Source organism: Heptranchias perlo, chromosome 9 (genome assembly GCF_035084215.1).
Source record: "Heptranchias perlo isolate sHepPer1 chromosome 9, sHepPer1.hap1, whole genome shotgun sequence".
Classification (NCBI taxonomy): domain Eukaryota; kingdom Metazoa; phylum Chordata; class Chondrichthyes; order Hexanchiformes; family Hexanchidae; genus Heptranchias; species Heptranchias perlo.
Genome location: NC_090333.1, coordinates 35,820,660 through 35,892,748, shown reverse-complemented (window position 1 = coordinate 35,892,748; position 72,089 = coordinate 35,820,660). Strand labels below are relative to the sequence as shown.

The following is a 72,089-nucleotide window of genomic DNA, read 5'->3' as shown; positions in this document are numbered from 1 at the left end:
CGAGTTGCTGCAGTGCATCTACATGCTCACTAGTGCTCAGCACCTCACCTTCTTACTCCTTTCTCTCAAATGGGTGTCTCTGTGCTGGTGCTTGCACAGGTAATGTGCCATAACATTGTTGGTGAGGAAATGGTAGCAGTTGAGGATCTGATCATGCCAACAGATTCCAATCCAATAGTGCCTGGGTGGTCATCAGATTTTTTGACCTCTTCCTATAAGGCATTCCACATGATGTGAAACATAGAAGAGCTTGTTTATCTGCACAAACAGTGACATCCCCCTTGAAGAAAAAGCAGTTTGGAGCAAGGGCATTGCAATGCTTTAAAAAAGTACATGAAGCCAACACTACCTGTGATGAGCATTTTTCCAGCTACTACCAATCTTCTCTTGTCACCCCACCGCCAACCTTGTCATCTTCTGCCGCATCTACCATCTGTCTGCTTGTGATTTCCAACGTCATTTCCAGTCATGTGGATTTGAGGGGATAGAAATTGCATAGCGTCAGGCTGCTGGCATGAACTAGGCGCATGGGATGATCGCTCAATAATTTAGTGCAATATTGAGGGATTTTTGAATGAGACATTAAACAGAGACCTTGTTTGCCTGTTCTGGTGGTCCAACTGGGCATAAAAGATTCCTTGACACTGCAGAATTCTCCCATTGTCCTGGTCAACATTCCTCCTTCAGCAGTATCAAAAACTGAGGCCATTCACCTCATTTGCTTTTTGAGGAACTTTGCTGTGGGCAATTTGCTGATGCAGTTCCATACAGAACAACAATGACATCACTTTAAAACTAATTCACTGGTTGTGAAGAACTGTGGCAGGTCCTGACGATGGGATAAGGCATTATATAAATTGAAATTTTTATTTATTTCTCTTTTCTCTACAGGTGACTATTATGATTGTTCCTAAGCTCTCTATGTATTTATAATACTATAGGAAGTATAAACTTGCTTGTTAAAAGCACAGTGTAATGTGTACAGCTAATGAATAAGTTCCTAATGGCACTAAGCATTACTTTTCCTGAGTACTAATCAATAAACATCAATTACACGGTCAGACTTTATTGTGACAAATCCAATGCATGTTCTGGCAGAGTCGGATCAACCTTTCTTTAATCTGAATTCCTTAGTCACCCATGGATTTCACCTCTGGCGCACACAACGTCATTGTTATACCCTCACATAAGTAAATGTGATCAGCGTTTGTTCCCAAAATAAATAGCAGCTGGTTCAGAGTATTTTAAATTGATGTTATGGTACCAAGGTTATCCCAAAAGGAAAAGTTATTTTTCACATTGTACATGGTGCAAATGTGCAACAAATAACTCAATTGAAGTGTTTGTAGCAAATGCAATAAATAAGGAAATATTTCACCTGTCTGGGGAAAATCTCCATTATTTTGTTCAAAGGGATTCCATTATTCACTGATATATCACATGTAGTTTAGTTTCCAGTGATCTGATGCAGATGCTACAGTGTCAGTCATGTGAAGACTTTGAATGCCTCAATGGTCTTGCTCCACCCTGCTCTCTACAGTCTTCTCCAGCCCTCTGTCCCATTGCACGCTCCCTGCTCCCTGACTCAGGTCTACTACACGTCATTCCCTCCCCCACCAGGATCCAAAGCTCAAACATCGGTGCAGCTAATCAATCCCTCTTTCTGGACTTTGTAATTTTGCTATGGCTGGTTTCGTTATGTATTGTGGTGGGTTTTTTTGTCACGCTGTGATGGTTTTGTTTGTGTATTTTGGTGGGTTTTGTTGTGTATTGTGGTGGATTTGCCAAAATAATGTGAAAGGTTTGTTTGTGTTTTTTGGTACACCCCCCACTTCCTTTGCCCCACCATTGGCAGCCGTGCCTTCAGCCGTCTAGGCCCTAAGCTCGGGAATTCCCTCCCTAAACCTCTCTACCTCTCCACCTCTCTCTCCTTTAAGATGTTCATTAAAACCTACCTCTTGACCAAGCTTTTGGTCACCTGTTCTAACATCTCCTTCTCTGGCTCGGTGTCATTTTCTCTCTGATTATGCACTTATGACGCGCCTTGGGATGTTTTACTATGTTAAAGGTGCTATATAAATGCAAATTGTGCATGTTGTGTATTTTGGGGGGTTTGCTACATGCTGTGACAGGTTTGTTTGTGTATTTTGGTCAATCTTTTGTTATAAAAGTACAATCGATCTCCCATGATGCTGCATGTGGGGAGTCAAGACCAAGTGCAGAGTTCGGGTGAAACGGGGGGAGGGGAGGGGACAAGTGGACCCAGATGGGGTAGGAGAGAGGAGGCAGATGTTACGGGGAGAGGAAGAAGGAGAGAGGAGGGGAGAGGGAGATGGAGATGGGGAGAGAGGGCAGGGGAGGGAGAGAAAGAAAGAATAGGGAGGGGAAAGGCAAAGCGGGAGAAGGTGACTACACACTGCCCATTTACTGCTGGGTTGAAACCACCCCAGAATATGAAAGTCACTTGGTGGTACTTCAATGTATAAACCTGGATTTTCTGCCCTCAGTCTGCTACTTTAGTACCACTCCTAGAGTTGGTGGGAGCGCAAAATGAATAAGTGACCCATTCTGTTCGTGGCCAACATTCTTCCCTCAACCAAAACCTCCAAAAAACGATTATTTTGTCATTTATTCACTGTTTGTCTACATAAGTTGGCTCTCACATTTACTTACATAGCAATGACTGCACTTCAAAAGTAATCAATTGGTTATAAAGCAATAAAAACAGAAAATGCTGGAAGTACTCAGCACGTCAGGCAGCATCTGTGGAGAGAGGAACAGAGTTAATGTTTCAGTCAATGACCTTTCGTCAGAACTGGAAGAAGTAAAGATTTAACAGTTTTAAGGAAGTACAGAGCCAGGCCAACAGAGGTGTTAAGCAAAGCGATCACCCAATCTGTGTTTGGTCTTCCCAATATAGAGGACACCACATCATGAGCAGTGAATACAGTGTACTAAATTGAAAGAAGTACAAGTAAATCACTGTTTCACCTGGAAGGAGTGTTTGGGGCCCTGGATGGTAGGAAGGGAGGAGATGAAGGGGCAGGTGTTGGGAGTGATGAAGAGTGGACCAGGGTGCCACGGAGGGAACGTTCCCTTTGGAATGCTGAAAGGGCAGGGGAGGGGGAAGATGCGTTTAGTGGTGGCATTGCGCTGGAGGTGGCGGAAATGGCAGAGGATGATCTGTTGAATGTAGAGGCTGGTGGGGTGGAAGGTGAAGACAAGATTCTGGGAGGGAGGGGAAGGAGTGAGGGCAGAAGTGCGGGAAATGGGACGGACATGGTCGAGGGCCCTGACAACCACAGTGGAGGGGAATCTTGGTTGAGGAAAAAAGAAGACATATCGAAGCACTGGTGCGGAAGGTGGCATCGTCAGAACAGATGCGACGGAGACGGAGAAACTGGGAGAATGGAATAGAGTCCTTGCAGGAAGAGGGGTGGGAGAAAATGTAATCAAGGTAGTTTTGGGTGTCAATGAGCTTATAATAGATATTGGTTGACACCCATCCCCAGAAATGGAGATAGAGAATTTGAGGAAGGGAAGGGAATAGTTGGAGATGGACCATGTGACCGAGGGAAGGATGGAAATTGCAAGCAAAGTTGATGAAATTTTCCAGTTCGGGGCAAGAGCAGGAAACAGCACCAACATAGTCATCAATGTACTAGAAAAAGAGGTGAGGGAGGGGACTTGAGTAGGACTGGAACAAAGAATGTTCCACATATCCCACAAAAAGGCAGGCATAGCTAGGACCCATTCAGGTCCCCATAGCAACACCTTTTATTTGGAGGAAGTGAGTGAAGTCTAGGGAGAAGTTGTTCAACGTAAGAACAAGTTCAGCCAGGCGGAGGAGGGTGGTGGTGGATGGGGACTGATTGGGCCTCCGTTCAAGAAAGAAACAGACGGCCCACTGGCCATCCTGGTGGGGGATGGAGTGAAGAGAGACTGGACGTCCATGGTGAAATGAAGACGGTTAGGGCCGTGAAACTGAAAACTATTAAAATGGCGGAGGATGTCGGAAGAGTCGTGGATGTAGGTCGGAAGAGACTGGAGAAGGGGAGAACAAAATAGAGTCGAGCACTTTGGGATATGCTGAGGGCATGATAAGGCACAATATTCATTCATTCTTTCTTTCTTCCTTTCTCTCTCTCTCTCTTTCTTTCTCTCTTTCTCTCCCCCTCCCTCTCCCCCTCCCTCCTGTGGATTTTTGTATGATTGATAGCTGCGTGTAGTCAGTTAAAATGACTGCAAATGTTTTGATGGTCTGAAGTCTTTTCTAGTGTGTTACCAACTGAATTTAATAATAAATGCTACAGCTGTGAAATATATTTATCCAGTCTCAACTTAGCTCCATTGGATAAACCACAAATCCGCTCATAATTTGGTAACTAATAATCTCACTCAGACAAGGTGAGGTATGGTTAATGTGTAAATTGGCCACTCCCAGGGAAGCAACCATTCACTTGCTTAATGATGTGAACTGCACGTTGAGGGAGTGAAATCCTTTCCTGTCGATTCTTCTGGTGCTTGAATCGATCTGTTGTGATTGAGAAAGGGATCACTTACGGCCACATGAGTGCAATCAATGATTCCTTGGAGCTTAGGGAATCCTCCCACTCTATGAAATTGCATTGCCCTGTTATGTCACTGGTTGTCCTTGGGGACGGGGTGGGGAAGATGAATTGCTAGCTCTAGAGAAAATGTATCCATGACTTTTTTAATGCATCTGTGCATGGCTGTTTATCTAATGTTACAGATGTCCCCAGTGAGAACCTGCAATAGCCCCATAGTATACATGTTAAGGGCAGTTGTGAACTTAACAGGCACTGGTGGAGGTGAGCTGTAAATCAATTTGCAGCATGTGGTATTACTTAGTGACAGCTTCCCTTGGAAATTATAACCTCTGGAGGCACTGCTTTTCAGTCCAATGCAGGGAAGAGTGCCTCTGTCTGTATATATTCTGGTGTGGGGGTACTAGCAGGTGGGTGCTATGTACCTCCAGTGCAGTCTCACCAGCCTGACATCCCTCTATTGTTCTACCTCTTCTTCGTCTTTCATGAAACAAGGATAGAAGGGAATTCCCAAAGGGAATGCCTGTCTGAAGGATGGTGAATTGCACCCCTCAGCGAATGACACAAAGGCTGATGACAATGCAATTGGTAGCAGCGAGAGAAAAACAGTAAAAGTGAGTGTGGAATTAGTTTTAACTACACTTATAAACGCTGATACTAGGCCCTTTAAATTATCTTCCGCCTTCTTCAGATTGTCTAGCAACCTTGGATGCCCATTTTATATGACTAGGATTCAGCACAAATGTGGAGAAATGATGGCTAATGGGGTGTATGACTACACCATGTTATTGCCACCTGCCCAAAAATGAGCAGGCATTTCGAAATTATGGCAGAAAATGGGGCGGATGCTAAAGTGGGCAGAATTCCCCCTGGGTGGGGGGGATGGATCAACAGCAGGAAACCTAGGATCATGTGATGATGGCTGAGAGACTTCAAGAGAGAAGGGCATCTGCCTATTGACACATTCAGGGAAGAATGTATGATGCAGTAGTAATAAGAGAATGGAGCAAAACCGAAGGTCTGAAAAATAAATAATAAAAAAAATGGAACTAGTGCTGCAGCTTGTGAGGCCAAGTTCATACGGAAAGCTTTATCTTGCAGTTGTATTCGGATTGTTTTTCTGTGCAGCTTCCAGCATGTCTGGACTGCATTAAATATTAACCTTTTGATGGCTGTGTATCTTGGCTGGTGCTAGTAACTGAACTACATTCTTCTAATAAGCTGTAACTGTACAAATGAACCATGTTAAAAGTATCAACAGGAAGGTATTTCTGAGGGAGATAAATCCGGCTGAAGCTGCTGTGCCCACAGAACGCTCCCTCCTCCAAGAGCTGCTTTTAAAAAGATTCTACTTCCTTGCAGTATTGCCGTTTTCATTGCTCTTATAGGGACATCATTTTAAGGAGCATTCCTTCTTTACACACTGACGTTGTTGAATGTCTGGGACTCTCGGGACAAGAACCAACTGACAAAGAGCGGAACTTCTCAGCGTCAGTGGGGGAGAATCTCCTCCGTTCTTTAGAAATGTATTTACGATTTTGTAACACATAAACAGACTGATCTCAATTTTCACTGTAACAACATTCATATAATAGTGGATGGCACCACAGAGAACTGGTTCTCCTCTCTTCCAGTAAAGTATTATTAAATTTCTATTTCTTCCCTTCCTGTCTTCGGAATCTTTCTGCATTACACAGTAAAACGCTGGGTTACTGATCCGCACCTTACTCTTTGTCAACGCCACGCTATAGCTGGCCAATGGAGATGCAAATATACACAGGGGGGAATAATGCAGTCACTTGTAGCGCCATTGTTGCTCCAAAGCAAAGTCAACCCATTTAAATACATTCTTAGTGCTTCCTGCACACAATGTGCGATGCTTTGGGAGAATGCAGGGTCAGGGCAGAACATCCAGAACCAACAGCTCAAAACAGCAACTTGTTGCCCTTAAATAGGAACTGACTCTAAAGTCAACGAGCTGCTGCTGAAGAACTCTGGCTGCATCCAACTGCTGGACCTCTCCTGCTTGCTGGTGATCACATACCAGTTGCACATTAATGGGGTCATGTGAATTGGCCCGCAGGACAACATGGTGTAATCAATGAAGTCTTGGGCTTGGGAGAAGCCTGTAATCTGTGCGAACTCCAGAGCCCCTATCCTGCTGTTTCCAGGTGTCCCTGGGGAAAGTGATGAAAGTGTTTGGCAAACATGGCATCAGTCACCTGCTTAACACAAGCATGAAGTGCAGACTGACTGATGTTACTGATATCCCCTGTGGGAGAAGCCAGAGGGAAAGAAGTCGAGGGCTGCAGTGACCTTGACTGAAACAGGCAATGCTGTGCTAGAGGTGGCAGTGGGCTGCGGGTCTTGTTGCAGGAGGCGACACAGCTCTGACAGCCTCCATAGAAAAGTGCAGCCTCCTTATGCACTGCTGCTCAGAGAACTGTGCTTGCCCTGGGCTTAGAAAGTCTGATGGGAGGGTAAGGATTCCTGTGAACACACCTCCTTCTATTTGCTCCTTCCTCCTGCCAATGCTGCTTCTTCTCCTCCTCTTGCCAGAGTGGAATTGCCAGAAGCACCCCATGAAGAAAAAGTATGTTGCCAGAAGTCCCTTAAGAGTACAGCCACTATAAGAACTTTGAAATGGTCTTAGTAGCAAAAAAGCACGATGTAATACAAACAGAATGCCTCTCAAAACTTTCCAGCATCTTGCCTGAGATCCCTTTAAATATTGCTGGAAATGGCCTCTTCCTGATCCTATGGTTTGTGGACAGGATCAGGAACTAGCGGTAGTGACTTGAGCAGAGAGAAAAATAGCAATGGGGGTTCTTGACAATGTCATTTAACCCCTATTTGCAAATATTCATTTGGCCTTTTCCGGCAGGAGCGCTGGCTGCCTAAATAGAGGTCCGCCAAAACTCGGGACAGGCGGACAATCGGCAGTAATTTGGCGGTTGTGTCCCACATGATTTTGGTCCCACCACTGCCCCATTTTTAGGCATAAGTGTGGCAATATCAACACGAAAAATTGCCCTCAATAACTAAAAAGCTGCACCTAGCAGGTGTAATTGGTTGACATCTGGCAGCAAGAACTCCAGCTGATTTCTTCTCTTCCTAGCCTGTGGATGCTGAGCCCAATTTAAGTAGCAGGTTCTTGCAGCGCCCGTATGAAGCTCTGATGTGGTATTTTACATGTCATTGTTGATCCACAACGTCCATGATCAGGTCTTTATTCTTGACCCCGCTGGTTTCCCACATCATCCGCCACTTGTCTTTAGGTGAGAGTTCTGAGCTTTCAAGAATTTTGGTCGCTAACTGGAAGGGGGTTCCTGGACTTAAGGCGGGAGCATCTTGCGATCTTCACTGATGGGGACATCTAAGTTTTTTAGGGCCCGGTTGTATTTTTTGATTATTGCTGCTTTTCTTCCGAAGTGGTAACAAGATATGTGCGAGGACAGGGATCCAGGCTGTTGCTGTTGGTTTCAGCACTCCTGTGATGATTCTCACTGTGGTATCCAGCTGCACATCCACAAGATTTGTATCTGCACTTCCTGCCATGCTGATGCACAATATTCAGCTGCTGAGAAAACAAGGGCCAAGGTGGCTGTCCATAGGGTGCGAGCATCTGCTCCCCAGCTGGTCCCTGCTAATTTGTGGATTAAGTTGATCCTAGTCTTTATCTTGGCTGCAGTTTGCGTCAGATGTTGACGGTATGTGAGACTGTGATCCAGAACCGCTCCAAGGTCATTTGGGAAGTCCTCGTCCCTGAGTTTAGTACCACAGCAGGAAGCACTGAGATGCTTCTTTTCATGCCAGTTGCTCAAATGAAATGCAGACACAAGCGTTTTCTGAGGAATCGGACAAAGTGTTCAAGTATTTACAAGTATTCTGAAAGCATGCCTTTCACTTGGGCAATAGTTCTTGCTTGGATGGCTTTCGCAAGGTCATCCGCATATCCAAACTTCCTTGATTGGTGGTATATAACTGATGTAAACATTAGAAAGTGCATAGGTCTCTAAAGGTTCATGAGCAATGCCGTGAAGTGATAGCTAGAACTAATAGGGTGTTGGGTGCATTTATAGAATGATTGAATATAAGACAAAGCATAATATTTTGTCCTTGTACAAGACCTTGGTTGGGCCTTAGTTGCAATACTGTGTCCAGCTCGGTCTCCTCACATGGTGGGTGATATTGAGGCTTTGGAAAGGGTGCAGAGGAGGGCCAATAGCCTCATTCTCAGCTTAAAGCACCTTCGTCATCAAGATAGGTTAAAGGAGCTGGGACTCTACACTTTAGAGAAGCATAGACTTAGAGGTGATCTGATCGAGGTTTATAAGATGATGAATGGAATAGATTGTGTTTGAGTTGACAATGAAATGATATTGGCCAGTAATTTTTCGGATCATTAAGTAAGTATTTTTCTGGATTAAAGGCCCATTCAAGGAACTGTTCAGCTGTGGCATCACTGTCGTCATATCCCCAGGATATTAAAGGAGGGCTATGATTTGGTAAAACTAGCATGGGCCAAATAACATTTGGCAGCTTATAAACATTAGTAGTCGTAAGGTCGGCGACTCTCAAAAATTCTGCTCTCCAATGTAATAAACAGAGGCACAGGAGAGATAGAGAAAGAGAGAGAGAGAGCTAGAGCCAGCTAAAGGGTAAAGTGCCAGAGGCAGCAAAGGAGAGAATTTGATTTACTCAATTACCAACCATTAAACATAGATGGTGAGTTTGCTTCATGGTTGGGTGAGAGTGATAATTTGTGCATTTTATGATAAGAGCATAAGAACATAAGAAACAGGAGCTGGAGTAGGCCAAACGGCCCCTCCAGCCTGCTCTGCCATTCAATAAGATCTTGGCTGATCTTTGGCCTCAACTCCACTTTCCTGCCCAATCCCCATATCCCTTGATTCCCCTTGAATATACTCCATGACTCAGTATCCACAGCCCTCAGGGGTAGAGAATTCCAGAGATTAACAACCCTCTGAGTGAGGAAATTCCTCCTCATCTCAGTCTTAAATGGCCGACCCCTTATCCTATGCCCCCTAGTTCTAGACTCGCCAGCCAGGGGAAACAACCTCTCAGCATCTACTCCATCAAGCACCCTCGGAATCTTATATGTTTCAATGAGATCACCTCTCATTCTTTTAAACTCCAGAATGTATAGGCCCATTCTAATTAATATCTCCTCATAGGACAGCCCTCTTGTCCCAGGAATCAATCTAGTGAACCTTTGTTGCACTGCTTCCAAGGCAAGTATATCCTTCTTTAGATAAGGAGACCAAAACTGTATGCAGTACTCCAGATATGGTCTCACCAAAGCCCTGTACAACTGTAGCAAGACTTCCTTGCTCTTGTACTCCAACCCCCTTGCAATAAAGGCCAACATTCCATTTGCCTTCCTAATTGCTTGCTGTACCTGCATACTAACTTTTTGTGTTTCTCATACGAAGACACCCAGAACACTCTGAACACTAACATTTAATAGTTTCTCACCATTTAAAAAATATTCTGTTTTACTATTCGTCCTACCAAAGTGAATAACCTCACATTTCCCCACATTATACTCCATCTGCCACCTTCTTGCCCACTCACTTAACCTGTCTATATCCCTTTGCAAACTCTTTGTGTCCTCCTCACAGCTTACTTTCCCACCTAGCTTTGTATCATCAGCAAACTTGGATACATTACACTCGGTCCCTTCATCTAAGTCATTAATATAGATTGTAAATAGCTGAGGCCCAAGCACCGATCCTTGCGGCACCCCACTAGTTACAGCCTGCCAACCTGAAAATGACCCATTTATCCATACGCTCTGTTTTCTGTCCGTTAACCAATCCTCTATCCATGCTAATATATTGCTCCCAACCCCATGAACCCCTTATCGTGCGTAGCAACCTTTTATGTGGCACCTTATCAAATGTCTTTTGGAAATCCAAATATACTACATCCACTGGGGTTCCCTTTTATCTACCCTGCTAATTACATCCTCAAAGAACTCTAATAAATTTGTTAAACACGATTTCCCTTTCATAAAGCTATGTTGACTCTGCCTAATCATATGATGATTTTCTAAAGCCCTGTTACTACTTCATTAATAATGGATTCTAGCATTTTCCTGACGACTGATATCAGGCTAACTGGCCTGTAGTTCCCTGTTTTCTCTCTCCCTCCTTTCTTGAATCGCAGAATTATATTTGCTACATTCCAATCTGCTGAGACCATTCTAGAATCTAGGGAATTTTGGAAGATCACAACCAATGAATATACCATCTCTGCAGCCACCTCTTTTAGAACCCTCGGATGTAGCCCATCAGGACCAGGGGATTTGTAGGCTTTTAGTCCCATTAGTTTGTCTAGTACTTTTTCTCTACTGATATTAATTGTTTTAAGTTCCTCACTCTCATTTGCCCCTTGGTTCCCCACTATTTCTGGTATGTTTTTTGTGTCTTCTGCTGTGAAGACAGATTCAAAATATTTGTTTAATGTCTACCTTTTCCTTATTCCCCATTATAATTTCTCCTGCCTCAGCCTCTAAGGGACCAACATTTACTTTTGCTACTCTCTTCCTTTTTACATACTTGTCGAAACTCTTACAATTTGTTTTTATATTTCTTGCTAGTTTACTCACATTCTATTTTCTCCCATTTTATAATTTTTTGGTCATCCTTTGCTGTTTTCTAAAACTCTCCCAATTCTCAGGCTTACTAATATTCTTCGCAACATTATAAGCCTTTTCTTTTAATCTAATACTATCCTTAACTTCTTTAGTTAGCCACGGATGGATTGCTTTTCCCGTGGAGTTTTTATTTCTCAATGGAATGTATATTCTTATTATACATTCTATTATACTGATTTTCCTATTATACATATATTCTTATTATACTGATCTTATTACAAAGCACAGATGCAGCCTTGCCTGAATTCACACCTATGATAGGGGTAATATTTAAACAAATGCAACTATATTCCAGGATGTTTTGTGTAAAATGAACTACAAAAATACTAGACCATGTAATTCCCAACAGTATTACCTCACTGCCATCTAGTGGTGGCTTACTGTTGAATACATTATTCGCCTTGTACAATATTTGTATGATTCTATATTAATTATGTGAGATGTATTGCCTAGTAACACGTTGTGGTATGTGAGCTGGAAGTATTTAGCATCTTCTATGTCACAACTATGCTTTTACCCAAAGGTCCATTGCCATGTGGTAAGTCATAGGAACATTCATATGTTGTCTCAAATGGAAGGAGTGTTCCTGCCATAAAGAAGAAGAACAACAACTTGCATTTATATAGCACCTTTATCGTAGTAAAACATCCTAAGGCGCTTCACAGGTGTGTTATCAAACCAAATTTCACACTGAGCCACATAAGGAGATATTAGGACAGGAGAGGTAGGTTTTAAGGAGCATCTTAAAGGACGAGGGAGAGGTAGAGAGGCGGAGAGGTTTAGGGAGGGAATTCCAGAGCTTAGGGTCCAGGCAGCTGAAGGCACGGCCGCCAATGGTGGAGTGATTAAAATCAGGGATGCACAAGAGGCCAGAATTGGAGGAGCGCAGAGATCTTGGAGGGTTGTAGGGCTGGAGATTACAGAGATAGGGAGGGGCGAGGCCATGGAGGGATTTGAAAACAAGGATGAGAATTTTAAAATTGAGGTCAGCGAGTACAGAGGTGATGGGTGAACGGGACTTGGTGCGGGCAGCAGTGTTTTGGATGAGCTCAAGTTTACAGAGGGTGGAAGATGGGAGGCTGGCCAGGAGAGCATTGGAATAGTCAAGTCTAGAGGTAACAAAGGTATGGATGAGGGTTTCAGCAGCAGATGAGCTGAGGCAGGGGCGGAGTGGGGCAATGTTACGGATGTGAATGGTGGTGTTGGTGATGGAGCCGATATGGGGTTGGAAGCTCATCTCAGGGTCAAATAGGATGCTAAGTTTGTGAATGATTTGGTTCAGCCTCAGACAGTGGCCAGGGAGAGGGATGGAGTCGGTGGTTAGGGAATGGAGTCTGTAGCAGGGACTGAAGACAACGGCTTCAGTCTTCCCAATATTTAGTTGAGGAAATTTTTGCTCATCCAGTACTGGATGTCGGACAAGCAGTGTGACAAATCAGAGACAGTGGAGGGTTCGAGGGAGCTGGCTGTGAGGTCAAGCTGGGTGTCGTCAGCGTACACGTGGAAACTAACGTTGTGATTTTGGATGATGTCGCCAAGTGTCAGTATGTAGACGAGAAATAAGAGGGGGCCAAGGATAGATCCTTGCGCGACTCCAGAGGTAATGGTGCGGGAGTGGGAAGATAAGCCATTGCAGGTGATTCTCTGGCTACGACTGGATAGGAATCGAACCAGGCGAGCGCAGTCCCACCCAGCTGGATGACGGAGGAGAGGCCGTGGAGGAGGGTGGTATGATCAACCGTGTCAAAGACTGCAGACAGGTCGAGAAGGATGAGGAGGGACAGTTTACCACAGTCACAGTCACATTGGATGTCATTTGTGACTTTGATAAGAGCCATTTCAGTTCTGTGGCAGGGCGGAAATCTGATTGGAGGGTTTCCACCCCTGCCACCAAGCTCTTCTTCGCCCACCTCCTGAATGTCCTCCACACCAATTATTTGGAGGACCTGCTGATGTCAATTCAGGGAGTGGAGATTAGGCGGTTTCCCACCAGTGTGGATTCTTTCTTGAAGGTTGTGGACAGCCTTCTACACAAACAGATCAAACAGATGCTTTCAGCATTAGAATGTAAAACAAGTACAACCCCATGTTCAGCCTATGTTCCAGAGATGTGAACGGAGGAGTACAAAGCCAGCAAGTAGTTTGAGGATCCTTAGTGAATGGGTGAGAAAACATGCAGCAGTTACGTGAGTAAATTAAGCCTTTGCCTTCATCTGCCACCAAGATGGGTCTAGCATGCATAGAAAATCTGTGGGCAAAGAGTTAGATTAGATGCCAGGAAGTATATCTTCCTGCACAATCATCACCTCTGGAATAACTAAAGAAACATGTGGTATGTCAGCAGTCATTACAGTTCCTTACCCAAGAGGACATTTCTAATTGTAGAGGGTAAGTTGTTTGTTAACTGTAATTATGAGGAGTTATAGGCGATCAGGATTTCTTGGAGTTTGCCCCATTGCCTTAGGAAGTTGGATAGGAATTTTCCAGTTTTCCCTAAATTGGCCTCAAGTTTTTTCCTCTGATTTTTTGCTTCTCCCGTGAGATTACACGGTCTGTGGCTGGGTCAATTATGTATATGGTTGCACCATTTTCTAGTTGGCCAGGCCTGATGGTCTTATCTTGCCCTTTTCGTAAATTTCCTGAGATATCAGCTCCACCTCATTTATGGTACTGCCAGGCTGTTGACACCTATGGAACAGGAACCTCCAAAGGTCAGGAGGAAGAGGGACAATATTGAGGACAAAAATTAGATTCATAGTATTCTGTTCCATCCAAAAGATATTTTTGAAAAACGTGCTTATTTTTTGTTAAAATTCCACTATCACACTGTTTTCGTCTCCTTCTAATAAGAAAGACTTGCATTCATATAGTGCCCTTCTCAACCTTAGGCGGTCCCAAAGCGCTTTACAGCCAATGAAGTACTTTCGAAGTGTACTCACTGTTGTAATGTAGGAAACGCGGCAGCCAATTTGCACACAGCAAGATCCCACAAACAGTAAGGAGATAATAACCAGATAATAAGCTGCAGTAACAGATGGTGTAGAGCGCCTATCCTCCCATGAGTAGTCTACGAAATGAAGTCAAGTTGCAGGCAGTTTTGAACAGGTAAATGGTGTCCTCCAGTCAGCCCACTTTGAAAATAGTCTAATAACAAGAGTGCCAATCTTAAAAATATTTTTAGAATTGCAATATTATGGATTCTACCAATCAGTCTCAGTAAAAAGAAAACAGAGCAGAATAATTCCAGAAGAGAACATACAAGGGAACCAGAGAGGGGGGAAGAAAACACAAATAATAGAATAATAAGTATTGTAGAAAACTTGCACATGGGCAAAGGTACCTTGGTTGAGGTAAACGGGTGGAGAACAATCCAATTCATCCACAATCATTTAAAAAGCCACAGACATATCATAGAATCATAGAATGGTTACAGTACAGAAGGAGGCCATTCAGCCGATTGAGCCCATGCTGGCTCTTTGTAAGAGCATTCTAGTTAGTCCCATTCCCCCGCTCTTTCCTCGTAGAACTGCAAACTTTTTCCCATCAAGTATTTATCCAATTCCTATTTGAAAGCCACGATTGATTCTGCTTCCACCACCCTTTCAGGCAGCGCATTCCAGATCATAACTACTCGTTACGTAAAATGTTTTCCCTCATGTCACCTCAGGTCCTTTTGCCAATCATCTTAAATCTGGTTCTCGACCCTTCCACCAAGGGGAACAGTTTCTCTTTATTTACTTTATCTAAACCCTTCATGATTTCTTCTATCAAATCTCCTCTCAATCTTCTCTACTCGAAGGAGAACACCCCCAGCTTCTTCAGTCTATCCAAGTAACTGAAGTCCCTCATCCCTGGAAACATTCTAGTAAATCTTTTCTGCACCCTCGCTAAGGCCTTCACATCCCTCCGAAAGTGCGGTGCCCAGAATTGAACACAATACTCCAGTTGTGGCCGAGCCAGTGTTTTATAAAGGTTCAAAATAACTTCCTTGCTTTTGTACTCTATGCCTCTATTCATAAAGTCTAGGATCCCGTATGCTTTTTTAACTGCTTTCTCAACCTGTCCTGCCACCTTCAAAGATTTGTGCCAGTACAGCTACAACACTGGCATGTACCCGACAATGTGGAAAATTGCCCAGGTATGTCCTGTCCACAAAAAGCAGGACAAATCCAATCCGGCCAATTACGGCCCCATCAGTCTACTCCCAATCATCAGCAAAGTGATGGAAGGTGTCGTTGACAGTGCTATCAAGCGGCACTTACTCACCAATAACCTGCTCACCGATGCTCAGTTTGGGTTCCACCAGGACCACTCGGCTCCAGACCTCATTACAGCCTTGGTCCAAACATGGACAAAAGAGCTGAATTCCAGAGGTGAGGTGAGAGTGACTGCCATTGACATCAAGGCAGCATTTGACCGAGTGTGGCACCAAGGAGCCCTAAAATCATAGAATCATAGAAGTTTACAACATGGAAACAGGCCCTTCGGCCCAACATGTCCATGTCGCCCAGTTTATACCACTAAGCTAGTCCCAATTGCCTGCACTTGGCCCATATCCCTCTATACCCATCTTACCCATGTAACTGTCCAAATGCTTTTTAAAAGACAAAATTGTACCCGCCTCTACTTCTGCCTCTGGCAGCTCGTTCCAGACACTCACCACCCTTTGAGTGAAAAAATTGCCCCTCTGGACCCTTTTGTATCTCTCCCCTCTCACCTTAAATCTATGCCCCCTCGTTATAGACTCCCCTACCTTTGGGAAAAGATTTTGACTATCTACCTTATCTATGCCCCTCATTATTTTATAGACTTCTATAAGATCACCCCTAAACCTCCTACTCTCCAGGGAAAAAAGTCCCAGTCTATCCAACCTCTCCCAAAAAGTCAAACCATCAAGTCCCGGTAGCATCCTAGTAAATCTTTTCTGCACTCTTTCTAGTTTAATAATATCCTTTCTATAATAGGGTGACCAGAACTGTACACAGTATTCCAAGTGTGGCCTAACTAATGTCTTGTACAACTTCAACAAGACATCCCAACTCCTGTATTCAATGTTCTGACCAATGAAACCAAGCATGCTTAATGCCTTCTTCACCACCCTATCTACCTGTGACTCCACTTTCAAGGAGCTATGAACCTGTACTCCTAGATCTCTTTGTTCTATAACTCTCCCCAATGCCCTACCATTAACAGAGTAGGTCCTGGCCCGATTCGATCTACCAAAATGCATCACCTCACATTCATCCAAATTAAACTCCATCTGCCATTCATCGGCCCACTGGCCCAATTTATCAAGATCCCGTTGCAATCCTAGATAACCTTCTTCACTGTCCACAATGCCACCAATCTTGGTGTCATCTGCAAACTTACTAACCATGCCTCCTAAATTCTCATCCAAATCATTAATATAAATAACAAATAGCAGCGGACCCAGCACCGATCCCTGAGGCACACCGCTGGTCACAGGCCTCCAGTTTGAAAAACAACCCTCTACAACCACCCTCTGTCTTCTGTCGTCAATCCAATTTTGTATCCAATTGGCTACCTCACCTTGGATCCGTGAGATTTAACCTTATGTAACAACCTACCATGCGATACCTTGTCAAAGGCTTTGCTAAAGTCCATGTAGACCACGTCTACTGCACAGCCCTCATCTATCTTCTTGGTTACCCCTTCAAAAAACACAATCAAATTTGTGAGACAAAACCATGCTGACTGTTCCTAATCAGTCCCTGCCTCTCCAAATGCCTGTAGATCCTGTCTCTCAGAATACCCTCTAACAACTTACCCACTACAGATGTCAGGCTCACCGGTCTGTAGTTCCCAGGTTTTTCCCTGCTGCCCTTCTTAAACAAAGGCACAACATTTGCTACCCTCCAATCTTCAGGCACCTCACCTGTAGCTGTCGATGATTCAAATATCTCTGCTAGGGGACCCGCAATTTCCTCCCTAACCTCCCATAACGTCCTGGGATACATTTCATCAAGTCCCGGAGATTTATCTACCTTGATGCGCGTTAAGACTTCCAGCACCTCCCTCTCTGTAATATGTACACTCCTCAAGACATCACTATTTATTTCCCCAAGTTCCCTAACATCCATGCCTTTCTCAACCGTAAATACCGATGTGAAATATTCATTCAGGATCTCACCCATCTCTTGTGGTTCCGCACATAGATGACCTTGTTGATCCTTAAGAGGCCCTACTCTCTCCCTAGTTACTCTTTTGCCCTTTATGTATTTGTAGAAGCTCTTTGGATTCTCCTTTGCCTTATCTGCCAAAGCAATCTCATGTCCCCTTTTTGCCCTCTTGATTTCTCTCTTAACTCTACTCTGGCAATCTCTATACTCTTCAAAGGATCCACTTGATCCCAGCTGCCTATGCATGTCATATGCCTCCTTCTTCTTTTTGACTAGGGCCACAATCTCCCGAGTCATCCCAGGTTCCCTACTTCTACCAGCCTTGCCCTTCACTTTATAAGGAATGTGCTTACCCTGAACCCTGGTTAACACACTTTTGAAAGCCTCCCACTTACCAGACGTCCCTTTGCCTGCCAACAGACTCTCCCAATCAACTTCTGAAAGTTCCTGTCTAATACCATCAAAATTGGCCTTTCCCCAATTTAGAATTTTAACTTTTGGGCCAGACCTATCATTCTCCATAGCTATCTTAAAACTAATGGAATTATGATCACTGGTCCCAAAGTGATCGCTCACTAACACTTCTGTCACCTGCCCTTCCTTATTTCCCAAGAGGAGGTCAAGTTTTGCCCCCTCTCTAGTCGGGCCATCCACATACTGAATGAGAAATTCCTCCTGAATACACTCAACAAATTTCTCTCCATCCAAGCCCCTAATGCTATGGCTGTCCCAGTCAATGTTCGGAAAGTTAAAGTCCCCTACTATTACCACCCTATTTTTCTTGCAGCTGTCTGTAATCTCCTTACATATTTGCTCCTCAATTTCCCGTTGACTATTTGGGGGTCTGTAGTACAATCCTATCAAAGTGATCTCTCCCTTCTTATTTTTCAGTTCTACCCATATAGACTCAGTGGGCGAACCCTCGGATATATCCCCTCTCACTACTGCCGTGATGTTCTCCCTAATCAAGAACGCAACTCCCCCTCCTCTCTTACCTCCTGCTCTATCTTTCCTATAGCATCTAGTAAAATTGAAATCAATGGGAATCAGGGGGAAAACTCTCCGGTGGCTGGAGTCATACCTAGCACAAAGGAAGATGGTAGTGGTTGTTGGAGGCCAATCATCTCAGCCTTAGGACATTGCTGCAGGAGTTCCTCAAGGCAGTGTCCTAGGCCCAACCATCTTCAGCTGCTTCATCAATGACCTTCCCTCCAATATAAGGTCAGAAATGGGGATGTTCGCTGATGATTGCACAGTGTTCAGTTCCATTCGCAACCCTCAGATAATGAAGCAGTCCGAGCCTGCATGCAGCAAGACCTGGACAGCATCCAGGCTTGGGCTCATAAGTGGCAAGTAACATTCGCGCCTGATAAGTGCCAGGCAATGACCATCTCCAACAAGAGAGAGTCTAACCACCTCCCCTTGATATTCAACAGCATTACCATCGCCGAATCCCCCACCATCAACATCCTGGGGGTCACCATTGACCAGAAACTTAACTGGACCAGCCATATAAATACTGTGGCTACGAGAGCAGGTCAGAGGCTGGGTATTCTGCGGTGAGTGACTCACCTCCTGACTCCCCAAAGCCTTTCCACCATCTACAAGGCACAAGTCAGGAGTGTGATGGAATACTCTCCACTTGCTTGGATGAGTGCAGCTCCAACAACACTCAAGAAGCTCAACACCATCCAGGACAAAGCAGCCCGCTTGATTGGCACCCCATCCACCACCCTAAACATTCACTCCCTCCACCACCGGCACACAGTGGCTGCAGTGTGTACCATCCACAGGATGCACTGCAGCAACTCGCCAAGGCTTCTTCGACAGCACCTCCCAAACCTGCGACCTCTACCACCTAGAAGGACAAGGGCAGCAGGCACATGGGAACACCACCACCTGCACGTTCCCCTCCAAGTCACACACCATCCCGACTTGGAAATATATCGCCGTTCCTTCATCGTCGCTGGGTCAAAATCCTGGAACTCCCTTCCTAACAGCACTGTGGGAGAACCTTCACCACATGGACTGCAGCGGTTCAAGAAGGCGGCTCACCACCACCTTCTCGAGGGCAATTAGGGATGGGCAATAAATGCCGGCCTCGCCAGCGAAGCCCACATCCCATGAACGAATAAAAAAAACATATACCCCCAGGTCTCTCTGTTCCTGCATCTCCTTTAGAATTGTACCATTTAGTTTATGTTGCCTTACCTCGTTCTTCCTGCCAAAATGTATCACCTCGCACTTCTCCGCGTTAAATTTCACGTGCCACATGTCCGCCCATTCCACCAGCCTGTCTATATCCTCTTGAAGTCTATTACTATCCTCCTCACTGTTTACTACACTTCCAAGTTTTGTGTTATCTGCAAATTTTGAAATTGTGCCCTGTACACTCAAGTCCAAGTCATTAATATATATTAAAAAAAGCAGTGATCCTAGTACTGCCCCCTAGGGAACACCACTCTATACCTTCCTCTAGTCTGAAAAACAACCGTTCACCACTACTCTCTGTTCCCTGCCACTTAGCCAATTTTGTTTCCATGCCACCACTGTCCCTTTTATTCCATGGGCTTCAACTTTGCTGACAAGCCTATTATGTGGCACTTTATTATTGTGTATATGGCCTTTTGAAAGTCCATATACACAACATCAACCGCATTGCCCTCATCAACTTTCTTTGCTACCTCATCAAAAAAACTCATTCAAGTTAGTTAAACATGATTTGCCTTTAACAAATCCGTGCTGGCTTCCCTTTATTAATCCATACTTGTCCAAGTGACTATTAATTTTGTCCAGGATTATGGTGGAGGTTAAACTGACTGGCCTGTAGTGACAGGGATTATCCTTACACCCATTTTTGAATAAGGGTATAACATTTGCAATTCTCCAGTCCTCTGGCAGCACCCGGGTATTTAAGGATTGTCACTCTTTTCCAGGATTATTAATTGCAACAAGAATATCAATTAATGTTGTCTTGTGGTTACAAGTAACCTCAACCAAATTTGTCCGGCGACTCTATTTGAGTGAGGGACACAGATTCAAGATGGCGGATGTGAATAGGGTCTATTGAAAGCCGGGACCCGGATGCGATAAGCGCTCGGTCCGGTTATTACCAGCGGTCTCGGGCCGGGCCGGGCTGGGGCAGTTACTGGGCCCCCGGGGAATAATGATGTGCGGAGGCCGGGGAGGAGAGTGAAGGCCGGGCTGTGAGGTGGAGGCGGGGCCCGGGGGGCAGCGCCTTGCCCCGGGGTGCGGGAGTTTCTATGGTGAGGCCGCGAGTGTGCGAGTTGCTGCCTCCCCCCCGGTGATGGACGAGTGGAAGCCGAACCCGCGGGCCAAACCCTTCGTCCCGCGGCGGCAACGGAGCTGGTTCATCGCCTGGAAGTACAGGTTCACGGGGCAGCGGTCAGTGCGGAGGCTGTGCCAGGTGAGGAGGCCGCGGGTTTGGGGGCTGCGGTGATCGGGCTGCGGACAGGACTTCCGACCGGTGGAACAGCCAGTGGGGGGTGGGCAAGGGTGGGGGGTGGGGGGGAGTTGTGGGCGCCCGGGGTGGGGGGGGGGGAGTTGTAGAGAAGGGGAGGTGGGTGCCCGGGGTGGGGGGGGTTGTGGGCAGGGGGAGGTGGGTGCCTGGGGTGGGGGGGGGGTTGTGGGCAGGGGGAGGTGGGTGCCTGGGGTGGGGAAGAGTTGTAGGCAGGGGGAGGTGGGTGCCCGGGGTGGGAGTTGTAGGCAGGGGGAGGTGGGTGCCCGGGGTGGGGGCGGGGTTGTGGGCAGGGGGAGGTGGGTGCCCGGGGTGGGGGAGTTGTAGGCAGGGGGAGGTGGGTGCCCGGGGTGGGGGGGAGTTGTAGGCAGGGGGAGGTGGGTGCCCGGGGTGGGGAGGGGTTGTGGGCAGGGGGAGGTGGGTGCCCGGGGTGGGGGAGTTGTAGGCAGGGGGAGGTGGGTGCCTGGGGTGGGGGGAGTTGTAGGCAGGGGGAGGTGGGTGCCTGGGGTGGGGGGAGTTGTAGGCAGGGGGAGGTGGGTGCCCGGGGTGGGGGCGGGGTTGTGGGCAGGGGGAGGTGGGTGCCCGGGGTAGGGGGGGGGGGGGGAGAGTTGTAGGCAGGGGGAGGTGGGTGCCCGGGGTGGTGGTGGGGGGAGTTGTAGGCAAGGGGAGGTGGGCGGCCGGGGTGGGAGGGGGTTGTGGGCAGGGGGAGGTGGGCGGCCGGGGTGGGAGGGGGTTGTGGGCAGGGGGAGGTGGGTGCCCGGGGTGGGGGGGGGTTATGGGCAGGGGGAGGTGGGTGCCCGGGGTGGGGGGGGGGTTATGGGCAGGGGGAGGTGGGTGCCCGGGGTGGGGGGGGGTTGTGGGCAGGGGGAGGTGGGTGCCCTGGGGGGGGGGGGTTGAGGGCAGGGGGAGGTGGGCGCCCAAGGTGGGGGTGGGCAGGGGGAGGTGGAGGTGGATGCCTGGGGGGTGTGGGCAGGAGGAGTTGGGTGCCTGGGGGGGGGGGTGTGGGCAGGAGGTGAGTGCTGAGGGTGGGTGTGGGCAGGAGGAGTTGGGTGCCTGGGTGGGGGGGGGGGTTGTGGGCAGGGGGAGGTGGGTGCCTGGGGTGGGGGGGGGGTTGTGGGCAGGGGGAGGTGGGTGCCCTGGGGGGGGGGGGGGTTGAGGGCAGGGGGAGGTGGGTGCCCAAGGTGGGGGTGGGCAGGGGGAGGGGGAGGTGGAGGTGGATGCCTGGGGGGGTGTGGGCAGGAGGAGTTGGGTGCCCGGGGTGGGGGGGGTTGTGGGCAGGGGGAGGTGGGTGGCCGGGGTGGGAGGGGGTTGTGGGCAGGGGGAGGTGGGTGCCTGGGTGGGGGGGTGGGCAGGAGGTGAGTGCTGAGGGTGGGTGTGGGCAGGGGGAGGTGGGTGCCCAGGGGGGGTTGTGTGCAGGGGGAGGTGGGTGCCTGGGGGGGTGTGGGCAGGAGGAGGTGGGGAGGTGGCAGAACACTCAGATTTCGTGCTGAGTTGTGCTACTCATAATGCAGTTCCAGGTTTCTGCTGTGTAAGTTGTTTAATGACGAGCTATTGCGGGGGGGGTGGTGGTGTGGGATGGGAGAGGAGAGGAGAGGAGAGGAAAGGGAAGCAAGTTCTCTTTTTGGGGTTAGGTTGGCACCATGTTGACATCCCTGATGCTAGAAGACTGGAAGACTGGCACATGAGTCACCCTTGATAATTGACTCTAATCTGATACCTGAATTAGGTATGTTAGTGGTACTCCAGGTTACTGTTGATGACTGGTTTATTAATAGAACCGGGACGGGTAGATCTGTAACTGGAGGCTAGGATTTTTCCCACTTAGCTTTAGATAACTGTAAGAAAGCGCCCTAAGGGGTATACTGGTCTTAGCTGCACAAGCAGCAGGAAGCTTATTAATACTCTCCATGGCTGAGGTGGAAGGTTTTAGCTGATTTACCTCCTATAGTATCACTGTGCATTCTTACCAACCTGCACCTAAGCTCTTTGGATTTAAATGACAAGAGGGAGTTTGCAATCCATATCAGGCAGACCTAAACTCTACTAGTGTAGATTTCTCAGTAATGTGGTTTGCAGACTGGTAAGTGTAGTATTGGATGTTTAACATGTGCAGAAGCCCTGCTGACTCTTTTTAAAAAAAAGTTGTCACTTGTGCAAGGCCCAGAAGAGCTGCCTGAGCATGTGGAACTCCACCCCAGCAAGAATCAGCTCCTTCAGGGGCAGAGGGGAAAAAAAATTTTCTAATTTTTAAACTGAGGAATTGTGTGTCTATCTCAATTTGTAGGAATCTCATTTAAAGAGGCAGCTATTCCAGTTGACAGTTGAACTTGATGGAGGATGATGCAGTGGTATCCTGTGTTGCCAGTCTTGCCTGCTAGGATAGTAAGACAGTACATTTTGCATTGTGGCAAAGTGACTTTGGCATTACAGTGACACAGCAGTAAAACTGCAACTGAACTGGCTTCAATTTGGGATTTTGTGTTGAAATTGGAACCATCTAAATAAAAGTCTCCGGTTCATCTCTGCAATATTACTGAAATTGGTACAAGCCCGTTTCTTTTAAATTTAAAAAGCTCCAAATGTTCCACTGGACTTTCCTATAACTCTTAATGTTAGAGTTGATGGGACAGTCAGTGCTACCCCCTTTCTTTTCCCCTCGTCTCTGTCCACAAGTTTGAGGTCTGGTCACTGCTTAATTCCACTTCCGCATCACTGCCTATCTCCACCTCTACCTCAGCACCCCTGCTGCTAAAACCATGTCCAGGTTTTTGCAGCCTTCAAACTTGATTGCTCCAACAATCTCCTTTCTGGGCTTCCAATATTCACCCTCCATAAATTTCCAACTAATCCACCATCCTTCTGTGCACCAAATCCTCTCTCCTATCAACACCTTCCTTGCTAACGTAACCTGTCCACCCAATGCATCTGTTAAAATCCTTGTACTTATCTTTAAATCCCTCGATGACCTTTTACATCTCTACTTCTGCAACCTCTTTTAGCCATATATCCCTTTCTGTACCCTTTAGTCTTTCAACTCTGACCTTCTGTTTCTTTTCCTTCCCCATGCCACCATCTTTGTCCCACCATTGGTGGCAGAGCTTTCAGTTAGCTTGACTCAATGCCTTCAACTCTAGTGTCGTCCTTTTAACAATCTTTTCAACATAGCCTTCAGTCACCTCTCTTCCTCAGCTCACATCTGTTTCTCTTACTATTTCTCTGTAAAGCGCCTTCGGGTGCCTTTATAAATAAAGGTGCTATATAAATGCAAATTGTTGTAAGTAACTAAACTGCACTAGTAACTAGAATGATTCTCATTTTCTGTATTATTGATCCTGAAGCCTTTAACTTTTCAGTATGCACGAAATCTAAATCAATACACCTCTGTTCTGTGGGAATCAATTGAAGAAATCCTGAAATTCTATGTGTGCTTCAGCACACGGTAATTTAATTTCAGTCTTTTTTTCAAATTTCAGATACCTTCAGTTACCTGCAGTAATATAACAAGGGGGTGGGGGGAGAGGGTACTGCTTTTGTTGGCCAGGGGCTGCAGAAGGTAACCTGAGACGTAACCGGTGGCCTCCGGTCAACACTTTAATGGTGAGCGGAGAGGCACTGGCAGGACCAAAGCAATCTTTATTTTCTGTATCTGCTGGCTCTGAAAGCTGTCTGTAGTAGAAGTAAGCACAGCACTGAATTCAATCATTGGACTTGTTTTAAAGGTAAACAAGATATTGCAATTACCATTGCTCTCTCTCACCCTGGTCGTTCCCCCTGGTATGGCCCTCATCTCCACTCCCTTAAGTCCAAGGGATGCAGACTTGAACGTTTATGGAGGACAACTGGTTTAGCCATTCGTCGTCGGATCTGGCTGGACCACATAACGCACTATCAGGTCCTGCTCTCTGTTAAAACTGCACACTATTCCAGGATCATCCTGGAATGCAAAAATAACACCCGGCTTCTCTTCTGTACTACAAACCGTTTTCATAAATCCCTCTCCCCTGTCCTCTCCACCCTTACCTCCAACGAAAAGTGCCAGGAGCTCATGGACTTCTTTGTCACTAAGATTGAGACCATCCATTCAGCTGCCTCTGCTGCTTCCCTCCCTTTCCCTAGCCCACCAAGCCAAACTTCTCCTAAGGTTCCCCCTTGCCCTAGCCCTGAACTCTCACCTTTCTCTAGTTTCTCTCCTATCGCCCCCTCATGTCCTCTCTGAGCTCATCTTGACCATGAGAACCACCTCCTGCTCCCTCGACCCTATTCCCACCAAACTGCTGACCACCCAACTTCCTATCCTGATAGCTGATATTGTTAACAGTTCCCTCTCCTCAGTCACTGCCCCCCTCCCCTTCAAATCTGCTGTCATCGCCCCCTCAAAAAACCACCCTTAACCCCTATGGCCTTGCAAATTACCACCCCCATCTCCAACCTCCCTTTCCACTCCCAAATCCTTGAACATGTTGTCGCCTCCCAAATCTGTGCCCATCTTTCCTGCAACTCCATGTTTGAATCCCTCCAATCAGGTTTCCGCCCCTGCCACAGTACTGAAATGGCTCTTATCAAAGTCACAAATGACATCCTATGTGACTGTGACTGTGGTAAACTGTCCCTTCTCGACCTGTCTGCAGCCTTTGATAGGGTTGACCACACCACCCTCCTCCAACACCTCTCCTATGTCGTCCTGTTGGGTAGGACTGCACTCGCCTGGTTCCATTCTTATCTATCCAGTCACCTGCAATGGCTTCTATTCCCACTCCCCCGTCGTTATCTCCGGAGTCTCCCAAGGACCTATCCTTGGCCCCCTCTTATTTCTCATCTACTTGCTGCCCCTTGGCGACATCATCCGAAAACACAACGTCAAGTTCCACGTGTACGCTGACGACGCCCAACTCTACCTCACCACTACCTCCCTCGACCCTTCCACTGTCTGATTTGTCACGCTGCTTGTCCGTCATCCAGTACTGGATGAGCAAAAATTACCTCCAACTAAATATTGGGAAGACCGAAGCCATTGTCTTCAGTCCCTGCCACAAACTCCGTTCCCTAGCCACTGACTCCATCCCTCTCCCTGGCCATTGTCTGAGGCCGAACCAGACCGTTCGCAACCTTGTTGACCCTGAGATGAGCTTCCTGCTCCATCACCAAGACTACCTACTTCCACCTCTGTAGCATTGCCCATCTCTGCCCCTGCCTCAGCTCATCTGCTGCTGAACCCTCATCCATACCTTTGTTACCTCTAGACTTGACTATTCCAATGCTTTCCTGGCTGGCCTCCCGTCTTCCACCCTCCATAAACTTGAGCTCATCCAAAACTCTGCTGGCTGTATCCTAACTCGCACCAAGTCCTGTTCACCCATCACCCCTGTGTTCGCGGACTTACATTAGCTCCTGGTCCGGGAACGCCTTGATTTTAAAATTCTCATCTTTGTTTCAAATCCCTCTATGGCCTCGCCCCTCCCTATCTCTGTAACCTCCTCCAGTCCTACAACCCTTCGAAATCTCCGCGCTCCACCAATTCTTGCCTCTTGCACAGCCCCGATTTTAATCGCTCCACCATTGGTGACTGTGCCCTCAGCTGCTTAGCCCCCTAAGCCCTGGAATTTCCTTCCTAAACCTCTTTACCCCTCCTTCTCCTTTTTAAGATGCTCCTTAAAACTTACGTCTTTTGGTCACCTGCCCTAACATCTTATGTGGTTCAGTGTGAAACTTTGCTTGAAAATCGTTCCTATGACTCGCTTTAGGAGGTTTTACTACGTTAAGGGTGCAACATAAATGCAAGTTGTTGTTGTTGTTACACAAGCTAACTTGATCTGTTGTAAAACACGGGTATAGTCTTGATGTTCTGCTGTCTCCTAAGACCTATTTACTGTAGGGGCATTTAAAATAATCTGTCTTTTGATTTATTTAATTGCCTTTTAAAACTCATGGAATACTTTTTGTTTTAGCTGCACATTGTCAATTATTCTTGTAACTAAAATCTCACCCACTGAACTGTTTAGGACACAGTTTAGGTCATTTTTTTTCCCTTTCTGATTCTGAACACTAGATTGAACAAGGATTTTCTGTTTTCCAGACTGCTGCACTGCTGTTTTTACTTGTGACCGTGATTGTCAACATCAAACTTATTTTAGATACAAGAAGAGCAGCAAATGAGGAGGAATTAGTGCAAGATTATGGTAAGCATCTGTGAAGCACCTTGGGATGTTTTTCTACGTTAAAGGTGCTACTTATATAACTACAAGTTGTTGAGTGTGTGTGTGTGTGTGTGTGTGTGTTCTCGTTCAGTTCTCTCGTCTGTATTGAAGTTAAAGGGTAACTTTCCTAATGATGAGAGAGGGATCACTAGTGTTTTTTGGCTCCTAATGTAACAATACATGTTGGAAGGTAGTGATTTACACTGAAAATGTGCTTGATCTTTCAACCAAACTGAAAAGCATTTTTCTTCAGTACAGCAGGTCAGTGTAGCCTTTTCTTCATCAGTTCTTCATCTTTTTTCCAACATAGGCAACATTAAATAAACCTTAATGTTAGGGAATGATTTAAAAAGTGACCCTTTGATCAATGGGTTTATAACTGTTTTTGAGAATGCGGCTTTAAATAGTTGCCATGTTTTATGTTATTTGTAACTTCATTAGGAGTGAGTTATGCTTACCTCACTGATACTTATCCAACTACATGGCTGGTCATGCCACCTTTTTAAAATTTAAGTGTGTGTGCAATTTTTATAAGTTTAAGAGAATTAGTAGAAGCTGCTTTGAGATGTTATCATTGTGGGTTCACAACACTGGAAATCCCATTTTTCAATAAAGATTACTGTGTTAAAACATACTGCTAGCTTACATTTCATTGATTCCATTAGTGTATTAATATAAAACATTTTGAATTGTGCACATGTAGTTTAATTACAAGATATTTAATAAGTTACTATTTTTCTGAACTCTTAACCATATATCATACCAGCATAATAAAGAATGAATTCAATTAATACATTTGAAATGGTTTTAGTTCTTTGTACGTAAGCCCAGATCTTACACACTCATTCCCATTTTCTCTAAATTGTATCTTGTCCAACATGAACCTTTTAGACAGAAAAGATGAGAAGCAAAAGGCTTTCTCGGAGACTGTAGAATGAGCAGTACCTATGCCATTAGCACTAGTGGGAATTATACCCAGCTATAAATAGACTATATTTTAACTCACTTCTGGACCCCAAAAACTGCCACAGACGTTCCTGCCAAAATCTTGTTGGAACAATGTTGATAAATGGTTTCAATCTTGTACCAGCAAGCTATGTTCTACTATCCTCTGCTTCCTCCCCTTTCCAAGAACCCCAAGTTTTCCGTAAATAACGGATACCATGGCGTGATTACAAGGCAGCATCTTGTGCAATTCAGATGCTGTTGTAGACCATAAATTTTAATGATTTACAAACATCACCTGAATGCAGTTTAGATTGGTTAATTACAGACTTGAAATCATTGCCATACCTCAGCCTGTTTTGGGTTGGAATAGTGCCAGTGCTAGGTGTCATGGTGGCTACTTCATCCAGTTAATATGTGATGGTATCTGCAATGAAGGATTAATGATTGTGCTGCAAGCAATACAAGTTTGAGTGATCATCTTCAATTGAATAGCAGGAAGTAAGGCCATTTGTTTTGACAGTAGTAAACCTGCAGTAATACAATCTTGGAGTTCAAATTACGTGCTAGAGCTTTTTTCTTGCAGTTTGACCCTCTTAATTTCTCTAGGGGGTACAGTAGTACAGTGGTTATGTTACTGGCCTATTAATTCAGAGAACATGAGTTCAAAACCCTCTGGCAGTTTGAGAATTTGAAATCATCCTTTTTTAAAAAAAATCTGGAAATAAAAAGCTGGTATCAGTAAAAGTGACCGTGAAGCTGTCGGATTTTTGTAAAAACAAAACTAGTTTACTAATGTCCTTTTAGGGAAGGAAAGCTGCCATCCTTAAGCAGTCTAGTCTGTCACTCCAGTCTCACACCAACGTTGTTGACTCTCAACTGCCCTCTGACGTGGCCTAGCAAGCCACTCAGTTGTATCAAACTGCTACCAAGAAGGCCCACCACCACCTTCTCAGGGCAATTAGGGATGAGCAATAAATGACGGCCTTGCTAGCGATGTCCACATCCCAAGAATGAATATTGCATGACTGTCTCCTGACCCGTCCAAGTAGCTGTACTGTACAACTCAATTCTACTAATTTGCTTATTTATAGGTATGATTTGATTTAATGGACTTATTGTATTTTTATGGTAGATAATGCCATGCCTAATATGGAAACTGCTCGCAGGCCATCACATGGCCGAAAAGTCCTGGACATTGAAGTGTACTCCAGCAGGTCAAAAGTCTATGTTGCTGTTGATGGAACCACAGTAAGTCCCCTTTCACTGCTTTATTTAATCTTATCAGTACATTCCACCACACTCCAATATTGTTCCTAACACTGACTTACTGTACACAAAAGATAAGGTACGGAGAGATATAAGTAGTGTTTTGTCAGCAGAAGATATCGTCAAACTAATAGTAAACCAGTATAAGAGGAGTATTTAAATTCATAGTTTGTTTGTGCTCTGAGTCTGTTTGTTGAGTACTATGAGATGTCTCTTCTTATTTTGCACTGTAGGAAAGAAATATGAGCACTGCCTGTCCTCTGCCCAATGTTTTATTGTAATGTTCTCGAGTTAAGCTTCTTTCTATAAGGGTGGAAGGGAGAATTCTGCACGTGTCTGTGTGTGTGTGGATTTTTCTTCGCATCCAATTTCTTTAAAAAAAAATTTCCCCTCCCTCGTTTCTTGATGTCACTGACTTCTTGCTGGGTTATGGATCCACAGGCACTGGCTGCCCTCCAGCACAGTGACCAAGTAGCCATTATTCATGTGAGCCTTGACATTAAGTGTTGGCAGGCAATTCAACCACAGTGGCATGAAATCCAAGCCATCTTGTCCTCTCCTGACATCTGTAAACAATTTTACAACACCAAGTTATAGTCCAGCAATTTTATTTTAAATTGACAAGCTTTCGGAGGCTTCCTCCTTCGTCAGGTGAACGATGTGAAAATGAAATCCTCGAAATGAAATCGCATTTATAATTCACAGAACAATGCTTGGTGAGTACAGACAGTTTTTTCAACTGCCCGTTGCCAAGGCAATCAGTGTGCAGACAGACAGGTGTTACCTGCAAGTTCTCAGAATATACAAATCACCAAAAAAAACAACAAACAAAAAAAACAGAGATAGAGAGGTAGAAACATAGAAAAGACAGCAACTGACCCGTTATATTAAAAACAGATAACATTTGTTCGCTGGTGGGGTAACGTGTAGCGTGACATGAACCCAAGATCCCGGTTGAGGCCGTCCTCATGGGTGCGGAACTTGGCTATCAATTTCTGCTCGACGATTTTGCGTTGTCGTGTGTCTTGAAGGCCGCCTTGGAGTACGCTTACCCGAAGGTCGGTGGATGAATGTCCATGACTGCTGAAGTGTTCCCCGACTGGGAGGGAACCCTCCTGTTTGGCGATTGTTGCGCGGTGTCCGTTCATCCGTTGTCGCAGCGTCTGCATGGTCTCGCCAATGTACCATGCTCTGGGGCATCCTTTCCTGCAACGTATGAGGTAGACAACGTTGGCCGAGTCACAGGAGTATGAACCATGCACCTGGTGGGTGGTGTCCTCTCGTGTGATGGTGGTATCTGTGTCGATGATCTGGCATGTCTTGCAGAGGTTACCGTGGCAGGGTTGTGTGGTTCATGTCACGCTACACGTTACCCCACCAGCGAACAAATGTTATCTGTTTTTAATATAACGGGTCAGTTGCTGTCTTTTCTATGTTTCTACCTCTCTATCTCTTTTTTTTTGTTTGTTGTTTTTTTTTGGTGATTTGTATATTCTGTGAGACCTGGCAGGTAACACCTGTCTGTCTGCACACTGATTGCCTTGGCAACGGGCAGTTGAAAAAACTGTCTGTAATCACCAAGCATTGTTCTGTGAATTATAAATGCGATTTCATTTCGAGGATTTCATTTTCACATCGTTCACCTGACGAAGGAGGAAGCCTCCGAAAGCTTGTGAATTTAAAATAAAATTGCTGGACTATAACTTGGTGTTGTAAAATTGTTTACAACTGTCAACCCCAGTCCATCACCGGCATCTCCACATCATCTCTCCTGACATCCACATTTACAAGTGTGATCAAGGGCCAGAACCCTGGATGATTTTCCCCTGCCTTCCCCCTTCCTTGAATTATAGCATTAAATTGTAGCATACCTATCACTAGATCAGCTAACTCAGCATAGCAGGGATCAATCCCCAGACCTTCCTGGTCACATGGCTCGGTTACTCATGTAATAACCTTGTTGAACTGTTGAGGGAATGTTGCTTGCTCTGTTCTAAGATGATTTTAAATAGCTATTTCACGTTTGTTCAGCCCCATTGTCGCTGCTAAGCTGACGGATGGGAATTTAGTAACAGTAGTAGTATTTGTACTTATCAAGCTGAGGTAAATCAATATAGGGCAGTGGAACACTTCTGGGTTCCACCAAGTGCTCCCAGGTCAGATAGAGCATAACGGGGACAGAAGAAACCTGCTAGATTGCGCTAACAAAATACACAAGACCCATACTGCACAGCTGTGAATTTTTTCTTGTCCTCCCCAGCTACCCTTTTTGAGCGAAATTGCCAAATTGTAAGCAGTTTTGTGGTGTCAACCCAGCTCCTAGTATGCGGGTTCGTGGTCTATACTCATTTCATAGAATCATAGAAAGGTTACAGCACGGAAGGAGGCCATTTGGCCCATCAAGTCCGCGCCGGCTCTTTGCAAGAGCAATCCAGCTAGTCCCACTCCCCCGCCCTTTCCCCTTAGTCCTGCAAATTTTTTCCTTTCAAGTACTTATCCAGTTCCCTTTTGAAGGTCATGGGTTATGAATCTGCCTCCATAACCCCCTCGGGCAGTGCATTCCAGATCCTAATCACTCACTGTGTAAAAATGTTTTTCCTCATGTCACCTTTGGTTCTTTTGCCAATCACCTTAAATCTATGTCCTCTGGTTCTTGACCCTTCCGCCAATGGGAACAGTTTCTCTCTATCTACTCTGTCTGGACCTTTCTTGATTTTTGAATACCTCTATCAAATCTCCTCACAACCTTCTCTGTTACAAGGAGAACAACCCCAGCTTCTCCATTCTATCCACGTTACTAAAGTCCCTCATCCCTGGTATCATTCTAGTAAATCTCTTCTGCACCCTCTCTTAGAGGCCTTCATATCATTCCTAAAGTGTGGTGCCCAGACCTGGACACAATACTCCAGTTGTGGCTGAACCAGTGTTTTATAAAGGTTCATTGTGACTTCCATACTTTTGTACTCTGTGCCTCTATTTATAAAGCCCAGGCTCCCATATGCTTTTTTAACCGCTTTCCCAACCTGTCCTGCCATCTTCAATGATTTATGCACATAAACCCCCAGATCTGTGTTCCTGTACCCCTTTTAGAGTTGTGCCCTCTAGTTTATATTGCCTCTCCTTGCTCTTCCTACCGAAATGTATCACTTCTCATTTTTCTGCGTTAAATTTCATCTGCCACATGTCCGCCCTTGCCACCAGCCTGTCTATATCCTCTTGAAGTCTATCACTATCCTCCTCACTGTTCACTACCCTTCTGAGTTTTGTGTCATCTGCAAATTTTGAAATTGTGACCTGTATACCCAAGTCCAAGTCATTAATTTATATCAAGAAAAGCAGTGGTCCCAGCACTGACCCCTGGGGAATACCACTGTACACCTGCCTCCAGTCCGAAAAACAACCGTTCCCCACCAACCTGTTTCCTGTCCCTTAGCCAATTCTGTATCCATGTTGCTACTGCCCCCTTTATTCCATGGGCTGCAATCTTGATGATAAGCCTACCATGCGGCACTTTATCAACCGCCTTTTGAAAGTCCATATACACCGCATCAACTGCATTACCCTCATCTACCCTCTCTGTTACTTCATCAACAAACTCTGTCAGTTTAGTTAAACACGATTTGCCTTTAACAAATCCGTGCTGGCTTTCCCTAATCAATCCACACTCATCCAAATGACTGTTAATTCTGTCCCGGATTATCGTTTCTAAAAGTTTCCCCACCATCGAGGTTAAACTGACTGGCCTGTAGTTGCTGGGTTTATCCTTACACCCTTTTTTGAACAAGGGTGTAACATTTGCAGTTCTCCAGCCCTCTGCTACCACTCCCGTTATCTATGGATGTTTGGAAGATTATGGCCAGTACCTCGGCAATTTCCACCCTTACTTCCCTCAGCAACCTAGGATGCATCCCATCTGGACTGGATGACTTATTTACTTTATTTACAGCCAGCCTTTTAAGCACCTCTTCTTCATCAATTTTTAGCCCATCCAGTATCTCAACTATATCTTCCTTTTACTGAGACTCTGGCAGCATCTTCTTCCTTGGTAAAGACAGATGCAAAGTACTCATTTAGTACCTCGGCCATCCCCTCTGCCTCCATGAGTAGATCTCTTTTATGGTCCCTAATTGGTCCCACCGGCACCCACACAAGATTCTAATTGATTTAAGAGAGGAGATATCGCCTTATCAGTCTAGTCTGGAATTGAATACTGCTGGGAGTTAAAACAACTGATCTAACCCATTGTGATGCAGAGTCCCCTTTTAAACTGACTTTAGTGTGGCTAAAATAAATACGAGTACAATAACTGTTATGGGGGAGGGTTGAACAATTGGAGGAGGCAGGTTGGCTGGTGGGTTTTTTGTTTTTCTACCATCTGAAATTCTGCTGTGGAACCAGCATATCATTGCCTACAGGTGGAGCTCCTGTCATCAGTTGCAAATAGCAGCTGAATCACCCCTTTCTTTCCATGCAGTTCACCTGTTTTATTTTTTTGAAAAACTACTAATTAAAGAGTCGTGATGTGTGCTTATTCTGCACTTTTGCTGAAGGAATTGTTTTTTTAAAAATAACCTAATTGCATTTTGTAACATAGGAAATGATTGAAAAAATAGTGCAAATTGCTTCCTTACCGGCAGTCTGTCATAAAGGACACTCTGTTCATCCATGGGTTATTTCAGGTATGAAAACTATTTCAGTTGTGCCCTGACTTGTGAACCTATTCGCCCGGTCACTTGCGGAAACAATTCCACAGCCCATGGACAGTCATGCAGATTTCCCTACACCTTGGCTTGTTGCTTCAATTGATGCACTTTCATTTTTTTTACCATTATAGGTCCTTGAGGATGAAGTCAAAGAGCAGGGTCGAGGAATACATGTTATTGTTTTGAATCAAGCTACGGTAAGTACTCTGGAATAAGGAGACTGTGAAACTTCCTCCACACTTACCCACATTTTGCACCTACTTTCAAACACTATTGAGGTATATATGACATAAGTCAGATCCCACATCATGCTCCTTTGGATACCCCGGGCAATACATATCAGCTAATTGAAGAGAACATTCTTTGCCTTTCACCCTCCACACCAAAGGAAATGCAAATATGAGTAAAGACTTGGAATTTTGTTTTTGTTTTTAGAACAATGCAAATTACAGAACAATATGATGAAAGTGTTTAAAATTATGAAAGGATAGATGGGAGCAGAAAGGTCAGATCGAAACACTGTTTCCAGAAGTTGAGGAGTCAAGAGCGAGGGGCTATAGGTACAAGATTAAGTCTAAGATTTAGAACCGAGGGCAGGAGAAAATTGTGAGGCTGTAGAATTCGCTTCCAGGGTTAGTAGTTGAGGCAGTAACTGTCAATGTTCAAAATTAAATGTTATAGGTTTTGAAGGGGATAAAGGGATACAGGAACAAAGTGGGTAAATTTGATTAGAATTATTTGCTCATGGGAAGGGTAAATGCCGACACGGACTGGTTGATCTGAATGACCTGTTTCCATGTACAGATTCACAGGTAGCTTATGATTACCCATACTCCTTTCAGAGACTATGACAGTAATGTCAGTAGTACTATTTGGCTGTAAAGTACAAAAGTAGAAAGGTAGATTCCAGAAGAGACTTTTATGAAAATAGATCTTTCACTTATGTGGTGCCCTTCACTTCCTCAGACGTCCCCAAAACACTTCACAGTCAATGACTTCCTTTTGAAGTGCCGTCACTGCTACGAAAGGTTCTGGAGTGATGCTTGAACCCACAACCTTCTGATTCAGTGGCAACTGTGCAAATATGAGGTTCTTTGACAACTGCCTTCAGTTTTGATGAGTTGATGTCCTATGAATCGGCCTTTTGTTGTTTTTTAAAACTAGAATTCAGATTTTTTTTCAAAAGTTGAATTAAATTAGCAGCAAATAATCAATACTTTTTCAAATCAAAAATAAAACAGGATGTCTAATCAGGAAAGTATGGGTTTAATCAGCAGACAATTCTGGAAGGAACAAATAAAACTAAGTAAGCAATAAATGCTATGGTCTTTAATGTGCAATGTTAAAATGAGTTGATGGAATCATTAGCTACAACAGAACCTCTCTCTATGAACTTCATTCAGCCATCTGTACAGCTCTACCTCGATGCCACCTGTTGGTTTGGAGAGATGAAAAAGTCCCTTTGCTAAACAGTGAAGGTGACCAAGTGAATGCAGATTGCTGACATTGGTTTTACCTTAATTATGGAATTTGCCTTTTAGGCAAGTGGTGGGGAGGGGATTATCAGTTTAAACCCTATAATTAGAAGGCTTACCTATGAAAAAGACAGAACTTGGTAAAATTACCCTTTGGATTGCTAGGTCAAGGTGCAAGAAGACTTATGAAAGACAGCAGGATTGGGCTAGTAATCTGCTTTGAATTAAAATATTTTGTGGGATTATTGTTGTATCCACAGAGACACTACTTTTGGTACAGTGGTGAGAGTCTGAGGCAAATCCTCTTCCATCTGGCATTGTTTTGCCACTAATGTCGTGGAGGGGGCTTCAGGCTACAGTTGGTGCAGCAGTGAAAATATAATCAGTAGAGTAGCTGATTAACCAATGGCATCTGCAGAGAGAGAACTGATACAGCAGACTTTAAATGGGCTGCAAAGTTAATCTTTATCTATGGAGAAAGAAGAAATTAAAAAAGGAGGGACCAACGAGAGGGGGGGCAGTTCTGGATTTAGTTCTAGGAAATGAAGAGGGGCAGGTAGTAGAAGTAGCAGTGGGGGGCATTTTGGTGGTAGTGATCATAATGCAGTTAGTTTTAGCATAGTTATGGAAAAGGACAAAGACAGAGCAGGAGTTAAAGTTTTCAATTGGGGATAGGCCAGTTTTATTAAACTGAAGTGATTTAGCAGAAGTAAACTGGAAACAGCTACTTGAAGGTAAATCAGTGTCAGCAGTGGGAGATATTCAAAGGGGTGATTCAAGGGGTTCAGGTAAACATATTCCCACAAAGAAAAAGGGAGGGGCTGCCAAATCTAGAGCCCCCTAGATGCCAAGAAGCATTCAGGGTAAGATGAGGCAGAAAAAGAAAGCCTATGATAGACACCAGGAACTCAGTACTACGGAAAGCTTAGAGGAGCATACAAAGTGCAGGGGTGAAGTTACAAAGGAAATTAGGAAAGCAAAGAGAGGGCATGAAAAAATATTAGCAGGTAAAATCAAAGAAAACCCAAAGATGTTTTATAAATACATTAAGAGCAAGAGGATAACTAAGGAAAGAGTAGGGCCTATTAGAGACCAAAAAGGTAAACTATGTGTGGAGGCGTAAGATGTGGGTATGATTCTTAATGAATACTTTGCATCTCTCTTCACAAAGGAGAGGGATGATGCAGGGATTGAAGTTAAGGAGGAGTGTGAAATATTGGATGGGATAAACATAGTGAGAGAGGAAGTATTAAGGGGATTAGCATCTTTGAAAGTGGATAACTCACCAGGGCCGGATGAAATGTATCCCAGGCTGTTAAAAGAAACCAGGGAGGAAATAGCGGAGGCTTTAACAATCATTTTCCAAACTTCACTGGATACAGGCGTAGTGCCGGAGGATTGGAGGACTGCTAACGTTGCACCGTTGTTTAAAAACGGAGCGAAGGATAGACCGAGTAATTACAGGCCAGTCAGCCTAACCTCGGTGGTGGGCAAATTATTGGAATCAATTCTGAGGGACAGGATAAACTGTCACTTAGAAAGGCACAGACTAATCAAGGACAGTCAGCACGGATTTGTTAAGGGGAGGTCGTGTCTGACTAACTTGATTGAACTTTTCAAGGAGGTGACAAGGAGGATCGATGAGGGTAGCGTAATTGATGTAGTCTACGTGGATTTTAGCAAGGCTTTTGACAAAGTCCCACATGGCAGATTGGTCAAAAAAGTAAAGGCCCAATGGATCCAAGGGAAAGTGGCAAATTGGCTCAGTGGCAGGAAGCAAAGGGTAATGGTCGACAGGTGTTTTTGTGACTGGAAGGCTGTTTCCAGTGGGGTGCCGCAGTACTAGGGCTCAGTACTAGGTCCTTTGCTTTTTGTGGTATACATTAATGATTTGGACTTAAACATAGGAGGCATGGTTAAGAAATGTGCGGATGACACAAAGATAGGCCATGTGGTTGATAGTGAGGAGGAAAGCTGTAGATTGCAGGCAGATATCAATGGACTGGTCAGATGGGCAGAAAAGTGGCAAATGGAGTTCAATCCAGAGAAGTGTGAAGTAATGCATTTGGAGAGAGCAAACAAGGCAAGGGAATACACAATAAATGGGAGGATACCGAGAGGTGTAGAGGAAGTGAGGGACCTTGGGTTGCATGTCCATAGATCCCTGAAGGTAGCAGGACAGGTAGATAAGGTGGTTAAGAAGGCAAATGGAATATTTTCCTTTATTAGCCGAGGCATAGCATATAGAAGCAGGGATGTTATGCTGGAACTGTATAAAACACTAATTAGGCCACAGCTTGAGTACTGCGTGCAGTTCTGATCACCACATTACAGGAAAGATGTAATTGCACTAGAGAGGGTGCAGAGGAGATTTACAAGGATGTTGCCAGGACTGGAGAATTTTAGCTCTGATGACAGATTGGATAGGTTGGGGTTGTTTTCCTTGGAACAGAGGAGGCTGAGGGGTGATTTGTTTGAGGTGTACAAAATTATGAGGGGCCTAGATAGAGTGGATAGGAAGGACCTATTTCCCTTAGCGGAGGGGTCAATAAGTAGGGGGTGTAGATTTAAAGTGATTGGTAGAAGGAGTAGAGCGGAAATGAGGAAAATTTTTTCACCCAGAGTGTGATGGGAGTCTGGAACTCACAACCTGAGAGGGTGGTAGAGGCAGAAACCCTCAACTCATTTAAAAAAAAATACCTGGATGTGCACCTGAAGAGCCGTGACCTGCAGGGCTACGGACCAAATGCGGGAATGTGGGATTAGGCTGGGTGGCTCATTTCTCAGCCGCGATGGACCGAATGGCCTCCTTCTGTGCCGTAAATTTTCTATGATTCTATGACCCACAATGGGCAGCTCAAGGAAAGGAATGTACATAATTCTATCAGGAAATCTTTCAGACGTCTATCTTAAGTGTTTTAAATGTTGTACATGTGAACCCCCACATTCGATCTGTACTATTTCTATCAGTCTTAAATTGTTAAGACACTCTTGAAAATATTAGTGTGGGCCCCAGATTCCTGAGCTTTCTATATTGCCAGAATGTATTTTCCCAGTAGTACTCGATGGATTGTTCAGAATAGGTGCTATGAGGACTGTTATTGACTGAATCTGTTCACCACAGTTTGCTATTAACTGCAGATGTGGAAATAATTTGAAAGAGGACTTGTGCAATTAAGATACATACTAATCTCTCTGCAGTCTGAGGTTGTGTGTCCCGTATGTAACTGCATTGATCAATTTAAAGTACCATTTCACTGATGTAAGTTATTGGATCCTCGACTCACAATCGAACATTAGAACTCTTGAGGAAATCTTTTTGGAGACTTGAAATTACCTTTTACCCACACTAGAAAGTGGTTTTGCTGAAACCATTCATTATAAACAGTTGGGAAATAAGTGGCTGCAGTAAGTATCGTATAGAATGGACAGGAGACACCTTGCTTTAATGAAACACTTTCTCCCCGTGGGGAAAACTTCCCATCATCACTTCACTTTCACACGTTTAATATGTTTGCTGAAGCTCCACCTTTCAACCAAGTGTATTTGTGGGTCAGTTGCTCTGTGGTTGGCTGAGAGACGGGCAGTAAAACTAGTAGATTCCAATGTATATCCTAGACTGATGATTTTAAATCTTTAAAGTGTAGATGAAATGTTGGGAATTATCTTTTTGCAGTTACAGGTGATATTAATGATGCTGGTGAATGAGTCTTGTTAAATATTTTGTTCTGAACAGGGTCATGTGATGGCCAAACGTGTGTTCGATACCTATTCACCCCACGAAGATGAAGCTATGATCCTGTTCTTAAATATGGTCTCTCGTGGAAGAATCCTTCTCTTTACTATCAAGGTCGGTGTAATCCCACATCCTCCAGATATATATCTAAGAGCTGTGCAAATGTTTGGATTTTTTTTACATTTTAATTTTACTTGAAGGGTGGTCACTTTAAACTTACCAAGTGAGAAAAACAGAACAGTGGGGGTGGGATGGAGTGGAGGGGGTGAGGAGAAACACCTGAAGAAAATAACAAATTAGAGCAATCAAAGGTTTGACATTGGGAAATGTGTAAAAGTGAGTTTGGTTGTAAGAATGTTGGGATCAGATCCTAATATACCTTGCAAGCGATATTAATCAAGGACACCAGATGAATCTTTTAGCCCCTCACCATAACTCTGTCAAGGAACTGTCTGGGAATCCACCGTCCATGTTTAAGGAAGTACGAGATGCCTACATTTGGCTTGCTTGAACAGCTTTGCTTCAACCAGCCCACATTTACACTACTAATCCCTTATTAGAATACGCGTAATCTTATGAGGTGAATGAGTTAACTACTTCTTGCTAAAGTCACTAGAGGAATTCAAAGCATGAAATTGTGAACTAACATTTATTAACAAATTTATGATGCAATTAGCAACATCTAAATATTAAACAGTAAGTGTACTCAGAAACTTGGGTTCCTTTTTGTTAACTGACAGAATTAATATCTGTGGTTACAAAGGCAATTCAGGTGTGTCACAGTAAATGAGTGTCTGCTGGACTCTACTCATTACACACTTCTTGTACTCAACGTGCAAGATTAACGTAAAGCCGACGTTAGCTTAGATTAGGCTTTGTACATAGTGACAAGGTAACAACTTTGAATAGCCAGTCTATTGGATATATTAAAAGTCTTGTTCAGTGTATTGCTGATGAACTCACCGTTTTAGCAAAGATTTCTGGATCTTGTACAGTCCCATTTCATAGGAACATAGGAACAGGAGTAGGCTATTCAGCTCCTCATGCCTGCTCCGCCATTTGATAAGATCATGGCTGATCTGTGATCAAACTCCATGGGCTCGAATTTAGCAGGCCTGCGGGTTCCCAGCGGGTGGTCCTCCGGGAGCGTGGTCAACACGCTCGGCGAAATTAGTGGGTTGCCCGCGCGATCGTAGCAGGCAACACACTAATGGGAATCAATTACCTGCTCCTCCGGGGTCCACGCTGCTGGTCTGCGCGTCGGGCGGGCTGCGCATGCGCAGTACGATCTGTCAGCTGGAGGCTCTCTAGTTAAAGGGGCAGTCCTCCACTGACAGATGCTGCAACCAATGGAACAAATTGCAGCATGGAGCAGCCCAGGGGGAAGGCTGCTCCCAGTTTAATGATGCCTCACCCCAGGTATCATCAGATGGGGTGAGGAGGAGGGGGAGGACACAGATCTTCCCCCCCCCCCCCCCCCCGGCGGGCGGGAGGAAGCGGCCTGCCTCTGCCACCAAGAAGGCCTGGCTCGAGGTGGCAGAGGGGGTCACCTGCGCCACCAACATATGGCCCACCTGCATACAGTGCAGGAGGCGCTGCAATGACCGCAGTAGGTCAGCCACAGTGAGAACACGAAGTCTTTCCCCTACACTCCGTCTGCCACAAAACTGCCCCCACCCCACATCTCCTTCGGCACCGCCAACACTACTCTGTCACATCACCCTTCATACCCACTCAAACCCCATCCTCATCTTACCTCCACCTACTCACCTCGCCAGTACTCATCCTGCCACTAACACGCAACCCAATCCTCATACAATCTCATTGCTCCATCCCATACTCACCCTCTCGTGCATCTCCCTCACGGCCAGCCTCACTCAACCTGCCACCACCTGTGCTGCAGCCACAGGGCATGCATCACATATGTGCAGTAGGCAGCGTAAGGCAAACGTGTCGTGAGCATGAAGGGGGTGCACAAGGGTGTCTGAGGGTTTGTCCTGGGTGTTACCTATATTGAATTTCAGAGCAACAAACAGCACACATTATATTGACACCACCACTGCCATGTCTCCGTGAATCCTGTCCGTTGTGTCCAATAATGCCCGCTCCTGGGTATCACTATGAGGACCCGCCACTGATACCACCTATCGTTTTACAGCAGAGTAGGTGCAGGTGTATTTGCAGGGCTCTTCCGCGCAGACGACTGAGAGACATCGGCGGTGTAGCCGGCTGCACCCTGGAAGGATGCGGAGGAGAAGTTGTGGAGGGCAGTGGTGACTTTGACAACGACAGGTAAGCAGTTGGTGCTGGGGCCAGCCAGGAGCAGCTCGGCATGAAAGAGCCTGCAGATCTCCACGACTACATGTCGAGCGAATCTGCGCCTCCCTGTGCACTGCTGCTCGGAGAGGTCCGGGGAGCTGCGCCTCGGTCTGTGGACCCTGTGGCGAGGGTAGTGCCCTCTGCGATGCGTCTCTCCCTGCGGTAGCCCTCCCTCCTGCTGTGCAGGTGGGCGTGCAACAACACCGTGTTGGGGGGCTCCACGTCTCTGCGGCGGACGGCGTGGACTGCGAGGCTGCTGGGGCTGGTCATGCTGTTCGTCCTCCGAGGGTGTCCACGCACCACCCATCTGGCAGGTGTTGGTCTGAGGGGTTGTGCAGGGTAGGTGGGTGGTTCCTCGGACTGGGGCTGCGGTTTTGTGTCGGTCTGTCCTCTGGCTTGGCGGGGGGTGGTGGAGGGCAGGGGTTGCCCTATGTGACGCGGTGGCCTCCTGCGTGGGTGAGGGCTCTCCCCCGTGGAGTGCACCTTGGCACCTGCCACAGGCTGCTGGCTGCAACACGCCTGGTTGGAGAGAGACTGTTTCCCCCAGTGTGTGAAACTCACTGGCTTGAACCTAAAATCCCACACTTCCTCTTTTGACAGCTGCTTCAGCTCATTAAATGACCTCAACAAGCAAGGTAAGTACACTCAAGTGGAACCCCGCTGGCTTTAATTGCCTGCGGGATTCCCACCAGCGGGGCTTGCGCGCGCAGCCCCACACGTCAGCGCGGTACCCGGAAGTGGCCGGGATTTCGGCGCGATCCGGTCACGTGACCGGATATCGGGATTTTCGGGGCCCCCCCTGCTGGAAACCCGACCCTAAAATCGAGCCCCATATACCTGCCTTTGGCCCTGAGTTAGGTTGATGGTCTTGCCTCCCTCTGGGATGCTTGGGTCTGTCTTTGGGATGTCAGCGTGATGAATCTGTATCTGTTGTTACAATAGTTTGGCCACCTTCCGATATCTTCTCTCTGTAGCACTGGCTTTACTTCTGTTCTCTTAACTTCTTGCCTATAAGTACTACACTGAGTTCTTGCCTATCTCTGGCTAGAGCAGTTCTTAAACTTCTGAACTGCTGTAATCGCAATGCCTGTTCCCTTCGCTCTTGCTCCTGTCGCTCTCTTTCCTGTTCTCTCTCATTTTCGCACATCTTCTATCTATCTTTTCTGATCTTGTTGAAAACACCATCTTTTATATATTGGTTTCTCAAAGTAACTCCTTATGATGCCATTTTTAGCTAATCTGTATGATGCAATTTGTTTCCCTTATTTGGTGACAATACAAATGCAAAATGCTGCGGATGCTGGAAATCTTAAATAAAAGCAAAATGTTGGAAATGCTCGGCAAGTCAGGCAGCACCTGTGCAAGACAGAGTTAACGTTTCAGGTCGATGGCTTTTCGTCAGAACTGGAAAAAGAAATTTAACAGTTTTGATAAGCAAGTACAGAGATGAGGGGTTGGGGGGGGGGGAGGAGGAGGAGGGAGATAGGGTGGAGAGCAGGACTCATTAAATGACAAAAGGAATGATGGTGCAAGGCAAAGGGGTATTAATGGGACGAATAAAGAAACAAAAGACAGGTCTGGAGAAGCTTTAAATGACAGCAGCAGAACCATTACCAGCTCCTGCTGTCTGAGAAATGGGAACAGTGGTTATGATCTGACGTTGTTGAACTCAACGTTAAGTCCGGAAGGTTGTAACGTTGAAAGATGAGGTGCTGTTCCTCAAGCTTCTGTTGAGCTTCATTGGAACAGTGTAAGAGGCTGAAGTCAGAGTGGGAGTGGGACGGAGAATTAAAATGGCAAGTGACTGGAAGCTCGGAGTCACGCTTGCGGACTGAACAGAGGTATTCAGCAAAGTGGTCTCCCCAGTGTAGAAGAGACTGCGTCATGAGCAGCGAATACAGTAAACTAAGCTGAAAGAAGTGCAAGTAAATCACTTTCACCTGGGAGGAATGTTTGGGGCCCTGGATGGTAAGAAGGGCGGCGGTGAAAGGGCAGGTGTTTCCTTCCCATGCGAGTGCAGGAGATGCGCCGTGGGAAAGGGAGTGGGTGTTGGGGGTGACCTTCAGAATGCTGAAAGAGGAAGGGAGGGGAAGAGGAAGAGGAAGGGGTGGCATTACGCTGGAGGTGGTAGAAATGGCGGTGGATGATCCGTTGAACGTGGAGGCTGGCAGGCTGGAAGGTGAGGTCAAGGGGACCCTATAGTGGGTCTGGGAGGGAGGGGAAGGGCTGAGGGCAGAAGTGCGGGAAATGGGACGGACATGGTCGAGAGCCCTGTCAACCACAGTGGAGGGGAATCCTCGGTTGAGGAAAAAGGAAGACATGTCAGAAGCACTGGTGGGGAAGGTGGGATCGTCAGAACAGATACGACGGAGACAGAGAAACTGGGAGAATGGATTAGAGTCCTTACAGGAAGCGGGGGAGGTGTATTCATGGTAGTTGTGGGAGTCGCTGGGCTTATAGTACATATTGCTGAAGGTCTACAATACCTTGGGTGCATGTCGTGTACTCATAATCAAATTTTTATTTACTTGAGAAAAGCCAGATCTGCCCATCATTTGTAAAAGCTTCTACTTTGCCTGGCTTTTAAAAATAATAGTCGTCAGACAATCCAGGTAAGGATTAGATCGCACTCGGGTTTAGTTACAAACTAAACATGATTACAGTCAGGTGCTGCTGGGCCTGATATACAGAAAGAGGCCACACATTCAAAATGATGAGGTCTTTCATTTTGTATGTATTTCGGGTGAAGAAAGGAGTTACTATTGAAACTTGGTTCTTTGTAGTGAACAGATCTGTTGTACATCTTTCCTGCCCTTGGTTATAGTATTTTACATTGTTTTTCTATGAAATCCTCATCATGTCAAATTTTTTTTAACTGATCCTAAAGATATTCAACCTGGAATTCCACCAGGCCTCCGTTTGAAAATGGAACTAAACCGTGCCATTTTGTGCAGCAATGTAAGAGTTTTTGTCACTATTGGATCATATCTATGATTTCCAGAAATCTTGTGGACTTACTTTCAAAGTGCTGGCACAGGCACGATGGGCTGAATGGCCTCCTGTGCTGTATCATTCTATGATTCTACTCGTGAAATGTAACATTAACAATGAATGGTGGATAGAGCTCAGCATTGTTCTTATACCCACCAGGCTATCAGTTTTTTTTTGCCAGAGAACCTTGAGGCTCACGTGTTCATTATCCCTGCTGTAGTTTTAGCCAGGAGAAAGGCAGGTTATCTTTAGACAATACCTAGTTCTACAGATGAGATTATCCAGCAGAGGGTGCTACACAGTAAGTAATTTCACATGCTCTATGTATAAGGTAAACTTAACTTGTCAATTTGAACCTAGTAGGGTGTCTCCATTCAAAAAAAAAATAAACTTAGATCTTAGTATGGGTGTAACTGAAGGTTGTACTCGAGCTTGTTTCTCAAACTCGTTAATGTAACTGCACAGATTCCCTTATTGTCTGTCCTTTCAGTGCATTTACTCCTCTTGGCAGTTTAGCCAATGGATATTGAACCTCTGTAACCTGATATTCTAAATGGGGAGGAAAAAATTGGGAATTTTTTTTCATTCATGGGATGTGGGCGTCGCTGGCAAGGCCGGCATTTATTGCCCATCCTTAATTGCCCTTGAGAAGGTGGTGGTGAGCCGCCTTCTTGAACCGCTGCAGTCCGTCTGGTGAAGGTTCTCCCACAATATCTGTGGGTAAGAATTTATTCAAGAAAATCATTGCCTATGGTTATCTTTTACATCAAGTAAATTTAGTGGGTGGGTAGGGGAGGGGTTCATTTTTTTTATTGTTAAGATGCCCAAGTTTGCATGAAGGTTTCTACACGAGGCCCTGATTTCTACCCCACTCTTGACAAAAGACAATAGTTGAGACATAGACATTCCAGATTGGGTTCCATGCACTGACACATGGTGCAGGTGGAGAAGAGAATTATTTAAATGTTGCACAAAAGGCTCCTGTAGAAATCTCCATGCTCTTGGTTGTAATTCTGTGTTTGGGAAATGAACAGTGCCATTTTCCTGTTTTAAAGTTTTCAGTTTGCTTTTCACAGTTTCCTTGTTCCGCCCACCCCCAAAAAAATAATTGCTGGACTGTACAGATATGAAGAGTAAGGTCAAATATGGTCAGCTTACCTGCAAGCAAAAAAAAGTTTGGTTAATGCTGAATTAGGAGAACAAGAAGGTAGAAAATTGCCCCATCTTAGGCGCTTGGTGTTTGCTTGATCTGATCTCTGGCTTTCGAGCTCAGTTGCAAATCTTTTTTATTTATTTCAAAATATTCTTTATTTCATAACATTTAAAGATACACACAGTTCAATGTTTTAAAAAAAATAATTCCAAGCAATACAGTTCAAACCAATGCAATTCGGATCGTACACAATATGATCCCATTGTTACAATTCAAAACACAGTACATACCTTCTAATACATTCTGTACAATACAAGTTGGGATTGCCTTACACGATGGGCTTTCCCCATAGAACCTTTGCATAGGTGGCACCTCGCTTAGAGCTCAGTTGCAAATCAGCTTAGTTGAAATTTAAGTCTAAGCTTACTTTGATTTTACTTGTTATCAATGGGGTTTATTTATAACCTCTGTCCCCTCCCCCAGCAGTTTGTGCCAGATGTAATTTTGTACACCCTGTACCTTGGATGTTAGTGTTTGAATAACCAGCTGTTGTTTTCAGCCTGCAATGGCTGATCTACTAATCTTGTTTTATAAAACAAGGTTTTACAAATTCACATATTTAATAAGATTTATTTTCCTAATGGCGGGCCTCACTCTTGAAGATGTTTCACAGTTCACACATACAGAAATAAGTCCAAGAAAACCCATTCTCTTGGGATAGTTACGGTATGTATCCACAGACAAGTGGCATTGTACAGGGTACATAAGGGAAAAATTGGGCCTTGATTGCTGCTGGAATGTGCTGAATTCTATTTAGCATTTCAGTTTTTATTTAGTTGATGATGGACGTACTGTAGGAAACAACTGACCTGCTTTTTTCACTTTTTTTTGTTCAGGATGAGGGATCCTTCCATCTGAAAGACACAGCTAAAAACCTACTAAAAGGCCTGGGTAGTCAGATTGCCTCATCACTCAGTTGGCGAGATATGTGGACTTTTGTGGTAAAGAAAGGAGGTGTAGTATATGTACATTTGTATAAAAATCTGATATAAGCAAGCTTCCATTGATTTACTGGTATAAGCAAATGTTAAAAAGATTGTACCAAGGAAAAAAAAAGTGGGAAAGGGACTATATTTTCTTTAAGGTAGTGAAAAATTATAGTATCACCCCTCTGTACCAGGGATTGTAGAAGATTAGCCCTTCTAAAATCCCACTGTTTGCAATGGCTTATTAATACTAGAGGTAGCAAGTGGTACAGGGGCAAGTCACATTCTTACAGTTAACAAGTACAGAAAAGGTAGATGCCCATTGAGATTTACTTGAAATCTGACTTTACAAAGTGTTCAACGTTTTTATTGTTAGGTCAAGTGTACGGTGAAAAACATTCAAAGTCTCCGGCCCTGGCCACCTGGGGAGATCCTGTTTTATTGAAGACTGAAGTTCAGCTCACTTCGGCTGAAGGTGAGTTCTTAACATTTCATGGGTTTTTTTGATATACAAGGATAAGTATATGATCTGAGCCTCACTGCATTTTAGATAACTGTTTGGTGAAACCATAATAATGACTTAATGTTTTTTAAAAAAAAAATAAAGGAGAAACCAAGATGAAGGGCCAAGACCCACAATGCAGTGTACCATCCCAGTTGAAGCATATGGCAAGTCGAGCACAATCTTCCCCCACCCAGTGACTACAAATCTGATTCCAACAGAGATTGTTGGAAAGCAAGCAAGAGCTTGCTTTTTTATTTTTATTTTTTTAACCCTGTGCCCATCCAGGGGTTGCTGAGGTCAAATATATCACCTCATTTGCTGAGATCTACCAACCTAACACAGACTAGAAATCAAAGCTGCGCCCTAACTTATTTGATTTTTTTCAAGGTTCAGGTGTTGTTTATTTTGAGCAGTTTAAAGGGATTGCACCACAGCAAAATATATATTCTTACCATTTTTATATTAAATGTTTAACTACATTTCATTTTTAAGAACTTTGATATGTCATGTAATGACATCAGGAGTGCTGAGATGTCCCTCGCGTGGTTAGGAGTAAAATCGATTGAAAGCAGTTACCAGGCTCTGAATGAAATAAATGGCAATGAATTCCAAACCAATACTTGGCGAGGGAAGCCACAGAAGATCAACGAGTATCTGTTAAAGATTGTGTGCATTTCTTTTGAAGATGCAGAGTGTCGCTGGCCAGACACAGATGCCAATCGGAGGAGGAAAACTTTCTGCAGCAAGGTGGAAGGATATGGGAGCATCTGCAGCTGTAAGGATCCTGCACCCATTGAATTTAACCCTGAGCCTGTAAGTTTTTTTTCGTCAAACTGCTTTATCAATATATTCAGTCAATCAATTGATTCCAAGCGGCTGCTATGCTTGCAGTAGGCTTGGAAAGATGACCGTGTCAGCTGCACCTGGTCTATTTGGGATTGATCAAATTGTTAACTGAATAAATCTCCTCATATCATCTGACAATCTTGACTTGTTGATCAGCCCAGCGAGCATGTGGTCATCCAAGCAGATGCTTCCGTCCAGTGCTGTAGGATCTTCCCCACAATGTGCCGTCTGATCATCTTTGTCTGAAATGGTAGGTATCCATGGATGAGACAGTGAATAAAAAGTGATATCTGGTTGAGAACAGAGCTGGAAAACTATTCGAGCTGTTGCTGACGTCAAGCTACGGGCAGGTGGCACATAAAACTGACTTGGAGCAATTGTCTTCAAAATTTTCTCCTTTCTCTTCTCTCTTCTCTTCCCTCCCCGTGTTTTAAGGAAGCATCTATCCTTTGATTTGCATCTCCATAATGGCATAACTCCAATTGGGAATCCTGTGGAGAATTGTGGGCATGACCCTGTGTCCTCCCACACTCTGTGGTGTTACAGTTGGTTTAATCATAGTTTTAGAGAGTTTTTCCATTTCCTTTGCAGGCTGCTTATCTTCATGCCAATTCCTTGAAAGTTGTCCATCTTGCAGCAAGCATGATTCTGTATCGGTTTTCCTCTTGCTGAAGGTCAAATGCCTTGCTCTGCCCCATGTTCCATCTGGTGATCCCTCTGAAAACAAATTAAACTCCAATAACAGGCAGCTCTGTTATTCCAAATTGCAACCTGGTGCTTCAGATTGCTCCTCAGTACTAGTTCTAAAGCTATTCAGTTATAAAATATTTAGGTGCTGCACTGTAGCTGCAGTGAAAGGGGGTTGATTCACATGCTGGTAAATTGCCAATCTCAAGTCATGTTGCTATGTGGTGGCACAAAATGGAGGCCAAATGCTTTTCCAAGAATGAGAAATTTGCCAGGAAAGTTATTTCTGTGCGTTGGTTGAGTCATTCCCATTGGCTGGGTCAGAGTAGCATTGAGACAGACCTGGCAACAGGTCAGCTGCAGGGGGGTGTATGATGCAGGGTGGGGAAAGAGACTGGGTAGATAAACTAATGCTTGCTCTCTTTTGCTGTGAGATGTGTAAACCACCTGGCAGAGTTGCAAGAGTCTGATTTACTCAGATCCAACAAGAGGAAAGAGAGACAAAGAATGGGATATTTTAATACAAGCCAAATATCAGAACAGTTGAAGATTACCATCTGATGTAATTTAAATCCCATTTATTTACAATTGCAATGGAACCCTTGGTACCAGGAGTAAAATTGAGTGTTGTGTTTTATTTTTGCAGTTAAAAGATAATAAAGTTTACGAGGTTCCAGTGGCGGTGATAGCTGGTAACAGGCCTAACTACCTTTACAGGTGAGATTTGGGTTCAGCATATAGATTGTACTCATGAAATTATTAATTTTGGCTGTAAAACAAGATGTTACTCCTTTTTGTGTGCTTACTGGGTATATAGTTTGCATAATTCTCTAATATTCTTTTCAAGCTCAAGGCCAGCAATTGATGTTAGTTGCAAAGCCACTTCTCCTGGGGGGAAAAAAATTGTGGATGCCAGTTAAATTTCTTTTTAATGCTGCAATAAATAGCACATTGGATCTTTACTTAAATGGTTTCCTTACTAGACATTTACTGTGAGCAACTCTTACAGTGGGTGCGTTACAACTTGCAGTCAACATTGAGATTAGTTGGCATAGTCACTAGATCACAGATAAAACGTGAAATGTAACCAAAATGTTCTGCTTTTTAAAAATGGATGTACAGTAATAAAAGTGGGACAGATAATACAAAAAACATTGTGTCTGTGGGAGGGTCCAGAATGACTGGGAATGTCTAAAGTTGCATTAATGAGGGCTGGTAGAGGACTATTTTGGACCGAACCATGAAGGTCATCACTAATACACAATTACTCCACCCAAGCTGATGTGTGCAAATACAAATAAAAACTAAATCATCATCTGGTTTGTTGCATTAGTGATGGAATTGGAATGCTTTGTCAGTTGAGTTCGAGACCATTGCATCTTAAGGGAAAACTCAATTAGTGTTGGAAGTAGAGGAAGATACAGGGCAGTGGGATTAGTTTTGGATTGCTTTAGCAAAAAGCCGGAGCCAGATGGCTGCCTACTGTGCTGTAAACTTCCATGGGTCTAAAAGCACATGGTACGAAATGTTTTCCATTTTTGATCTACTGCCTAAGAGATTATTTAGTCACCTGAAGGGAGCAGTACAAGCATGAATAAACGGTCTTCAGTGTAACTTCTCTTTTCCTGCAGAATGTTGCGCTCACTACTGTCTGCACAGGGTGTGAACCCAGAGATGATCATTGTCTTTATAGATGGTTACTATGAGGTGAGAAGCTACTGGTGTTGTTTATTATTAACAGACTTTTTTTTGCAAAAATCAAATTCTCTTTTTGAAAAATGAAACAACTATATGCAGATTTTGTTATTTTTCTCGTGAGTCTATGACTGAGCTAAATTAACTGTAGTGGAAGGGTGAATAACCCAGGATTCTGCAGCTATGTTTGTTAATTATTTCTCTCCAGCAGGCATAGTATCTCCTCTAAGCTGGACCCACTTCCCACAATGTCCAGCCTACAGTGCCCCAAAAAACATTTCTCATATGTCTGGAACTCTTTTTTGGTGTTTAAAATGCGTCGAGTTGTGATGCACAATAATTAAGCCTATTTTTAAAATAAATGTGTGTGTGTGTGTCCCTCCCACTTTGAGATACTAAATGTTTCTCTTCATCAGGAACCAATGGATGTGGTGGAGCTGTTTGGCCTGAAAGGTGTTCAGCATACGCCCATTAGTATCAAGAATGCTCGAGTCTCTCAGGTATCAGTTTCAAGTTTCAAGTTTCACCCTCCTTTAGCAAAGTGCAGCTAGAATTCTTTTTCGCAATAATGTTTCCTGGTGAGTAGTTTAAAGGTGAATTACATAGAAGTTACAATACAGAAACTAGTATGTATCAGCGTTTAACCTCCATGCAATGTGATTAAAAGTATACATGAGCTAGAAAGTCATTTACAACAGATGAAATGGCCACTGTGGTAAAATGACGGCGGGAACCCTGAATCAGACATAGTTTTCTTTGACTTCACTTCTATGTACAGGCAAAGTTTCCCTGATGTTCTGGTTAATGCAGATGAGAGCACAGTGAGGTATCACCGTTGGTCTAAATGCATAAAGAACTTGTATCACAATCGGATTTCTCTTGTAATTTTTTTTCCTTCATTTATACAGCACTACAAAGCCAGTTTGACTGCTACATTCAATTTACACCCGGTAAGCAGTGGAACATTTCTGAATTTTGAAGCTTTTAAAATTAAAACTGCTTTGCTCCTCTTTCAATAATGTTTCAGCAATTCCTTTCTAATATAATAAAAATTATAGTAGCATAGGATTAAAATGTTTATTTTTGGTATGTTATCCATTTAGGATGCAAAGTTTACTGTGGTACTGGAGGAGGACTTGGATATCTCAGTGGACTTCTTCAGGTGAGTAGGAAGTGCATATTTTTTCCTTGGTTCCCAACTAAACTAGGTGTTGTAAAACATTGCTTTATTTATAGTCATTATATTAAACTTGCTAATATTGTAGAATAGTAGAGGGCTTTTGAACTTGTATATATGTCTTCTCTTCAAAATACTCCAAGATCTGACTGCCAATATCCCAGAGTTTAACTTGATCAAAGTACACTGAGCAAGCCAATGTTTGTGCAGTATAAAATTTAACATTTTTATATATTTCCTGCTAGTTACATTTCTGACTTTGTACATTTGCTGCATGATTAGGTCAAATCCTCGTCTCTATTGGTAGCCAAGTATTCACTTATTGAGTCCATTTTATTCTCTCGCTAGTTTTCTCAGCCAAACAATCCACTTACTTGAAGATGATGAAAGTTTGTATTGCATATCTGCTTGGAATGACCAGGTAGGGCACTGCTAAATTGTATTTGGACAAGTTGTAATTTAACGCCTATACATACATCTAGATATCGGGGAGTGTAGAGGGACTTTTGCTCTGCATGTGTTGTGAACATATTGTACTTGACTTGGGAATTCTCACGTTAGTAGTAAGAAGATGAAAACTTGGTTTCATTTATCTCTGTGTGGAATTCTTCATTTTAATCAAAAGGAAAACAGATTTATTGCCAACCCCTACAAAGAACTTCCCATCCAGTCTAGTATTTAGCTATGCCGACCTAGAAGGTCCCTTCTATTCAGCATTTGTGCTGAGTTAGCTGATACTGGTGGTGAGGGAACTTTAATTAGCCTCGGGAAAGAGAAAAGTCGGCAAGTCATCCCTCTCTTGATCACTGTCCAGTGAAAAGTCAAAAACCATCTGTTTGGACGCTGGGTGAGGACAGGGCCAAGCTCAGATCTCGGATGATAGGCTCCCCACAGTTGTATAGCCTGTGGATTCTTGCTAACTCACATGTGAGAGGAGTAAGTTTTTAAGTGAGGTACCAGAGGGTTTCCAGTGCATGTGGACTTATTCCCCAGCAAAACAGTGTCATCAGGAAAGGAAGGACAAATGTTTGGGGGAAGGAGAAGAGCATAAATTACATAAAATTCCTAGAGGATAAATGTGTGACAAGTCCCTCATTTTTGTACCAAATTAAAGACCAGCATTATATATTTTTAAAAGCCAGCTTGCTGAACAGATCCATGTGCTGTCTTTTTATGTTTGTTTCTAGTTCTGCAGAATTGGCATCCTTCTTTCATATATACTGAACATAAAACTCAGTATACATCTAGACAGGATAATGTAGATTGGTTGCTTTTATGAATTATGTGTTCTAGAGATCTGATTTGGAGGTAAAAGCTCTAATGGGCCCATCTCTTCTGCCAAAACTGCCTACTATTCTAGGAACACCCTGGGGAGCAAAGATAACCTCTGACTTTTTAAAATTATATCTGCACTACCAACTGCCTCCTTTTTAAAACCCTCCGCCCTCGCCCCCTCCGCCCTCGCCCCCTCCGCCCAATGCAAGGAGTTCATGGATTTCTTGTTACTAAGATAGAGGCCATTGTTTCAGCTGTCTATGCTGCTGCTCACTTTCCCCCCCCCCCACCCAAGTTTCCACCCTAGCCTAACTCTGAAACCCTATCTATCTAGTTTATCTGCCACCTGCTCCAGTGCCATCTCAAAGCTCAACTCATCCATGAATCTCTCTTCCTGCCTCTTTGACCAAATTCCCACAAAACACCTGACCACCCAATTTCCTTTTCTGGCCTCCATATGCTAGCTGACATTGTAAATAGTTTCCTCTGCTCAGGCACTGTCTACCCTCCCCTTTTAAAACATCCAGCATCAACCTCCTCCAAAAAAACCCACCCTCAATCCTTCTCCTTGCAAACTTCCACCCCAGCTTCACCCTCCCATTCTTCTCCCCAGTCCTTGAACATCTCCTCCCAAGATCCATGCCCATCTTTCCCACAGCTCCCACTTTGAATCCCACCTCTTAGGTTTCCGCCCATCCCATAGCAGCCCTAGCCAAGGTTACAAATGACGTTTTCTATAACAATTAGTGCATTATTGCTCCTCAACCTCTCTGCAGCCTTTGACATTGTCGATCACACTATCCTCATTCAACTCCTCTCCTCTCCTCCATTGTTCAGCTCTGTGACTGCTCTAGCTTGGTTCCATTCTTGCCTTTCTGATTGTAGCCAGAACGTCTCTGCCAATGGCTTCGCTTCCCACCCCCGCACCATCATATTGGGCTTTCCCCTCCCCCGGCCCAAGGATTCAATCATAGCTCCCTTTCCTCTTTCTAGTCTACATGCCATCCCTTGGCAACATTATGTGCAGACATAAGCTTAGCTTTCACATATACACTGATAATGGCCAGCTCTACCTCTGAACCATCTCTTTCCACTCCTCCACTATATGCTGTCAGAGTATTTGTCTGACATTTGGTCTTGGGTGAGCCATAGTTTCCTCTAGACAGACATTGGGCAAGCAAAGCTATCATCTTTGACCTCTTTCAGGAACTTTACCCTTGCCACCATCTCCATTCCCCTTCCTGGCCAGTATTGGGTTGAACCAGACTGTTCTTGTCTTTTGTGTCCTATTTTACCCTGAGCTGAGCTTCTGCCCCCATATCTTCTCCATCACAGAGACCCATCTATTTCCACCTCCATAATGTTGCTTGTTTCTGCCCCTACCTCAGCCCATCTGAAACCCTCATCCATACCATTCAGACTCACTTATTCCAGTGCTACCCTGACTGGCCTCCCATCCTCTGCCTGTCATAAACTTCAGCTCATATGTATCGTATCTTGTACCAAGTTGCGCTTGCCCAATACCCCTGTCCCTGCTGACCAACATTGGCTCCTGGTTTCCCAATGCTTTAAGTCGAAAGATTTTTTCCAATCTCTGTAGCCTTCTCCAGTGCGATCACCCTTCTTCACCTTTCCCTGGCCCCCGAACATTCAGTTCCTCTGACTGGTTCCTTGTGCGTCTTTCCCCCTTCCCCTCCCCTTTGCCCCACTATTGGGGGCTGCATCTTTAGCTGTCTCGCCCCACACTTTTTGGAATTCCCTCCATAAACCCCTCTGTCTCCCTCTCATCCTGCTCAAAATCCACCTTTGTTCAAGCTTTTGATTACCCCACCTAATATCCCCTCTTTTGGTTCGGTGTGAATTTTTTTTTTTACCAATGCTATTTGAATACATCCATTGCTTGTTCTTAAAACACATACAATTTGTTCTGTTAAAAGTTTCTGTTTTCTCCCTGATTCACACATCAATACTGTAGTGAACTGGTCACAAGGTAATGTGATGCCATTCTACAAAGACGTTGCTTTTTATCAAAGTAGGTCAGCCGAACATTGTGAACACATACTTTTAATTGAGTTTTAAAAACAATCTATAACTCTTTGTATGGGCTTCCATTTGTTCTTTGAACCATCAACAGTTACCATTATTAGCAAAATGACATGCTCAAAATAGCAGCACTTTGTCTCCTCCACTTCTCTCCTTGGAGAGTGGAAGAGAAAACCACTGTAGGAAGATAGGGAGATCCTGTACTATATGCATGCACCAAGTCAGCCAGCTAAGAAATGGAACTGATGGCACCTCTAGTGGCAATGTCTCTTCAAACTAACTATACCAAACTAAGCTAGAGAAAATAGTTTAGATATTTTGGGAAGGGGATCGGAGGGCTTTGCAAAAACTTCAGTTTTAAAGTACGTTGATGCACGCAAGCTCTCTTACTAGATATATGCTAAAAGATTGTTTTGCTTGCTGCTGTGCAGGTCAGAAATATATAATTTGATAATTCTGCTAGTACCTGATTACTTGCTGCTCTCCATGCCCATGGTTGAGAAGTGAACAGTTATAGCAATCTAATGTTTTGTTTTATTTTACCTTTTTTAGGGGTATGAGCACACAGCAGAGGATATTGCTCTGCTCTATCGAGTGGAGAGTATGCCAGGGCTTGGCTGGGTTTTAAAGAAGAGCCTTTATAAAGATGAGCTGGAGCCAAAATGGCCAACCCCAGAAAAGGTAGGGTGTGTTAAATATAGTTTAATCCCTTAAATCCATAAACTGGGAGTGGTTTTCTGTGAATTGATCCATTTGGCAATTTGCATTGTATTTTAATGATCACCCAGAGTGTGACAAACTGGAAGAGTTCTGTCCTCATTCCTCTTATTACAGATTCAAGATCCAGCAGAGACGAACTCCACAACCTGCTGTGAATTCTCGAGACTTGAGCAGTTTGTCTTTAATGACCATTTTGAGAAAAAAAACATGAAGGGAAATTAGCTGCACTACATTTGTCATTAAACTAACACATGTTTCCTATCAACAATTTGTGGAGTAGTGCAACTGTCCAAACAGTAAAGGAGTCTATATTCTGTGGATTTGTAGTGGGGATGAGAGACTAAACAGAGGGGGGGAAAATGCAGAACACCCCCCAGTTGAAAGGAATGTTCTCTCTGTTCAGTTCCTATTTTCTTGGGAACAAAGCAGCTCCTCAGAGAATGAAAATCCATTTAATGGCTCAATCAGAACAATTTATACACTGGAGTTTTATACGCGGTAGATGATCAGCAGCACTCCTTTTAGATTCAGACCATTAATTGACTATTTTCTCTGTCAATTAAGTTTTGCTCACCGTGAACCAGTTCTCTCGTATCTGACTGCTTATGAATAGTTAATGAGAAACCATAGTGACCCGATAAAAACCTAATTAGCTTGCTTAGACTGATTGTGGACTTTTTTTTTATACCTAACTTGTGATCTAGGAAGTGGAGCAAGAGGGAAAACTAGTGTCCTTGAAGCTAAAGGCACTTTGTGCGCATACTTGACCTATGTGAGTAGTTGATTGCAAGGGTTGTGCTTTCTGATACGCCAGAGCCTTATCTATGAGGGTTGTTGCAAGTATAATTGTTGTCAGAATATCTTCAATGGTAGTGTTTACGATGAGTCAGAGGCTATACTAATCTAGTAAAGTTCTGTACAAAGTATTAAAGGGAAGTGTCAGTAAAACCAACAGGAGCCATTCATTCACTCTTACAGACACACTTTTTAATATAGATAGAACTTTTAATATAATGAATACTTGTTAAAATGTAATAACCCCACCCCATTTTAAATAAATGTTAAGTACAGGGCTAACTTAGCTATTCTCTGCTATTTGGAATATAATCCACTGCACCTGAAGGGTAGCCCTCAAAGCTGTGTTGGTACAGCCAGAATGCTCCTGGCACTGACATCATGGGCAGGTATCGCAGTACACACGGACACAACTGCTACTCAAAACATTCCCCAGGATTATCCAAAGCCGAACCACTCAGTAGCGCACACTCACAACCACAGCTTACGCTGCACCATGTATGCTGTTATGCTATGAATGCCACATATGTCAGTGCATAATTACCAAAGAACAATGAGAGAAAATCTATGAACAGCACCTCTAATATGTTTTTTCCAGTAGCTCCATCAATATTCACCTTTTTCAATGATATGCGCTTCTTCTGTGACCACTGTCAAAACTATTAGAAAGTGATTTTTATTGCTTAAACTCTGCTGCTCGTATCCTATCTCGCACCAATCCCGCTCACCCATCACCCCCATCCTCGTAGGCCTATGTTTGACTCTGTTTCCCAGCACCTCAAATTAAAAATCCTCATTCTTGTATTTAAACCATGTCATAGCCTCACTCCTCCCTATCTCTTACTTCCTCCAAAACTTTCCACTACTCTGACTCCACCATCGCTGAGTCTCCCATTATCAATATCTTGGGAGTTCACCATTGACCAGAAGTTTAACTGGACCAACCATTTCAATACCGTGGCTACGATTAGTGGCTCACCACCTGACCTAAGCCTTCGCCAAAGCCCTTTCTCTATTGATGAGGGTCAAGTCAGGAGTGTAATGGAATACTCCCCACACACAGTAGCTGCAGTATGTATGGTGTACAGAATACACTGCATTAACTCAACAAGCTTCCTTTGATAGCACCTCCCTCCCCTGCGACCTATACCACTAAGAAGAGCAAGGGCCGCCATGTTGTGGGAACTTCATCACCTCCAAGTCACACACCATTCTGATTTGGACATCTGTCGCAGTTCCTTCATTGTCGCTGGGGCAATAGCCTGGAATTTCTTACCTAACACAATTGTGGGAGCATCAGCGCCACAAGGACTGCAGCAGTACAAAGAGAAGGCCTGCCACCATCTTAGCCTTGCCACAGTCACCTATATCCCAGAACATTTTTTAAAAAATGGAATCTGCTAATACCAACTGTAATTTCTAGGCTAGCTGGTTAGATGGGTACTGTTTTATAAATATTCCCTCAATTAACTGCAGTTTTGTTTCTACCCAGTGCTTAAAGTTTATTTATTTAATTTCCTTAACCATTGTGTACTATTTGTATATTACAGACAAAAGTAAACTAATTTTTGTTTAGAGCTCATCTTGTGTATCAATAATTTGGTACAGTATAAACGTTGAACTTGGAGACATAGCTTTTTCAAACCTTCCGATTTGGTGCTACGCTACTATCTGATGAGGTGTGAATTCATATTCTCCATTCTCCGAATAAAATTGTTGAGTTTGTCATTGGGAGGGGTTCCTTATTGTGGATAGTACATAAGTCTGATTGGCATTGAAACAGGGCCAGGACAAGTACACCCCTGCAGCTCAGGTGTATTATTAGGCACAAAGAGACCTGGAGAAGAGTAAATAAAAACATTGCTAGCTGTCTTTGTACTTTATTTGAAGAAAATCTTTGATCATCTTTTCTGACTTCTTTACAGCTCTGGGACTGGGACATGTGGGTGAGAATGCCTGAGCAAAGAAAAGGTCGGGAGTGTATTATCCCAGATGTATCCAGATCTTACCATTTTGGGATTGTTGGACTCAATATGAATGGTTATTTCCACGTGAGTAATGGGTAGTTTTGTATTTCTAATTGCATTAATGTAAAACTGCTCTGATGGAATACTTGGGGGATGATCAGGCCAATTGTTCTGTTGCTACTGCTGCAGCAGCTGATATGAGTTACGATCTTCCTAGTCTGTTGGCTTTTGCACACAAGAACACTTTTTAAACAGTATTTTAAAATTAGTAACCACTTCATACATTGATGTAGAAGTTTTTTTAAAACACGTCTAAGTTGAATTAGTTTTACATAACTTTAGGAGAATGTTATATGTGAATAATTATTCCTTGATCAAGTTGGGAGTGGGTAAGGATTAAAAGAATAAAGTGAAGTGTGCTTTCATGTACATTTGGACCTGCTAGATACATTCCAAATATATATATGAAACAATTTGTGCAGTTACAAACACAACACACTGATTTAAAAATTCTAACTTTTTTTATTGAAGGAAGCCTACTTCAAGAAACACAAGCTCAACACCGTTCCAAGTGTGCAGCTCAAAAATATAGATAGGTTTGTGTGATACTTCTATCCATTGCTCGCCCTTTCCTCGCCTCTCTCATTTCCCGTGTCTGCTGAGTAGTTTTGTGTGTATTTTAAAAGATCTTACCAGCTGGCTTTTATTTTTAACTTTTTTTTAAACTGGGTTTTAATTCAATACTTATAGCTAGATCAAAGTGCGTGTAGCTTTTACATTTTATACAAATGATTTTTCAGTTTGAAAATATTTTTAAATGATTGGTAAAATATCTTTGACATGCTCATGGACTCAAATTTGATACCTTTACAGTCTGAAAAAGGATGCCTATGAGACTGAAATTCACAAACTGCTAAGGTAAGACTTGTTTCATTGAAGTATAAAACTATCTTCCTGCTTTCTTTCCTTTTTGTTTCTGACTGTATTTCCTGCTGAGTATTTGTGGCCAATAAGAGTGCAGGTTCTAAAACCAGTTTTCAGCTATGGTATTCTGGTCATTTTTTTTCTTCATTTTAAACATTTTTAAAGGCACCTGTGCTAGTAAAGTGAACATTTTCTCACTTGGCTTACCGATGTTATTAAACAGAGGTTAGGTTTAGTAAGTCTTGGTTAAAAGACTTGTCATCCCAAAAGCTTGTGTTGATCAATCTGTCCTGTAATAGTCAACTTAATAAAGTCACACACAATATTTCTAAAGACTGTCTGGGTTACTGCTACTAATTGGTTGTTATTCCTGCAGTGAAGCCAAGGTTCTAGACCACAGCAAAAACCCCTGTGAAGATAGTTTTATTCCAGACACTGAAGGAAAAATCTACATTATGTATATTAGAATGGAGCAGGAAGCTGATTTTACAACATGGACACAGTTAGCTAAGGTAAGTGTGAAATGTGCTTTTTTAAAAAAAAAATAGCTGACCATGGGCTGGATTTTTCTTGCTGGGGTAGAGTTCCAATGCGGTGAGACTTCCGCCCTGACCCATTTTCCTGGGTTGCGGGTCATTTCCGATGCATGGAGGGAATGTGGCAATGCCCAGCTGCAAAATCTTGGCGATGCAGCAACACCAAAAGAGTCCCAACGGTCGGTAATCAGCTGCTCTGCGGGCATTGGCGGAGACTGAGGCTCAGGGCCTACTGCTACCTTCCACATGACAGCTCTGTGAAACAGTGGTAAGAGTCGCAGGCGCCACTAGAATCCGCTGGGGACCTGGGCCCGGCCCTACTGCCACTTGCATGCGGTGGGTATGGAAGGAGTATTCAACAGTGGTCTCGACGAGAGAGAGGGAGTGTGGAAATGTAGGTAAGGTAGCAGCAATAGCTCGCACTGGCTGAATTTTCCCTCATTCTCTGCAACTATCCTGCCTGAAATCTCTAGCCCACGGTCTTGGCATTTCCTCTTCTATCCTTTTTTTTTCCTGGTGTTGCATGTAAATGGCCCCCTTTTGTGTCCATTTGGACAGGATACATCCCAAAACTTGCTCTGCACAGGGACAGTTTACCCTTACCATTTCTGGTCTTTATTCCCTCCTCAGGAGATTACTTTCTCTTGTCTGTTTTTTTTAAAAACAGGAAGTGATCTGTGAATCTAAGTTTAGCTGATGCAAGGTCTGGTGGTGTTTTCTGTGCATTGGGTGACCTAAGGGGGCATCTGTAGTAACTGTAATAAGGCCCTTCATGAGAGCAAAGAAAAATTTGGGAGAATTGTACTGCGGTGCCAGAAAAGTCTCAGATTTCCCATGACTGCAGGGCTTGGTTCATCAGTGGTGGCACTCTCTACTGAGTCGGAAGGTTGTGGGTTCAAGTCTACTCCAGAGACTTGAGCACGTAATCCAGCTGAGGGAGTTCAGTACTGACGGAGGTGTCATCTTTCAGATGAGACATTAAACTAAGGCTCCGTCTGGCCCCTCGTGGACATAAAAGGTCCCATGGCACAATTTGAAGAGCAGGAGAGTTCTCCCGGTGTCCTGACCAATATTTATCCCACATCGCTAAAACAGATAATCTGGTCAATATTTCATTGCTGTTTGTGGGAACTGGCTGTGCGCAAATTGGCTGCCACATTTCCTTATATTATAACAGTGACTACACTTCAAAAGTACTTTGTTGGCTGTGAAGTGCTTTGGGACGTCTTGAGGATGTGAAAGGTGTTGTAGAAATGTAATATTTTTCTTTTTTTAAAATGAGACCTTGTGTGAAGCATTCTGGGACAGCAGCTGAATGTCAAACAATGAACTCTGCTGTTGAGATATGTACATAACCCACTGACAGACCATGTATCTTAGGCTGAAAACTACAACTCAAGTTTCTTGATCAACAAATTGTATCTGAAAATGTGACCAATTTATATTATGTTTCTGAATTCTGAAGTCATTAATGTAAATCACAATACTGATCCCCCATCCTGAATTAATTCTTCAAATAATTACTGCAGCCACACACTGCAGGAATGTATTGGCAAATGCAAATTCCTTTTTTGCTATCATCCTTTTTTAAAATAATTCCCAGAGGAACTATATATAAGTTTGGGTGCTAGTAAAGCTGCCTGAAGGGAGTCTAAGGCAGTGGTGAATTCATTGCAGATTCAAGAGTGAAGCTCACCATTGTGAACTTGTGGAGGAGAGACAAGAGTGTCAGCGTAAATTGGGAGAAGAGGAGAAGGTGGATGGTGCTGGTGTTAACTGCAAGGTGGGGAGGGAGAAGAAGAGAGTGCTAGTATAAACTGGTGGGGAGGGAGAAGAAGAGAGTGCTAGTATAAACTGATGGAGGGGGCAGAGAAGAGAGTGCTAGTATAAACTGGTGGAGGGGGCAGAGAAGAGAGTGCTAGTATAAACTGGTGGAGGGGGCAGAGAAGAGAGTGCTAGTATAAACTGGTGGAGGGGGCAGAGAAGAGAGTGCTAGTATAAACTGGTGGAGGGGGCAGAGAAGAGAGTGCTAGTATAAACTGGTGGAGGGGGCAGAGAAGAGAGTGCTAGTATAAACTGATGGAGGGGGCAGAGAAGAGAGTGCTAGTATAAACTGGTGGAGGGGGCAGAGAAGAGAGTGCTAGTATAAACTGGTGGAGGGGGCAGAGAAGAGAGTGCTAGTATAAACTGATGGAGGGGGCAGAGAAGAGAGTGCTAACATAACTGGAGGGGGCAGAGAAGAGAGTGCTAGCATAACTGGTATGGTACTTTTGATTGTTGTTTACTCTCATCTACATCAAGCTACTCATACTTTTAGATGTCATCCTTGGCTCAGTGGTAGTACTCTGGCTTCTGAGTCAAAGTCGTGGGTTCAAGCCCTACTTCAGAGACTTGAGCACATAATCTAGGCTGACCCTTCAGTGTAGTACTAGCTGCACTATATCTGAGGTGCTGTCTTTTGGATGAGACATTAAACCGAGGTCCCGCCTGCTGCCTCAGGTGGACATAAAAGGTCCAATGCCACGATTCGAAGAGCATGGGAGTTCTTCTGGTGTCCTGGCCAACATATATCCTTCAACTAACATCATTAATACCAATTATCTGGTTACTTATCTCCGTTTGTGGGATCTTTCTGTGCACTAATTTACTGCTGTGTTTGCCTACATTATGCTTCAAAAGTACTTCATTGTCTGTATGGCTGAGGTTATGAAAGGTGCGACATAAATGCGAGTCCTGTCGTGCTCTTGCAAAGCTCTCTCTCGCGCTTTCGCTCTCCCTTTCGTGCGCACTCTGTCTTATCTGCAATAAAGAAATGGAGAACAAGGGTATTTAGTGTAGGAGTTGATTAATTATAGATAATTTAAATTGTTTTGTCAAATGTTGCCTCATTCCAGTGGATCTTATGACTCCTGTCCTTGTGGCTTATTCTAATTGTTTTTTAAAAAAAAATGTAATTGTATTTTCAAGTGCCTGCACATCTGGGATCTAGACGTCCGAGGTAACCACAAAGGCATGTGGCGGCTGTTCAGAAAGAAGAACCACTTGCTTGTCGTGGGGACACCTTCTTCTCCTTATTCGTAAGTACTGTTCTCCCATCAAGGTGTTATTCAATTAAATTAATATTTTATGAAACTCTTTGTTATCTTGCTTTATTTAAGAATTTGCTGATCAGGTAGAAAATTTCCTTTTAGTGCTAAATGAAAAGTATGATGTGGAGATGCCGGTGATTGACTGGGGTTGGCAAATGTAAAGAATCTTACAACACCAGGTTATAGTCCAACAAATTTATTTGAAAATCACAAGCTTTCGGAGGCTTTCTCCTTCGTCAGGTGAATGTGGAAATGAAATCCTTGAACGTTTAGCATTTATATTCAGAGAACAATACCTGGTGATTACAGATAATCTTTCCATCTGCCCGTTGTCAAGGCAATCAAAGTGTTTAGACAGAGAGGTGTTACCTACAGGACCACCGAATACACAAACGGCCAGAACACAAAACAGAGAGAGAGAGGGAGAAACATTCTAAAGGAAGAGAAAGACAGAAAATGACCCGTTGTATTAAAAACAGATAACTTTTATTCGCTGGTGGGGTTACGTGTAGCGTGACATGAACCCAAGATCCCAGTTGAGGCCGTCCTCATGGGTGGGGAACTTGGCTATCAATTTCTGCTTGACGATTTTGCGTTGTCGTGTGTCTCCAAGGCGGCCTTCGAGACACACGACAACGTACCATGCTCTGGGGCATCCTTTCCTGCAACGTATGAGTTAGACAACGTTGGTCGAGTCACAGGAGTATGAACCATGTACCTGGTGGGTGGTGTCCTCTCGTGTGATGTTGGTATCTGTGTCGATGATCTGGCATGTCTTGCAGAGGTTGCCGTGGCAGGGTTGTGTGGTGTCGTGGACGCTGTTCTCCTGAAAGCTGGGTAATTTGCTGCGAATGATGGTCTGTTTGAGGTTGGGTGGCTGCTTGAAGGCGAGTAGTGGAGGTGTGGGGATGGCCTTAGTGAGGTGTTCGTCGTCATCGATGACATGTTGAAGGCTGCGGAGAACATAGCGTAGTTTCTCCGCTCCGGGGAAGTACTGGAGTCAAGGACATTCAGCCACCGATCTTCGGGTAAGCGTTCTCCAAGGCGGCCTTCGAGACACACGACAACGCAAAATCGTCGAGCAGAAATCGATAGCCAAGTTCCGCACCCATGAGGACGGCCTCAACCGGGATCTTGGGTTCATGTCGTGCTACACGTAACCCCAACAGCGAATAAAAGTTATCTGTTTTTAATACAATGGGTCATTTTCTGTCTTTCTCTTCCTTTAGAATGTTTCTCCCTCTCTCTCTCTGTTTTGTGTTCTGGCCGTTTGTGTATTCGGTGGTCCTGTAGGTAACACCTCTCTGTCTGAACACTTTGATTGCCTTGACAACGGGCAGATGGAAAGATTATCTGTAATCACCAGGCATTGTTCTCTGAATATAAATGCTAAACGTTCAAGGATTTCATTTCCACATTCACCTGACGAAGGAGAAAGCCTCCGAAAGCTTGTGATTTTCAAATAAATTTGTTGGACTATAACCTGGTGTTGTAAGATTCTTTACAAATGAAAAGTAAGCATCTTTCAATGACTAAATGCAGCAGAATCCTATTGTGTACAATTGTTCAGGACCTGTGGATGTGGTGGAAGGAGGCACATTGCTTTGTGCTGCAGTATGATGGAGTGAAGACTTATTCTTAAATCTTTCACAGAATAAGGCAAACATCATCGGCAGCAAGTGTTCTGTTGAAAATTAGGAGCATAATATGAATCATTTTCCCATTTGTTTTTTGACAGGTTAAAGAAGCCTGCTTCAGTTACCCCCATATACATTGAACCACCTCCAAAGGAAGATGTGGAATTGAATTGAGGACGGGCAGTCCCCATTTTTGTAGCAAGGAGTCTCCTATGACGAGCATGACAATTTTAAACCACTATGTTTAATGTACAGTTACCGTGGTGTTCTCATGCTGGTTTATAACGGTCAGCTTTAACTAAAGAAAACAAATTGTTACTTGCAGCTAAAACTTGATTACATGTAAAACTACTATAGACTTAGTTTTGTAAATTATGGATTGAAATATTTATTTTACTGAAATGGTACAAAAGCTCAAACTGTGTGCATTTCCTGAAGTACAGTATTAGCAACATCAATCGTGGTTAGAAAGTTAAACCGATGTATCCCAGAAATGATGAATGGAGTTCTAATTCATTCTAGCAAACTGTTATAACTAATAAGTGGAGAATTTGAGAGAATAGATCCCTTCAAACTAGTGTTTTATTTCTTTGTCATGAATTACTTTTTAACTACATTAATTCTCTGCTCATGATTGTATTTTGTACTGCATAACAGGATGTTGGCAACCATTTTAACACACAGCCATGTAGCGTCACAGAATTTACTTCTGGAGATAAATAAACCACTATAAATAAGCCATCTGTCCACAGATAATGTGTGGTATAAAGCTGAGATATCGAAGTTGAACTTGATTTGTGGTCAGTTTTTTTTTCCCAAAACTTAGAATCATAGAATGGTTACAGCTTGGAAGGAGGCCAGTCAGCCCATCGAGTCCGTGCTGGCTCTGCTAGTCGCACTCTCCTGCCCGATCCCTGTAGCCCTGCAAATTTTTTCCTTTCAAGTACGTATCCAATTCCCTTTTGAAAGCTACGATTGAATCTGCCTCCACCACCCCCTCAGGCAGTGCATTCCAGATCCTAACCACTTGCTGTGTAAAAAAAAAAGGTTTTTCTCATGTCACCTTTGGTTCTTTTGCCAATCACCTTAAATCTATGTTCTCTGGTTCTTGACCCCTCTGCCAATGGGAACAGTTTCTCTCTATCTACTCTGTCCAGACCTTCTTGATTTTTGAATACCTCTATCAAATCTCCTCTCAACCTTCCCTGCTCTTAGGAGAACAACCCCAGCTTCTCCAGTCTATGCATGTAACTGAAGTCCCTCATCCCTGGAACCATTCTAGTAAATCTCCCCTGCACCCTCTCTAAGTCCTTCACATCCTTCCTAAAGTGCGGTGCCCAGAACTGGACACGATACTCCAGTTGTGGCCGAACCAGTGTTTTATAAAGGTTCATCATAACCTCCTTGCTTTTGTACTCGATTTATAAAGCCCAGGATCCCGTATGCTTTTTTAACCTGCCCTGCCACCTTCAACAATTTGTGCACATATACCCCCAGAATTGTACCCTTCAGTTTATATTGCCTCTCCTTGTTCTTCCTACCGAAATGTATCACTTCACACTGTATCTGCGTTGAATTTCATCTGCCATATGTCCACCCATTCTACCAGCCTGTCTATGCCCTCTTGTAATCTATCACTATCCTCCACACCCAAGTTCAAGTCATTCATATATATGAAAAAAAGCAATGGTCCTAGTACCGACCCCTGGGGAATACCACCGTATACCTCCTTCCAGTCTGAACAACAACCGTTCACCATTACTCTCTTTCCTATCACTTAGCCAATTTTGTATCCATGCTGCCACTGCCTCCTTTATTCCATGGGCTTCAACTTTGATGATAAGCTTATTATGTGGCACTTTATCAAACGCCTGTTGGAAGTCCATATACACCACATCAACTGCTTGCCCTCATTGCCCCTCTGAGTTACCTCATCAAAAAACTCAATCAAGTTGGTTAAATGTGAATTGCCTTTAACAAATGCGTGCTGGCTTTCCTCTATTAGCAGTCACTTGGACAAGTGTGGATAATTCTGTCCTGGATTATAATTTCTGAAAGTTTCCTCACCACTGAGGTTAAACTGATTGGCCGGTAGTTGCTGGGTTTATCCTTGCACCTTTTTTTGAACAAGGATGTAACATTTGCAATTCTCCAGCTCTTTGGCACCACCCCAGTATCTAAGGATAATTGGAAGATTATGGCCAGCAATTTCCACCCTTGCTTCCCTCAGCAACCAGGATGCATCCCATCTGGATCAGGTGACTTATCTACTTTAACTACAGCCAGCCTTTCTAGTATCTCCTCTTTATCAATTTTTAGCCCATCCAGTATCTCAATCACCTGTACACTTACTGCAATTTTGGCAGCATCTTCTTCCTTGGTAAAGACAGATGCAAAGTACTCATTTAGTACCTCAACCATGCCCTTGTCCTACATGCGTGGATCTCCTTTTTGGTCTCTAATCGATCCCACTCTCCATTTACTACCCATTTACTATTTACATGTCTATTGAAGAATTTTGGATTCCCTTTTATGTTGGCCGCCAGTCTATTCTCATGCTCTGTCTTCGCCCCTCATTTTCTTTTTCGCCTCTCCTCTAAACTTTCTATATTCAGCCTGGTTCTCACTTGTATTTTCAAGCTTCCATCTGTGGTACGCCCCTTTTTTCTGCTTCATCTTACTCTCTACTTCTTCTCATCCAGGGAACTCTGGTGTCCTACCTTTCTCCCTCATGGGAATGTATGTAGACTGTACCTGAGCCATTTAAAGGCTGCCCATTGTTCATTTACAGTTTTACCTGCTAATCTTAGATTCCAATTTACCCGGGCCAGATCCGTTCTCATCCCATTGAAATTGGCCCTCCTCCAATTGAGTATTTTTACTTTGGAGTAGTCCATGTCTTTTTCCATAGCTAAACCTTATGATACTATGATCACTGTTCCCCCACTGACACTTGCTCCACTTGGCCCGCCTCATTTCCCAGAACCAGATCCAGCAATACCTCCTTCCTCGTTGGGCCAGGAACATACTGGTAACTGGAAACTTTGGGCAAAGGAGTAGTTATCTTACAGCGTACTGGACAGATGTATTTAAAAATGTTCCCTTTGGAGAATAAGGGCACTGTCCAGTCTAGCTCTAATCCTTATAGATTGGAAGTCCCAAGTTTGTGTTCAGTTAGTTGAACCCAACTTGGTCAGTGATTGCTATTCAGTGACCCCCGCTGGAAAGCATGTATACGTGCACATCTTGGATTGGGCTTGATTGTTGTGCCACCTGTGACCAAATAGCCCATTCCATCAACACTTGCTGTTTACATTCTCGCATGATGGATGAAGGAACCAGGAGAATGCTGGTACCTTTTGAAACTATAGTGCCTTTTGGGGAGGGGGGAAATCTCCTGAAGAATTCTCTGAAGATTTCAATCTGTGTACTTCAGATATTAGTGCAGTTAGTTCCCTTTTGAGAATTTGTGTCTTTTCCAGTTTGTACTCCTGCACAATGCTGACTGAGTTAGCTACTATATATTAAATAAAATAATGTAGTTCAGGCCTTGATTGCTTCATAAAATGAATAAAACTACTGATTCAAACTAACAAGATTACTGGATTGTATGAAGTAACCCTAGCTTTATTAAAGTATTTTTTAAAACTAACATCTCTCTTTACACTTTTAAATTTGACATTTGTAGTAAGTATGTGGTATAATTGGATAATCTGTTCTGGTATAAAATGCTCACCTTTTAATGATGGATTTTTGTATATGATACGGAAATTGAGTGACATTGGGATGGACCTTTTTGAGTTTAGATAAACTAGTTATTTGAATGTGAGCGTTTCATAATGTACTAAGTTTAGCTTCTTTGGAACTGAGCTTTTGACTGCTGATCGTGGGTCCCAATCAGCTACAGATGGATCCACCTGGATATGTTACCTCCAAACAGTTTTTATAAATCTGACAGCAAAGGTAACAATGCTTCAAATAATTGCACAGTTTCGATAAAGGGTTTCCTGAACACTTTTTTTTTCTAAGTTTGTAGAAATGCCAGTTTTCAAGCCACCAAAAACATAGTGTCATGGTTAATATAGTACTGTGAGTTTATCAGGTGTTGATTCTCAGTGTTTCTGCTATCTATAGGATCTATCTTATAGTTTATGATGCCCTCTGACAATCACATCCCAATCACTAGTTTTAGTTTTGAGCTTTGTCATGATGAAGCTGGATTTTTCAAGTGATTCTCTTTCTGAATGATGGTGTATAGACTGCGATCCATTACGACGGTAATTAATCTGACAGTTTTGAAATCCATAGTAGTGTCAAACAGGAGTGTGTTTTGGCATTAACACTCTTTAGTATATTCTTCTTTGTGCTGTTTTGTCATGCTTTCTCATCCACTGCTGAAGGTGTATTACTCCATACAAGATCAGATGGAAAACCCTTTAATATTGCATGCTTAAGAACAAAAGGCAAAATCAGAAACCTGTTAGAACTTTTTGCTGATGATGCAGTGCTGTCCCATATTGTGAAGTGGAGCTCAAACAACTTCAATAGCTTTTAGCTAGCTTCCGATCAATTTAGCCTAAGCGTCAGTCTAAAGAAGACAATGATCATAGCACAAGGTGTGTTGACTGCACTACGCTAGAAGTTGTACACAAGTTTGGCTACCTTGGATCAACTGTATCGGATAACTTATCTCTAGATGAACTAAACTCTCTCATCAGAAAGGTAGCAACCACATTCCGCCAATTGACTGTATGGAATAATGAGGTTAATATTGAAAACCACGATACGGGTCCACCAAGCTTTTGGTCATCCCTCCTAATCTCCTTCGGCTCGGTGTTCAATTTTTCCTAATGCATCTGTGAAGCATTAAAGGTGCTATATTAATGCATGTTGTTATAGTAGAAGCTAGAACAGTGTAAAGGCAGAGTGTGCTTTGAACTAAGGTCACAGGTACTCTGGTTTTGTATTTGTTTGGCAAGCTGGTGCCAATGTAGGGGTCTGCTGACTATTACTATTCAACTGCCATGTTTTGGGTTTCAGCTCTGTTGCTGTTAAATAAATAAATGACTTTAAAAATTATTTCAGTGGTGGGTTGAGCTTGCGTGGAGCTGTGCTGAGCAACTCCAGTTTGATGGCGTGAATGTGGTTGGCTCCTGAATTGAATTGTGCTTGGATCTGTTGCAGTGAAATCTGGCCAACTCTTCAGCTACGTATTCAAAACTGCTAGGGTTGTACCTTTTCATAGCTGTAATTACATTTATGAAACAGTGTAAACTTCTCCCCCAAACCCCTTCTTTATAAGAGAACAAATATTCTGAGTGAAGGGACTTCTTGTACCCCATTTTCTATGCTGCTACTCTATTGTCAGCTGGGTAAATGAGGCAGTGCAAATCAAAAGAGGTGGCGTGTGATGTGCAGCGCTGCATCTGATCATTCATATTGCCATTGTGGCCTTGTTTTTTGATCACGATAGTTCAGGTACTGAAGTGCTCGAATCTATATAGTATTTTACTCACTGGGACTGTAGTGGCCTCGAGCAAACAAAAACACCCACTGCATTTGCGGTATGAATGTGACGTTGTCTATGGCATCAGCTACTCCTGCTGGCATTGCAGAACTGCTTTCTGAAGCAGTAAATAGTGGCTTCATAGTGGCCACTTCCAATATTCTGATCATCTTTCCCTAATGCGTAATACAGTGGACTGAAGAAAAACACATTTCATTACTTGCTATTGAGCAGACTAAACATAAAGGAGGGATCTCTTGTAAATCGTGTTCTTACTATGTGACTGTACAATCTTCCTGCATTGGAGGGAAAAATTTGCTTTTGATCATCGTAATGATGGATTTTTATGCATTGTAAATAAGAACATGAGAACATAAGAAATAGGAGCAGGAGTAGGCCACACGCCCCCTCGAGTTTGCTTCGCCATTCAACAAGATCATGGCTGATCTTCTACCTCAACGCCATTTTCCTGCACCGTCCCCATATCCCTTGATGCCTTTAATATCTAGAAATCTATCGATCTCTGTTTTGAATGTACACAATGAGTCTCCTCAACCCTCTGGAGTAGAGAATTCCCAAGATTCACCACTCTGAGTGAAGAAATTTCTCCTCATCTCAGTCCTAAATGGCCTACCCTCTATTCTGAGACTGTGACCCCTGGTTCTAGATTTCCTAGCCAGGGGAAACATCCTTCTTGCATCTACCCTGTCGAGCCCTGTAAGAATTTTGTATGTTTCAATGAGATCACCTCCTTCTAAACTCCAGAGAACACAGGCCTAGTCTACTCAATCTCTCCTCGTATGACATTCCCGCCATCCCAGCAATCAGTCTGGTGAACCTTTGTTGCACTCCCTCAATGGCAAGTGTATCCTTTCTTAGGTAAGGAGACCAAAATTGTACACAATGCTCCAGGTGTGGTCTCCCTAAGGCTCTATATAATTGCAGTAAGACATATTTACTCCTGTACTCGAATCTTCTTGTAATAAAGGCAACATACCATTTGCCTTCCTAATTGCTTGCTGCACCTACATGTTGGCTTTCAGCGACTCATGTACAAGGGCACCCAGGTCCCTTTGAACATCAACATTTCCCAATCTCTTACCATTTAAAAAATACTCTACATTTCTGTTTTCCCTACCAAAGTGGATAAGTTCATATTTTTCCACATTATATTCCATCTGCCATGTTCTTGCCCATTCACTTAGCCTGTCTGTAGCCCCTTGAAGCCTCTTTGCATCCTCCTCACAACTCACATTCCCACCCAGTTTTGTGTCATAGCAAACTTGGAAATATTATATTTGGTCATATACATTACATTGATATAGATTGTGAATAGCTGGGGCCCAAGCCCCGATCCCTGCGGTACCCCACTAGTCACAGTCTGCCAACCTGAAAAAGTCCCATTTATTCCTACTCTCTGTTTTCTGTCTGTTAACCAATTCTCAATCCATGCCAGTATATTACTCCCAATTCCATGTGCTCCAACTTTGTTCACCAACCTCCTGTGCGGGACCTTATCGAAAGCCTTCTGAAAATCCAAATACACCACATCCACTGGTTCCCCCTTATCTATTCTACTAGTTACATCCTCAAAGAACTCCAATAGGTTTGTCAAACATGATTTCCCTTTCATAAATCCATGTTGACTCTGCCAAATTCTATTATTATTTTCTAAGTATCCTGATATCACATCCTTTATAATAGATTCTAGCATTTTCCCTACTACTGATGTCAGGCTAACAAGTCTGTAGTTCCCTGTTTTCTCGCTCCCTACTTTCTTAAATAGTGGGGTTACATTTGCCACCCTCCAATCTGCAGGAACCGTTCAAGAATCTATAGAATTTTGGAAGATGACAACTAATGCATCCACTGTCTCTATAACCACCTCTTTCAAAACCCTGGAATGTAGATCATCAGGTTCTTGGGATTTATTGACTTTCAGTCCCATTAATTTCTCTAGTACTTTTTTTTTACTGATACTAATTCGTTTCAGTTCCTCATTCTCGCCAGACTTTTTGTTCTCTAATATTTCTGGAAGGTTTTTTGTG

The 72,089-nt window shown here is 43.8% G+C and overlaps 1 protein-coding gene across 1 annotated transcript; it reads left to right on the top strand.

Moving 5' to 3' along the window:
• Window positions 1–20,447: 20,447 nt before the first annotated feature.
• On the top strand, window positions 20,448–69,614 carry pomgnt1 (protein O-linked mannose N-acetylglucosaminyltransferase 1 (beta 1,2-)). Its single transcript, XM_067990170.1, has 21 exons — window positions 20,448–20,817; window positions 26,942–27,044; window positions 29,143–29,258; window positions 34,111–34,176; window positions 39,191–39,304; window positions 46,550–46,667; window positions 47,016–47,114; window positions 47,830–47,957; window positions 49,324–49,394; window positions 50,309–50,384; window positions 50,789–50,872; window positions 51,281–51,322; window positions 51,476–51,534; window positions 51,898–51,970; window positions 55,420–55,548; window positions 58,308–58,433; window positions 58,881–58,945; window positions 59,223–59,267; window positions 59,650–59,785; window positions 62,777–62,886; window positions 64,637–69,614. Exons 1-21 carry the CDS (start codon window positions 20,698–20,700, stop codon window positions 64,707–64,709), a joined length of 1,953 nt encoding a protein of 650 aa, XP_067846271.1. The 5' UTR covers window positions 20,448–20,697; the 3' UTR covers window positions 64,710–69,614.
• The last annotated feature ends 2,475 nt before the right edge of the window (window positions 69,615–72,089 follow it).

What these genes read in the sequence shown, in the direction of transcription:
- pomgnt1 (XM_067990170.1), top strand. Translation starts at nt 20,698, where the DNA reads ATGGACGAGTGGAAGCCGAACCCGCGGGCCAAACCCTTCGTCCCGCGG. An exon ending in TTGAATTTAACCCTGAGCCT is followed by an intron (nt 47,958 to 49,323) that starts GTAAGTTTTTTT and finishes TTATTTTTGCAG; the next exon opens with TTAAAAGATAATAAAGTTTA. An exon ending in CAGCTCAAAAATATAGATAG is followed by an intron (nt 58,946 to 59,222) that starts GTTTGTGTGATA and finishes ATACCTTTACAG; the next exon opens with TCTGAAAAAGGATGCCTATG.